This window comes from Saccostrea cucullata, unplaced genomic scaffold, assembly GCF_032062105.1.
Source record: "Saccostrea cucullata isolate Sc308-1 unplaced genomic scaffold, CSIRO_AGI_Scuc_v1 ctg636, whole genome shotgun sequence".
NCBI classification, from domain to species: Eukaryota; Metazoa; Mollusca; class Bivalvia; order Ostreida; family Ostreidae; genus Saccostrea; species Saccostrea cuccullata.
The window spans coordinates 74,939-147,027 of NW_026931726.1; the positions used below are offsets into that span (position 1 = coordinate 74,939).

At 34.1% G+C, this 72,089-nt stretch overlaps 3 protein-coding genes and 1 long non-coding RNA gene across 4 annotated transcripts in view; 2 read left to right on the forward strand and 2 right to left on the reverse strand.

Moving 5' to 3' along the window:
* The first annotated feature begins 6,705 nt into the window (after positions 1-6,705).
* LOC134233345 (pyrokinin-1 receptor-like) lies at positions 6,706-8,122 on the forward strand. Its single transcript, XM_062715307.1, has 2 exons — positions 6,706-7,009; positions 7,248-8,122. The coding sequence occupies exons 1-2, from the start codon at positions 6,706-6,708 to the stop codon at positions 8,120-8,122; spliced, it is 1,179 nt and encodes a 392-aa protein (XP_062571291.1).
* Positions 8,123-13,376: 5,254 nt separating this feature from the next.
* LOC134233368 (putative ankyrin repeat protein PA3287) lies at positions 13,377-19,550 on the forward strand. The gene is made up of 4 exons (XM_062715332.1): positions 13,377-13,677; positions 13,809-13,910; positions 16,165-16,371; positions 19,312-19,550. The coding sequence occupies exons 1-4, from the start codon at positions 13,377-13,379 to the stop codon at positions 19,521-19,523; spliced, it is 822 nt and encodes a 273-aa protein (XP_062571316.1). The 3' UTR covers positions 19,524-19,550.
* A 6,608-nt stretch (positions 19,551-26,158) lies between these two features.
* On the reverse strand, positions 26,159-27,069 carry LOC134233369 (uncharacterized). Its single transcript, XR_009984984.1, has 2 exons — positions 26,980-27,069; positions 26,159-26,356 (listed from the first exon to the last, which is right to left on the reverse strand). It is a non-coding gene; the product is annotated as an uncharacterized LOC134233369 (long non-coding RNA).
* A 43,667-nt stretch (positions 27,070-70,736) lies between these two features.
* LOC134233370 (putative ankyrin repeat protein RF_0381) overlaps positions 70,737-72,089 on the reverse strand; it is a 2,801-nt gene continuing 1,448 nt past the window's right edge. Inside the window, exons 2-4 of the mRNA XM_062715333.1 lie at positions 71,826-71,927; positions 71,490-71,696; positions 70,737-71,337 (exon numbers count right to left, since the gene is read on the reverse strand). Of these exons, the coding sequence (XP_062571317.1) occupies positions 71,135-71,337; positions 71,490-71,696; positions 71,826-71,927 (512 nt within the window). The 3' untranslated portion in view covers positions 70,737-71,134. The remainder of the gene's footprint in view (positions 71,338-71,489; positions 71,697-71,825; positions 71,928-72,089) is intronic.

Below are 72,089 nucleotides of genomic sequence, written 5' to 3' on the forward strand. Positions count from 1 at the left end.
AATCAGACAGGACATTGTACGTTGAGATTTTTATTTCAAACTGGTATAACTGATTCGTCAACTGACGAATCATATACTTGTATATTTTTGCCATTTTAAAACACATTACCGCGGAGAGTCATGCCATCAACTTCTGTTATACCGAGTTGACATAACAGCTTTCGACAGCCATGCTTGGATTTGTGATACGCATATTCAACATCACATAGATGCTTTCACATGAAAACTGTTCGATCAATCAAGCGTTTACATGATTCTTTCCTATTTTGTATACTACTCAAACGTACCGACACCTAAATCCGGATAAATATAACGGGAAAAAATTACGATCCATATCAGTTGCAAAAAATTCTTCGGACCGCACCGATTTACGTGAGTCGGACGGCAACGCCAAATAAAGCTAATTTTATTTTTGGCCTTACTGAAACTTATACATGTAGCATACGTGGTATGTTTCTGTTAGGAATAAGGGAAACTGCCAAAATACGTATGCATGATTTGGATCCCCATTCCCACTTTTAAATGTTTTAAATTTTGATTTTTGTAAATAATAGACCCCCTGGAAGATTTTGTTAAAAAATTAATTAGTGCTGCAAAACATTTCATTATCTTCATCTGATTTTAAACTTAACTACCAAAAAATAGGAATCCATGTTACTCCCATCCCCAACCAAGACGCTATGCACTTTGATTTTTGTGAAAAATGACCCCCCCCCCTCTCGATGATTGTGTCAAAAGGGAGCTGATCCTTACGTTGCGGGTTCGAATCCAACTGTGGGGTGTGGAGACTGGTCCTTCGGATTAGACCGTGTAAACCGAGGGCTTATATCTCAATAGGTGCTGGCAGAAAAAGATCCCTCCCTGCTCAATGGCCGTCATCGCCTACTATAGGAAAAAATGTGCAGCTCTCCACCGGCAAGTCTGCATATGAGTAAAAAAAAAACTTAGAGGGACGTTAAACAATATACATCGTACTATCAATCTTTAACGCCCCTCTAGACAATTTATCCCCCATGAGATATTGCCATTACCGATGAAGTTCTTGTCGCGAGGGGGATGCTCCGCTTAGCGGTGTCCTTGTTTTGTATACATCACAAAGGGTATAACATTTAAATTCACATGTAGGAGTTCTTCCTTTATACCTTTAGATCCAGAATGACGGTCAATTTAAATTGTGATTCGAATGTCTGATACGCATGCTTATCAAAAGGGGTAGCAAATATATGATATTTAAGGTAATGAAATAGAATTATAAATACTAGTAGTTCAACTTTTATGCAAACCATGCCCAGATGTGTTGTCTCCGACCTCCAGAAATAATATAGTTTGCAGACGCTTTATTACTGACATCTTAAACGCTTCTACCTCGTTTGCTCACTGCATCTGAATCATCTTCGGACCCCCACCCCTCAATCCCACCCCGCTTCTCCCTCACTTTGTATACTCATCACCCACACATACTTCCTTTTGTGTGATTCTTTTTACCTCTTCTTTGATCTTTCCACCTCCTGCTCCTTCCTGTTCTTCATACTTTCTCAATTCAAAATCGTTACACACGTACACAGGCTGCATAAAACATTTAAAAGTGTTTCCTCTCTGTGAACGACTTTTTCTAAGAAGCTAGTTCGCCATGAACTGGCACTGAAAACTTCCTTCACGTTACGATCGAGGACGGTCTTAAATGACGGGGTTTCTCCCAAAAACCGTCGAAAAGCTCCTCCTAAACAACTGAATAAAATAAAATGAGACTTTCAGAGAATTTATATTACATAGTGCCATTGTGCAACTCCTTTATTCTGATCTGTCACGTATCTGGGGTCTCCCATAACATGGTCTTTGCCATCATAATCACATGGAAGGCGAAGGATCATTTCTTTCAGCTCTGTGCTCACAGTACCTCTACTTAAATGTGTGTTTTGTGATTCAATAATTAAACTCGTTTTTACAACTCTGAAGACAAGTTATCTACATGTATTTTCATTCGTTGATGCTGTTTTTTTCTCGAAATACTTATTCTTTGTCTTTGTCATTTACTGTTGTTAATTGACCCATTATTTGACACTAAGTCTTGTACATGTATATACACGTGATTGCTAACTAATGAAAAACATGCTGAAGCAGCATGTTCCCCAAAGGAACGTAACGTATCTCACGGCATTTTATTCACTCTCCAAAAATAACCATAGGCCCGCGGGCCTTATAGGTCACCTGAGTATCATGCAATTGAATTTGGTTTGTGTTATAAACAACAGGCCATAAAATTCACAATTTTGAAAGAAACACCATTGCTTATCATTACTATACACTTAGCTACGGCTGAAACGATGCGCCCCTCCACGATACGATACGTATTGCAATACTTGTGTCACAATTCAATTTTTTCAATACGATACAATTTAGGAAAGAAACTATTCAGAGGGTTAAAGACAAGAGGTCCATGGGCCTTATACTTCACCTGAGTATCATGCGACAAGTTTCCAACAATTGAATTTGATTCATATTTAAACCAGAGGCCATGAAATTCACAATTTTGAAAGAGGCACCATTGCATGACATATCTATACACTGCATGCTTACTCTGGTTACTTAATACCCAGAGGTAAATCAAAGAGAAAATGCATTTCCACTTTTTGTGTATGTCAGGGCCCCTGGGTCAGAGCTTCTTGTGTTAGGGCGGGTCCAGAGTTGAGCACCCCATCCCACAGGAACCACTGACCCTTGGGCCACATCTTTCAAAATTTTGGAAATTTTATAAATTTTATTTCATCATGTTGTTGATTAATACCAAAGTGCAGATTTGAAAGCATTAAATTATTTTTAGACTATGTTACCCCCCCCCCCCCAAAGTACCTCTGTCCCAAGGACCAGGAAGTAAACCATCTTTGTCATAAATATATACTAAGATCACTGCCATAATACCCAGGAATAAAGGAAAAGATTTTTAAAGAATTCATGCATCTTCACTATATAAACAATAGAGCCCTGCCCTAACACAAGAAGCCCTGACCCAGGGGCCCTGAAATTCAAAAATCTCAAAGATGCATCTCTCCTCCTCATAACTATGTACATAGTTTATTGGTTAAATACCCAGATGCTGAAAAGAACATTTTTAAAGAATTTATGCATTTTCACTGTATAATCAATAAGGCCCCACCCTAACACCAGAACCCCCAACCCAGGGGCCATGAAATTCACAATTTTGGAAGAGGCAGCCTTATTCAACATAACTGTGTACTTGGTTAGTTTATTTAATACTCAAGAGCAAAGAAGATTTTCAAAGAAATAATTCATTTTTTTTACAATATTACCTATATAGCCCCACCCTAGCACTAGAACCTCTGACCCTTGGGCCATGAAATTCACAATTTTGGAAGAGGCAGTCTTATTCAACATACATGTAGCTATGCACTTGGTTAGTTTATTTAATGCCCACGAACAGAGAAGAAGAATTTCAAAGAATTTTTGCACTTTCACTATATAATCTATAAAGTCCCGCCCTAGCACTAGAACCCCTGACCCTGGGGCCATGAAATTCACAATTTTGGAAAAAGCAGTCATTTTCAACTTAACTATGCACTTAGTTTATTTAATGCCCAGGAGCAGAAAAGAAGAATTTCAAAGAAATAATGCATTTTCAATATATAACCTATTTAGCCCCGCCCTAGCAATAGAACCCCTGACCCTTGGGCCATGAAATTCACAATTTTGGAAGAGGCAGTCTTATTCAACATACATGTAGCTATGCACTTGGTTAGTTTATTTAATGCCCACGAACAGAGAAGAAGAATTTCAAAGAATTTTTGCATTTTCACTTTATAATATAGATAATCCCACCTTACTACTAGAACCCCTGACCCTGAGCCATTAGATTCACAATTTGAGAAGAGGCAGTCTTATTCAACATAACTATGCATTTGAATTGTTTATTTAATGCCCAGGAACAGAGAAGAAGAATTTCAAAGAATTTTTGCATTTTCACTATATAATCTATAAAGTCCCGCCCTAACACTAGAACCCCTGACCCTGGGGCCATGAAATTCAAAATTTTGGAAAAAGCAGTCATTTTCAACTTAACTATGAACTTAGTTAGTTTATTTAATGCCCAGGAGCAGAAAAGAAGAATTTCAAAGAAATAATGCATTTTCACTATATAACCTATTTAGCCCCGCCCTAGCAATAGAACCCCTAACCCTGGGGTCATGCATTTCATAATTTTGGTTGAGGACTCAATGCTGATTACAATTATACCAACAGTTTGACTGCTTGATGTCCAGGAGTAAAGAAGAAGATTTTTAAAGATTGCATTAATTTTAGAGGTTTTTGCCCCACCCCCAGGCGGGCAGGGATCATGAAATTCACAATTTTTGTTTTCCTTTACCCATAGATGGTATATGCCAAAATTGGTTGAAATTGGTTCAGTGATTTCAGAGAAGAAGCTGAAAATGTTCAAATGTTAATGCACGACGAACGACGCACTAGTATTAACTGTTCAAATGTTATGACAAAGGTTAATGGGTTTTTTTTTAAAGTGGGTCAGATTCTTAAGTCTTGTCAAAAATATTTATACCAGCTTAAAGGTCTTGTCACAATAAATATACGTGAAGTATGAAAACCCTAGCTCCAACTGTTCAAAAGTTATGACCAAGGTTAAATTGTGGGTGTTTTTTGTAAAAAAAAAAAAAAAAAAAAAAAAAACTCCAAGGTCAAGGTCAAATTTGGTGGTACCAAAAGAAAGGTCTTGTCACAAGGCATACACCCGAAATATGAAAGACATAGTCCAACCCACTCAATAGTTATGGGCTAGGTTAAAGTTGACAACAGACAGACAGGACAAAAACAATATACCCCCGGGATAATTCGATCCTAGCTGAGGGCTATAAAATCTGTTAAGACTTTCGAGTCCGTGCGATATTTCTAGAAGCCTTTTGCAGTGAGATTTTATGCAACCCTCTATGTTTTGAGGTCAAAAGTCGTTAATTCATATATTATGTATGTAAAACTTTCATTTCTGTGCGATATATTAGGACACTTTTTTCGTAATTAAATGTTTTATCATAACCCCTTTGGCCCCGCCCACCGTACTTTAAAGTACCCCCTTCGACACCCCACCCCCTCTATCAGCGCATGCTCTTTTTTCCTGAAGTGGTCCACAATAGGTAATAAGGATCAACTTCTTATTCCGCTATCGAGCAGATACTTAAGATAAAACATACTACAGAGTCTGACACATCTGTTTCATACTTTCATATTTTACCTTAAAAAGCCGTTGATGGTAATCTAACAACCAAGCTATATGATAAAACGTGATGGCATTAATTTTTCTATCGTCAATGTCCCTACTTATGCAGCAATATACCTTCATCACCTGCATACGGAGTATATATATCTCAGTTGATTCGATACCCAAGAGCATGCTCTACCTATGTACAATTTCTAAAATGGAGTAAATGAATTATGAATTATGAAACAAGAATATCAGCAGTCTCGTTTAGTTTAAAATATATTTTATTCATAGAAATGGATTGAACAGCAGGCATAACTGCCTATGATCGTTCTCTCCATAAACGTTCTCTCGTTTAAAGTCATCATTTCAACAATCTATTAGAATTCCCATGGGTACTAATTGCACTCCGTTATTAGCAGACCTATTTTTAAATTCATATTAAGCAGAATTTGTGCAAAATCATCTCTACGTCGATACGATATATTCTGGTGAGTTTGAGATAAAAAAAATACCACAGAGTCTGACACATCTGTTTCATACTTGGATATTTTACTTGAAAAAGACGTTAATGGTAATCTAACAACCAAGCTATATGACAAACGTGATGACTTTAACTTTATCGTGAACTTCCCTTACTTATGCAGCAATATACCTTCATCACCTGGATACGGAGTATATATATCTCAGATGATTCGATACGCAGGAGCATGCTCTATGTATGAACAATTTCTATAAAGAGGTAAATTATTGACAAGCAAGTTGATGAAACAAGAATATCAACAGTCTCGTTTAAAGTAATCATTTCATAAGTTCCATGGTCGATACAATGACCTTGTCAGCAAATACAATTTATTATTGAGTCAAATGCTGACTGACGTTTTTCATACCACTTGTAAGTCCATTATTTATACACTGAATTGACGACGGATTTTTTCGCTATTTCCTGATCATGATAAGGAGCACACGGCTGGTGTGACCGGTCAGCAGGGGATGCTCACTCCTCCATGGCACCTGATCCCACCTCTGATGTTTCGGAGGTCCATGTTTGCTCTGCTCCTATTTTGTATTGTTTTATGGACTTTGAGATTGAATACTGTTCGTTATCTCCATATCCTTCTTCTAACCACGGCGCAACGCGGGAGACTCGTAACTATGGAACGTTTATTAAAGTCTTGTTGATCTTTCTCCAGTACTAATATTCAGTGCAGAATTTGTTGTTGGGAAGATCTATTATTGATTGACTACCTGTAAGTTTAAACTTCTTAACATTGAAATCAATTTTTGTTCATTAATATGTCTTATATATTTATATTAACGTATTGATTTTCACTCCAACCCACATCTTTGATGACAGAACCGATGCTGAAACTTGATTGTCCAATTAACATTCAACAGGAATTTTACACAAAAAAATTAACAGGTCTGATGATATATAAACGGAGACACTTTCAATATTTCGTAATAAACAATCATTGTTCATGATGGGTAATAAGAGTGACTGGGGAGAGAATTGCACTCATATCAATAACTCTGTTAGCATCCCTGAACCCCCTCAATATATTTTGATCATTGCGAGTGTTCTCTACTCGGTAATCTTCACTGCTGGATTCGCATCAAACACGTCTGTCGTGGTGGTTGTCGTGATTGCTAGAAGGATCCAGTCACGAATGAGTGCCCTCTTTGCTAACCTTAGTGTTGCTGATCTGATGGTACTCATCGTCTGTATACCCTCGGCTGCAGTTGATCTTTTTGCAAAAGAAGTATGGTACCTTGGTGAATTTATGTGCAAGCTAACCTGATTATATCATTTATTATTGTAATAACTCGGACTTAAAAAGTGGGGGGAAATCTTTATTATTCGAAGCTGAAATATCTGAAACTTACCTCGCTAAAACAATGACAGCAAATGTTGTTGATTATTTTATTATGGATTTGACAAAGTGAGTCATGGGAGAGTGTAAAGAGATCTCTTGTTCGTAAAATGTACAATTACTTTTTCTTACCTCCATTGTTTCTATTTCAGGTCGGTTTGTTCCATTTGTAGAACACCTCGTTTCCCTGGCATCTGTGCTTACGATAGTTGCCATCACATATGATCGATATCGCGGCATATGTTTTCCACTGAATTCCACCTGTTTCTGGACCAAGTTAAAGGTTAAATCTGTCATCACTTTGATATGGACAATTGCCATAACAGCAAGTATCCCGATAGCGTTCATTGCCGTTTATCGCGACTCAAGGTTCGTCGATGGGACCCTCATTAAAGTATGCAGAATGCCAATAAATGCACTGTGGAAGAAAATTTACATAGTTGGACTATTTTCGGTATTTTTCATCCTCATGCTTTCTTTACTATTCTTCTTTGTTGCCCGTATGTGCAGGAAACTTATTTGGCATGTTCAGTTTTTGGAAACGCGAACTGGACGAGATGCCGACAAAATGGCTAACGGAAGACGTCGTGTGATTTTCATGCTAATTCTCGTTATAACTACTTTTTTCTTATGTCTGTTGCCACAGAGGATACTGGGGATTTGGCTCATTTTTGTCCAACCATCAGAACTTTTTAAACTAGGATTGGAAGGCTATTTGAATTTGATCACTTTTACACGTGTGATGTTATACATTAGTAGCGCATTAAACCCGATAATATACAATATTTTGTCGAAAAAGTTTCGGTGTGCTGTAAGAGAGATGTTACCATGTGGATACAAGTGTCATAAAAACGATTCAAACTCTCTTGCTCTGGTGAAGGTTATGTCAATAGTAAATGTGCAGTTGCTTCCTTCTGCTTTAAAAAGACGACACTCAACGTTAGACAGATATAAATTTTCTTGTAAAAGAGATACCATACTTCATAGTGAGGTTAAAATATTTCGCGAAAAAGAGACATTTCTTTGAAATATTTTAATAATTTTATCTGATAGATGTAATTCACAATACTTTCATATATCTCAATTTTATGGAATTAAATGTTTTTAGCTTTATTTATTACGATACCCCCCCCCCCAAATAAACGAAGAATTGGAATCACTTCCTCCGTTTGTCTCCAAAAATGTTCATTTGAAGGTAGTATCTTTTAAAGATTTCAATGTATATACCTTCTTTCGAGATTGTAGGTGAATTAAGTGATTTCTTGTTTGGGTATCTCAAGGAGACTCAACTTACACAGAGGTAGCAATCTCGAAGTCATTTTGGGCATTATCGTAGGGTAAATGAAAAGGGTGACGCTTATAAGATGACTGATAATGATATATCTAAAAACATCTATAAACAAACCAGAACTAAGAAGGGACATAATCACGGTTTGATGAAGTAGATCTCCACAACACCTTTGAACGAGCTAATTCCTGAGTCTGAGGTTGCGCGTGACCCAAATGTGCTGTTTTACTTAATCAGGATAATATTGAAAAAGGTTCAAAATGTAGAGGATTCGTAAAAGGCACTGGTTCGCCATATTCGATGGGGACTCTCGCTATATACGAGGGCCGCAATATAAAGCCGCTTATTTAGTCAATTTTCAGTATAATTAATCGTCATCGATATGTACAGACTTATGCTATACAGCACTGTGTACTTCTAATGCAACAGGGAAAGATACCATAACACAGGCCAGTGCAGTAAACTAACAAACAAAATACATAACTGCAAAAAAATGTAAACAAAGGTAATGCAAGATAATCAGCACGAACACGGGTCCTTATTCCAGGCTAAAAACTGTGACAATAAAGCAGTCAGGTGCAAAAAAAAAATCGAATCCGAAGATGACACCCTAGTGCTGATATCGTAGAAAAGATCAAAAATGGCGTATGTGATTAAAATGAAATACATGTATCCATGCAAAAATGGGATCAAAACAAAAAAAAATACTATCCTCAATAAGCATTGCGTGTAAATAAATTTTGTTCATAATATATGGCATGGCTAAGTATTGAGAATAAAATTAAAATTTGTGAAAGTGCAAGGATATATCAACCAAACTCGTCCAAAAATTTGAAGTTTCAATCACTTTAATATGAAATAATAATTTAATATACACCGAGAAAATACTACCTTCAAATCTGTGCCTATGCACCTTTAAGTAGTGTTTTTATTCATTCAGTTAATAAAGTGTTTTAAAAAAAATCCTATCATGATAATCTGCAGTTTATTTTATAACACAATGGCAGTAGCTGAGGGTTTCCCCCCCCCCCCTTTTTCCCTTACAGGAGTTTCGTCCGATAACTACAGGACAGGTGTAATTCAAATCCGAGAATTCTCATTGATACATAAAGCAGTTACTGCTCTTCGCGCAGACAAAACTATTGGAATATAATACGTATTTACAAACTTCTTAATTTAAGGACAGATGATTCAAACAAAAAATGGATACCTGGATCGGTATATATTTTTTGGCTTAATTTCATTGGAAATGATGCAAATAACAAATTTCTAGGATATAAAAAAAATTGTAAGTTTTCTGTGATGTTCAAAAGTCTACCCTTCTGAAACCATCCTTATTAATATATACAAATATTTTTCACTTCAAATCCGATTTTTGTGAAATTTTGAATAAAAAATTAAAACTACGCGTTTAAACTTATTCATTTTACTCATTTAAACATGACCCAAGTTGCTATACTCAATTTTTTGACATAAGTTTGTTTGTATCATCTGTCCTTAATGTTGGTATATTTATTTTTGAATCCCGGAATTTACCACGAATTTGCCACTGCTAGATCAAACAGCAATACATGTGTGTTTGGGGTGTGTGTGTGTAAGAATCTAAATAAAAATCAGCTGTAGCAAAGTACAAAGTAAATTGAGAAATCAATGCGTCCAATCCCCTCCACTCAGTAGAATCTCATCATCAAAGAATACACAAATCACCTAAAATACAATGCAATTCAATTAAGACCTTGAACAAAAACATAATTATTCATCATTTGATTAAAAAATTTATAAATATCTTTATCCGACAACCCTCAAAAGAGATAAGTCTGTCTATTGCAAATGTCGCTCTCAAGGACAGATGAAACAAATGATTTTTATCTTTGGAGGACGTCTTTCGACGTATTGCAGAGGGATTCGAACCCGCGACGTTAGGATGCAATTGACTCTACGACACTAGAGCAAAGTGTACCTCTGCGCCACGTACACGTTTTGTATGAATTATAACTAATGCAATTTACTATAAAATTGTTATCCCTTTTGGGTGACCCTTTATGGACCAATCAAATGAAGTTAAGCGTATCACCTGGTTAAATTCACTTTAGCCATTTTTAATCGAAGAAGAAGCCCCAGTACTTTACAACAACCTCCTCTTCCCCTCTACCACCTTTTTTGGTGATTCTTACAATTTCATCCAGTCGCCCGCGTGGCGCAGTGGTTAGAGCGTCTGCTCTAGAGTCGCGAAGTAAGGAGTATCCTTACGTCGCGTGTTTGAATCCCACTTTGGGACGTGGAGACCGGTCCTTCGCATGAGACCGTATAAACTGAGGTCCCGTGTTGCAGTAGGTGCTGGCATGAAAAATATCCCTCCCTGCTCAATCGCCCTCAGTGCCAAGTAAAGGACAAAATTTTCAGCTCTCCACTGGCAAGTGGTGGCGTCTCCATATGAGTGAAAAATTAATTCTCGAGGGACGTTAAACAATATACAATCAATCAATCAATTTCATCTATTAACTTGTATACTTTTCCTTGTGAAGAATGTATAATATATTATTTTTTTGTTAATTTGGTACACTAGCTTTTTTGTGTACCACGTTTTTGCTTTTTTTAGTGTTTTTTACTATTATACTATTGGCTGGGCTGTTTTTCTAATGTGGTTAGGAAGAAATGCATGTATGTCATGTGACTATATATTTGCGAAATCCAAAGCCCCATGTCGTGGCAGGCGTTGTCGCCATAAGAGATCGGTCTTTAGTGGTGACATCATCCAAGTGAAAAATCAATTATTTCAGGATAGGATCACAATGGCATTTTCTGTAGGTTTTGCCGCTATTTATATTTTTTTTAATTTAAAATTTTCAAATCTAATGCCCGTGAAGACTTGTTCTATCTTTTAGAAGCTAGAACTAGTCGATGAATAAAGTTTTTAATTCAAGTTGTTAAATTAATATCTATATTCTGCAAGACTTAGTTCTTCCTACTTTTTAAAATGCCTGTGCCATAGAATCAATGTTTAGTTTGTATATAAAAGTATATGTGTAATAGAAAAATCGGATGCGCCAATGAATATATAAATACGATATGCAGATTTAAAAGCGAGATTTGCCGATGAATGATATATTCTAGTTCGAATGAAAGAAAAAGTGAGCAAGCTCACATACCTCACGCTCCCCAAAAATTCAAAGTGCTGAAAATCCCGGAAAAAATATAAGAATTGATATTTTCCCGTAATATGCACATCTTCACATTGTGTCCTAAATATCTGCAAAGTCTGATGAAATTCTGTGCAGCAGTTTATGAGGAGTTGCGCTGACAAACTGTTCACCACTATATTCAAGATATCGATCCCCAAATATCTAAGTTGTAAAGTGCCGAAATTCCCAGAAAAATAAAGGAATCGGAATTTCCTGGTAATATGCACATCTATACACTGTGTCCTAAATATCTTCAAAGTCTGAAGAAATTATGTCCAGCGGTTTATGAGGGGTCGCGCTGACAACATGTTCATCTGTATATTCAAGGTATGGCCAAAAATCTAAAGTTAAAAAGTGCGGAAATTCCCGGGAAAAATAATGGAATCGGAATTTCCTGGTAATATGCACATCTACACATTGTGTTCTAAATACCTGCAAAGTTTGACGAAATTCTGTACAGCGGTTTATGAGGAGTTGCGCTGACAAACTATTCATCTCTATATAAAAGGTATGGCCAAATGCCTTAAGTTAAAAAGTGCGGAAATTCCCGGAAAAATAATGGAATCGGAATTTCCTGGTAATATGCACATCTACACATTGTGTCCTAAATGCCTGCAAAGTTTGACGAAATTCTGTGCAGCGGTTTATGAGGAGTTGCTCTGACAAACTGTTCATCTCTATATTCAAGGTATGACCAAATGCCTAAGTTAAAAAGTGCGGAAATTCTCGGCAAAAATAATGGAATCGGAATTTCCTGGTAATATGCACATCTACACATTGTGTCCTAAATACCTGCAAAGTTTGACGAAATTCTGTGCAGCGGTTTATGAGGAGTTGCGCTGACAAAAAAAAAAGGACTGACTGACACTCTGACGGACTGGTCAAAAACATTATACCTCACGCAACTAGTTGCGTGGGGTATAATAAGACGAATTATTCTACGAGCAACTTGTCCTAGGGTCGAACTCTCAGACTACCCTTGCATTCTTCCGCATGCGTAGCCTGACGAATGTCCATGGCATCCGGTTTAACCTCGCTTATATGTTTTCTGCGTGGATCGGCATTGAAACATAATTAGTGACTTATTCAATCAAAACTTGCTTTATTGCAAATTCTTTCCGTTCATGTGCTAGCTCACTCTTTATTGAAAATTCTAGAACGTCGAATTACATCAAACCCGATATTAAAAAAAATCGAAGCGCGGTATTTCATCTAGATACATAAATGTCTTTACCTAATATATAGTGCATGCATACCTCAAACATGATTTTTACTTGTTTTTCTATGCCAAGTCTTGATTTTACTCATGTTCATTACTTACTGCATGTAATACCAATTATTCTCTTGACGTCATAAAATTACATTGCATAGATGGAACATGAATTCCTGCATACAGTCACTGCCCACTATGTGTACAGGTGAACCGTAAAACTCAACACCATACATTAAGCAATATACTTGTGTGTCTTTAATCATTTTGTCTTATAGGCAACAGATTGAAAAAAAAAATAATATGATTCTCCCATTTTCTGTGAAGTTGAAATACACGCGACAAGATGTCAAGATATAGGCTATAAGGTTATCAGAAATCCACTGAAGGGTGGTCAAGGGTTTACATTGTTGATGAATGGGAACATTCAATGACCTTTCTTGCCATAAAAATGCACAGAACAGCTGATGAAGGAAATGCATAAAACAGGTCAGTGTACCGACGGGAAGGTTTACTGAGTGAACCTTTGTTTCATTTCGTATCGTGTTATGTCGAATTTGTGAAAGGAAAACTGCTATTTTTTTTCAATAAAGAGATAAAAATGGATTTAATTCTTACGAAATCTCAATCCAAAAGGAAAATTGCTAAAAATGCACCAATCTTGCTTAGACGAAAACGACTCGCATCAAATGGAGAAGTGCTGGAAACTCATGACAATCCGGGTTATGTTGTTATAGGAAATGACATTTTTCAGTGTGTTTTGAAGGGCGAGGTAAAAGCTGTTAATAACTATTTGTTGTCTGGAAAGAACCCAAACATTCGAAACAAAGATAAAAACTCACTTCTTCATTTGGCAGTGGAAGCAGGGAATGTCGATATCGTGGAAATGTTTTTATCCGATGGTAAAAAAATTAATATACATATAAAACATACTAACATGCAATACCATACTATTTAACATCTAAACATGCATACAAGTCTGTATATGGAACCCTTGCGTTTTCTCTTATGTCTATCGTTTCGTTCTTTACAGATCGTTGCCAGATTGATACCAGCAATGATTTGGGACAGACTCCTCTAATGTGCGCGATAACATTAAATGATTTGGAGTTGGTTAAATGTTTAATGAAAGCAGGTAAGGTGGGAATGTTTGTTTGCATCAAACGTTATACTTTTGATTACTAACTTTTCGTAGTATACTAATTTTCCTCCATTCAAGTGAAGGTTGATACTTTTGTAAAAACATCGTGTTCTTCTGATATCCATTTGTATATGTATATCAAGTAGGACACTTAATTTTCGCAATTCACTGGCTTGTATAATTCTACAAGATTTGAAAAAAAATCAAGAAATTGTTATCTTGATTTTCTAAGCAGACAATAAACAACTTTTCGGGTACAAGCACTATTTTGTAGTTTGAGAACCATTCACGCAATGCCAGGGTCCCGAATCAACACGTTGATATTTTGAGACTTGCTTCTCTCATTGAGATACACTAATCAAATTTATTCCTAATAAAAAGTTTGATAATGTAACTAAAAAGATTCAGTTGATACCTCAAATGCACCTACAAGATGTTTATTAAAAGCTTAATGTATTCTGAGGAAAAAATTCAATTTTTGCTTCTCTCAGAGAAAGAAGATACACTAATCAAATTTATGCTTTCATAAACAGTTAGATAATGTAATAAATAAGGCACACAAGTTGACACCTACAAATGCACGTTTTTGTTACACGGTGTTTATCATAAAATGGAAATTTGTGTGAAAGATCAAAATGCTATCAATTTTTAGTCTGATTTCAATATAACTTGGCACACAAGTAGAACATAAGTACATTCTGATATAGTTTTTGATTCAGAACGGTGTTGCCGTGGTTACTAAAAATAGAAATTTCTGTGAAAGTTTCCAATAGCAACGTGATTTCAATATAACTTGGACCCCTGGCATTCTGTTTATCGGTTTTTGTTTGATGAACATGTGTTGTCATTGTAAAGATAAATATTTTAAACATAATATATTTATTTTTAGTATCTAATAATACTTGTTTATATAAAATATCGATTAAAGTTACGTGTTACTAAAAATAGAAATTTCTGTGAAATTCTTTCAAAATGCTACTCCAAATACAATTTTAGTCTGATTATAATATAAATGTGGCATGCTTCTGATTATAAAGACATGACATGTATAATGCTACTTTTTTAAATCTTGCAATTGCTGTTGAAAAGTTTCAATTTCCAACTGATAAAACTTTTCTCTTCCTTTGCTATAAGTACAAACCAGTAGAAGTCTCGACAAATTTTTTCCAAAATACACACGCGTGAGAAGTAAAATGCAGGAAAATGAGATAAATGATAAATATTTTTCACATATTATATATTTGTACTAATAAAACTTTTTTATGTAAAATATCGATTAAAGCAAAGCTTATTTTCATTTGATATTGACATGTACATGTATAATGCTACTTTTTTAAATCTTGCAATTTGGAAGCTCGATAACAAATAATTTTTTTCGAATTTTTTGAAATGTTATACACATGTATTGACAAGCAAACCATTTGATATAAAATTGTCCAGGGCATTCATTTTTCGGAAATCGTATACTTATGTCCACATCGAAATGTTATTAAATTAAAAGACAGAATACTAGTAACTCTTTACCCTTTACCATATAGTCAGAACCACGTAAACTAAACTTTATACCAAGCCACAAACTCATGAAAGGGGTAAAAGATTGTACATATAGAAAGGCCCTGTCACAGGTAATACACACGTTGATATACGAAAGTCCTAACTTTTCGCTTTGAAAAATTATAGTTAAATCAAAGTGATGTTTAATATTTTGAAAAATAGGTCAAATTTAAAGGTCAGGGCCACGGTGTTAATTATTGTATAGTTAGAAAGATCTTGTCACAAGTAATACACTTGTGAAATATGAAAATTATATCTCTTCTTATTCAAAAGTTATGAGTAAGGCCACACCAATAAAATTTTTGTTCGTCGGACCCGCGCGCTCGTATTTAAACAAAACTATACAAATAATATTAATTTTTGTGTTCCATTACCGCTCTATTTATCGTACTTTTAATCTACTCACTCTGCAAATCAGAAAAAATAAAATTCTCCGCTCAAATGTTTTCACGCCCCGCCTAAAAAATTTTGCCTACAATAAAGTAATAATATTATTATTTAACCGCTAGCCCGCTCGTACTTTTTTCATCAAATGTCCGACGAACAAGAAATTAAATTGGTGTGGCCTAAGGTTAAAATGTTTGTGCCAGACGGACAGACGAATGAGATTTAATGTTCCTTTAATTTGCTTTTGCGAAAGCTGGGGACAATAAATATATGAAAGCTAAAAAATGTATTAATTTTGCTTAAACAGGAGCTGATATAGAAATGCGAGATAATACAGGGAAAACTTCCCTACTGATAGCTCTTCAAGACTCCAACTACGAGATTGCTGACTACCTGATCAGACACGGAAGTGACGTCAATGTAACCGATACACTTGGACGAACTGCACTTTTTATTGCTATCAATACACTTGACAAGGGTTGTGTCAAGATAGCATCAAAGCTCTTAAAAGCTGGTGAGTAAACTATAATTCCCTGTCTGTATTTACTTTTTAAACAGATTTTTTTTTCTACTGAAAACAAGATGTTTGTGAAACATTGATGCCCCCGTATGGCAGCATAAATGTTCCATCGTCTCAAATGTATGTCATACTCCAAAGGACAAAAACGTTGGTACCCAGGAAGAAGTTGTTACCAGGAATATACTTGTGAAATATGAAAGCCCTAGATCTAACTGTTGAAAAATTATGGCCAAGGTTCAAGATTTAAAAAAAATGGGCCAAACTCTAAGATTAAGGTCAAAAATATTTATACCCACTGAAAGGTCTTGTCACAATGAATACACACGTGAGGAATGAAAGTCCTTGTTCCAACTGTTCAAAATGGTTGAAGTGTGGTATTTTTTTGTAAAAGTACTTCAAACTCCAGGGTCAAGAGGTCAAATTTGGTGGTACCCAAAGAAATTCCTTGTCACATGGAATGCGCCTGTGAAATATGAAAGCCATACATGTAGCCCCAACCATTCAAAAGATATTGGCAAGGTTAACGTTTTTGCGGACAAACAGACAGACAGAACAAAATCAATATCCTCCCAATCTTTGATTACGGGGGCATGATTACAGAGGGAAATTCACGAGTTAATGATGGAATCAAAACTCAGTTTTAAAAAGGTATTTGTGCGCATTTTTAGGGTAGGAGTTGAAAACGACATCCTTGGGAATACTCAACCGACGCGTTGCAGAAGTTGTCAATAGCTTTCCTTGGGTTATCCCTAAAATATGCCCCTCTGCTACTTACTTTGCTATACTGAACGTCTTGGAAATGTTTTTGAAAACGTGAAAAACGTTCTTTAAGGTAGGATTCTTCACATATTTCTAATATTTAAAAATTAATGAAATTTTCACAGAATCAAGAAGACAATATCAGTAAGTGATAGTATCAGTAAAATTAAATTTGACCGTTTTATATTAGAGGCAAGGTCAGGTCAAGGTCATTATCTTTTTCCTTGACATTAAGAATAAAAAAAATACTGTTGCCAATCATGTGATACCTACATCTATTTCAAAAGTTTAAAGATTGTTCCTTTTCCATAAAAACATATTACTATATTGGGTCTATAGCATGATGTTACCAAATTTACATAAATAATTTAACTTAACTGGATATTGGCTAATCCGAATTTTCTCTGTTTTTCTTAATATTTCAGGATATATGTTATTTTCATATGCTTCCTATATTTAACTTTTTCTTATTTTCACATATAATGAAGTAGTCTCATAAATGTACAAAATGATACAAAAACAAAAAGTTTTGATCGTTTACATATAGAGAAAAAATACTTTTTATGGATTTTTAGCTCAAATCTGCACTTTGATAGGAAGCGTTTAAAAGCTAACAAAGTTCTAGTTTGTTTGAAAGATCATATTTATTTGATATATTTTGAAAGTTTAGTCCCTCATTATTAATTTAACTTACATTTGAAAATTTCTTCAAGTCTTCGATTGTGTAAAAATTATAACTAAACTCATTGTTCTATTATATTTTGAGAGGCAGAAAAGAAGATATTTTCATACCATTTGCCAAAAATATAGTCCCTGCTAGTTTTCAAACGCAGTTTACCATTTCTAGTTAAAGTTGTACAATTGTGATGAGGAAAGAAAAATATGGTCTTTTAAATTCCTTACACCACAGTATATGAGATATATAAGCAAATATACTTTGAATGTTTCATCTAGTCAGAAACCAGAGAAGAATCCTACCTTAAATATACTTGAAAGAGTAGTCTGAATTCTTTCACCACCTTAATTTATATCGTTGTAGCGTCTAGAGAGCTCACTGCTCCTCTTTTAAATTTTGTGACTTAGCATACTTATAAATAACCTTTTGTTAGCAACGTGTTGACTTAGCATACTTTTAAATACTTTCGGATTTTAACTTTTACTAGCTAATATGATGTTATAATAATATTAAAATTCTTCAGTCTCATGAAAAAGAGTGTTGACCAAGAAATTGATCAGATGTACAACAAGGAAGTATTCTATCAGGGACCTTATTGAATGAAAAATAAATATAGCTGAAGTACTTAAAAAAGTTAATAGTTTGATAATTCTATCCTTGGTTACAAATTCAAATGAGCTACACCTCAGTTGTCCCTTTAAAAATAGGCTGATATGAACGGGTCTAAAACTTCATAAGAGTATTTCTGTTCAATGCAAAAGTCCACGTAAATTCTCAAGTTAGTTATAAAGCACACTTTTTTTCAATCGCATTAGCTAGGGTCATGGTGAAAACATGTACGTAGTGTTTTGTGACCTTTTGGTGTCAGTTAACACATGATCAGATACACCTGAAAGTGTAGAAAATGATCAACACATATCTTTAAGATATCACTGATAATTAATAAGTTGCGTTGGGTATAATATGTTGGTATAATGTTTTTGACCCGTCCGTCAGTCCGTCGGACAATGTTGAATTGCATGAAAGCCCTACATTCAGATTTTAAAGTCGAAATTAGTATCAAGTTATCGTCATTTTGTTTAAAAAGAGTTAAAACATTATGTCTATTCAACATTTTAAAAATGAAATATTTTTTCTTTATAATAATTTGGTAGCGTTAATCAAATTATATATATTCCATCCAGCAGAAATCGGCTATATGTAAATAATATATAGGAAGCAATTCAACACCTTTCCTTGTTTTAATAGGGGGAGAAACATTTGTTCGTGGGAATTCGAATTCGCCTTTGTGGAGAAAAAACTTTTATCATGAATTATTTCTTGGGTCTCTGAATGCCGATATAAAAGACAAAATTCAACCCCACTTAAATGATTTCACAGTAAATCGGTTTTCCTCCATTCACCTGAAGGTTAATACTTTAACAGGTACGTTCCTGTGATATCCAGCACATGTATATGGAGCGATTTAATCGTTTCATTTTTTTTACTTTTCATTTCAGATTACTCTCTGGACAAAGATAAGGAATGGCTTAAGAGAGAGGGGCTAGAAATTCAAGTAAATAAGCCACAAAACGGCATCAGGCGAGTTCTACGTATTGTTTCATGTGGTATTAAATCAACCGAGAACAAGGAGACTCTTTTGTCCTTTTTCAACATCCGCCAAGCATCTGAAGGGGATTCTAAACTCCATGTTTTGATGATTGACAGATGAATGTGTTGCTTTACTTTCGTTTCACTGTGTGCGTAATGTAATTTTGATAAATAAAAGATCGTCTTTAGTTTGTGGTTTATGTTATCTTTTTACAAGCTTATACACTGAGAGAAAGAAATCACAACGAAAGTAAATCATAAAGTTGTAGAGATGCAATTCATTTTCACTTTTACATCTGATAGTGAAGGTGGACGTCCGATGATAAATGTAAAAGGGGAGGTTGTTTACAATGAAAATGGCATTAATTGTTGTTATAAATATTATCATTCATTCAAAACTGCACTTGAAGCTGACCTCAAGTGACAAGACACTCACGTTGGGAAATCCACGTGTATGAAGCGTGGGTGTAATAATTTGTAATAATTTTTTAAGATTTGGAACACTTTTGACAGGGCCCTTTTTGAAGATTCGGGGCATTTAAATTGGACTGTCCATTCCAAGGCCAATAAAATACTGGGTTTTCTAAAAAGAAATTTGCAGATAAAAAATGAAGAAACAAAATCTTTGGCATATAAAGCAATGGTCAGGTCTAACCTCAAATACTGTTCTTCAGTTTGGGCACCTCATACAAAAAAACTTAAAGATAAATTAGAAAATGTTCAAAGACGAGCTGCAAGATATGTCACACATAGATACCACAATACTAGCAGTGTCTCAGATATGTTAAATCATCTAAATTGGCCAACATTAGACAATAGAAGAAATATATGTAGACTTATAATGTTATTTAAAATTACACACAAATTAGTGGCTATAGATCAAAACCTTTATTTAGTACCCCAGACAACGACCATTACACGTAATACTAGTCCTCTTCATTTTCAGACCTTCAGTACACGAACAGATTATTATAAATTTAGCTTCTTTCCCCATACAGTAACCTCGTGGAATTCTCTCCCACACTCAGTTGTGGCAGCGGCCTCTCTGGACCAGTTCAGAACTCTGGTCCCAAGCTATGTCCCATAACTCTTATATTTATAAAAACAAGTAGAACACAATGTAAATACACATTTTTCATGCACAAATTTGTAAATTGTTTTTCATTGCACTAGGTTTATTTATACCTTCTATGGCACTTAGTTGTTTTTTTTCTTTTTTTCACATACATTTTATAATTAAAATTTAGAGGTCCGTCTGCGCAGGGCCAGCGTATAATCATCAGGTTTGATGGAACGCTGTAATATGTAGATGTAGATAGATTCGCCTATCTACTTTTCATTAATCACGTTGCCAAGATCTTCAAAAATTTTAAACTTTGCGTGTACTTTTGATTACATGAATTTGTCCATCTCTTATAAGACCTTTCTTTAATTAAGATCAATATTTTTGATCTCATGACCTTGACGCCCGCTTTACCTACTTTTCACAAAAATATTAACCTTGACAACTTCTGAAAAACGAGCTGGAGCGTGCATATTTAACATTTGTAAAAAGTTCACATATCAAACCATTCTTTGGATACCTACATTTTTTTTACTTTCACCCTAACCTTCACCTTTTGTAATTCATATATACTAGTATACCGTCACTACTCTTTGGATACCAACATTTTTTTTTACTTTCTTCTTGACCTTTTTAAGAACTTTTACCTTTGTCATACATTTTGCACAATGGATAATAAGACATTCATATATCATATGTATATTTCTCGTGGGTAAAAAAACTTACATTGGATACCAAAATTTATTTAATGGCTTTGGCCTCCGACTTTCATTTGAAGAAAACCATAAATCTTACTCAATTTTTTAATTGTGTTTTGCTAGGGCTATCCATATCTGGATCGTCCTTATGACAGGTTATACTCACTTTTATTTTGGTGTTAATTTAAAAATTGACAATCACTCAGCAAGCATCAAAAAAAACTTTTGCGCTTTTTCCCTACTGGTTGCGCGTCAATTTCATCAACAAATTGCATCTATTCGTAAGCTTTAGTTGGAAAAAAATAACCACACCCGAAGTGTTTGGGATCATCATCGGAGAGCCCAAAAGCAACAAGGGTTTAAGATCGTTCCGTGTTTCTTAACCAATGCAGAGAGAAATTTAAGTCAGCAACAGTAACGATCGATAAGACAAACAGACGATAACCATGGCCGTCCAATATCATTTCAGACAGTTCGAAATCGCCTAAAAGAGATACACGTACATTGTACTTAAAAGACGTCCAATGAAATTTTTAGTGTTGACCCAAAGACATCGAGCTGCAAGTCTTGTATAGGCCAGAAGACATCGCAGATCTTTGGAAGAAGACTGAGAAAGTGTACCGCCGGCAAGGAGAACGTCATAATGAGGCCTGTGTTGAAGACTTGATAAAAGTGGTGGCGGAACTGACATGGTCAGTTGGTAGGGATGTCGATGCACACGAAAACTCCATTATTAAAGTTATTGAACGGCAGAGGTATCACAATGACATTCTTAGACCGGTTCTTGCCCCCCCCCCCCCGTCGTTAGAACAATCTAACAATTTCAGGGGGGAAAAACATCCTTGTGATGCTCTGGCCTGCGGAATCCCCGGATATGAATCTTGTAGAATGTACGATGCCATGGTATATAAATTTAAAGTGAAATGAGAGCTACGCCCTAATATAAAAGTTTTTTTTCAATTTCTTCAAATTGTTTTTGAGGGAAGAATTTGATTGTGCAAATGCAATACCACTGAGATAAACAAAATTCTAATTTTCTGAAAACATATCCTTGATCTTAAAAAACGAAATAAAAAAATCAATGGCTTTTGTTTTCCTTCTTTAATTTGACTTGCATATAAGTTTGTGTAAAAAATGTAATTTTGTCAATCATGCAAGTATTTTCTTTAAATATTCTTTTTTGCGCAGTTAAGATTAAGCAAGTTTTTTCTACGTTGAAAATTAACAGTTTTTGTATGAATCCAGACTTGGATATTTTATATTGTTCACTTGCATCGGAAATGTAGTTATCTCTGGAGGTGTTTCAACTCCTACTGGGAGTTAAAACACCGAGAAAAAAAATGAATAACTAAATTTTTTTGGAAACATTGGAGTGTTATTTAGAGAGGTTTAGCAAGCTCTCTTGTAGGTGTACTTGTATACTACAAATTGTAATAAACTTATTATAACTTATAATAAGTTACAAGTTAAAATTAGTTTACACATCTACAATATTTTCTTGCTAAGCAATGTATAACATGTACATGCAAGTGTTTTAAATATTAAAGTGTTTTACTTAACAAAATAAGATAAAGAGAGATTTACATTTACACAATGGAACAATATGTAGGACAGTGAAAAATTCAGTTAAGTTCAGTGTAAATTATAGGTGTGTTAAGCACACAGACTTGCACGTAGGTATATCATGACGCGCCACGTAACTCGCACAACAACCAGGAGCAGAGAAGACGATTTTCAAAGAACTAATGTATTTTTTTAACTACATATATGTTTTAATCAATGGAGCCCCGCCCTAACGCCAGAACCCCTGACCCTGGTGCCATAAAATTCATAATTTTGGAAGAGGCACTTTTGCTCATCATAACTATGCACTTAGTTTTTTTAATACCCAGGAGCACAGAAGAAGATTTTCAAAGAATTAATGTATTTCACTATATAATTATTAGAGCCCCGCCCTTACATCAAAACCCCTGACCCTGGGGCCATAAAATTCACAATTCCGGCTGAGGCATTATCGCTCATCATAACTATGTTCTTAGTTCGTTTATTTAATATTCAGGAGCAGAGAAGAAAATTTTCAAAGAAATAATGCATTTTTACTATAAAATCTATATAGCTCCACCCTAGCACTAGAACCCCTGACCCAGGGGCTATGAATTTCACAATTCTGGTAGAGGACTCAATGGTTATTACAATCATACCAACAGTTTGTCTGCTTGATGTCCTGGAGTAAAGAAGAAATTTTTTTAAGATTGCATTAATTTTAGTGGTTTTCGGCCCCACCCCTCAGGGGACTGGGACCATGAATTTCACAATTTTTGTTCCCCTTTACCCATAAATGCTTTATGCCAAAATTGGTTGAAATTGGTTCAGCAGTTGCAGAGAAAAAGCTGAAAATGTTCAGATGCTAACGCACGACGCACACCGCACGACGACAGACGAAAACTGATAGCAATAGGTCACCTGAGTTTACTCAGGTGACCTTATAATTTGGATTTTTTTTAATATAACATCCTGCATCATACACAACCAGTAACTTGTAAATATAAAATTTACATGTGCCACATTTTAATCTAAAAGCGTCTAATGCTGGTGTTGAAAAAATCTCAATCCTGCAATCAATTTTACAGCTATAGCCTCTAAATAATTTTTCCCCCTTATTTCTTTACAAAAAACAATTCTAAATATTGCCTTTTTCCCCATTATGCATTAGTTATTTTGAATTAAATCCCTATAAATACCTCATTGTTACATGTGATATAATGCTAATCATTGATGTGTAATTCACCGTACAAATATTTTCGAATTTTTAATTTAGATTTTAAAGGTTAAAAAAAATTAAGGGAAAAAAAGGCTTCAATTTTATTTATTATTGTTTTGAAAACATTCATAAGTAGTTTCTGTCTAATAAATCGAGCTAAGGTCACGGCTTTGGTAATAATTTACTAAAAACTGTCTTTCTGCTTTTTTTAATCAAAGAAAAATTAAAATGCACGTTAAGTCTGTCCCATTTGTCTTTCAAAACTGTTTAAATTAATGTGTAATATTAAGACTTTAAAAAAATCCATTGATGAATTACAGGTTGGTCATTCGCGTGAGAATATTTCCAGTAATTAGTTCCTTCATTGTCTGAACTCAAAATAAATCAAAAATAAATGTTACATGTCAAGTAAAGGTTAACTAAATCAGTAAACATGGTTAACAGTTAAATTATCAGATAATCTTGCCAGGTATTGAAAAGTAGCCCATTTTCAAATGAAAAATACTGCCTCTTTTTCCAGATAAATCCTTAGAAATCAAACTGACATAAATGGAAGAAGCGTGCCTTACAGTATTGTACTACTATAATTGATATACAACAGAATATTACAAAACTTAACAATAAAATCAAAAGTTTCTTTTTTTTTTATTAAATATTGGCTTTGCTATAAAGAGAAATGAAAAAAAAATTATTCCTTTATTTTAATTTTTTTCGTCAGATTCATTTTTAAATTAATATATAAAGGAAAATTTATTCAAACTCCAATTCTCAGTTGGGACCTCCATTTTAAACCGATTCAATAAATATGAATAACAATTTGGCTATCAAAATTTATTTAATTCAAGAAGAGTTCATTAAAAAATCTTAAAAATCAAGATGTGTTTGTGAAACACTGATGCCCACGTATGGCAACATAGCGAAGAATAAACTTCCTCAAATGTAGATCAAATATGTTGGTACTTAAAGTAACGCCTTTTCAAAAGAAATAAACATGTGAAATATAAATCCCTAGCACCACCTGTTCAAAAGATATGACCAAGGTTAACATTTTTAAAGGAAGGTCGTACTCGGGGGGGTCGTTGGTTTCCAAAGAAAGGCCTTGTCACAAAGATTACATATGGAAATTATGAAAGCCCTAGGCCTAATCGTTCAAAAGTAATTGCCAAGGTTAAAGTTTTTAAAACGTAGGTCAATCGTCAAGGTCTAAGTTGTTGGCATCCAATGAACTATCTTGAAACAAGGATTACATAATGTGAAGAAGAAAAGCTCTTGTAATTACCGTTCAAAAGTTATGGTCAAGGTTAAAGTTTTTAAAGTAGGTCAATCTCCATGGTCAAGGTAAAAAGGTCAATTGTTGGTATCTAATGGAAGGTCTTGTCACAAAAAATATATATACGGGTGAAAAAAGTGGTTTCCCATCATGGGAAACTTTATGGAAACCACATGGAAACCTCAAGTTTACATCATGTTTCCCAGTGGTTTCCGTAGCGGATGCTAGGTTATTCCGCCAAGTTTCCGTGACACGGAAACCCCCTACGCTCCGATTCCATAAGGTATCCCGAACCACGGAAACCTCTGTAAACCTGAAGTTTCCCGCACATCCATGTAGTTTCCCGTAATGGGAAACCTGAAGATTCCACTGGTTTCCAGCATCAGGAAACTTGATGGAATCGGAGCGTAGGGGGTTTCCATGGAATGGAAACTTGGTGGAATCTTCAGGTTTCCTTTTACGGGAAACTACATGGAAGCTCGGGAAACCTCACGATTCCTAAAGTTTCCTTGACTCAGGAAACCATATGGAATCGGAGCGTAGGGGGTTTCCGTGGAAAGGAAACTTGATGGAATCTTTAGGTTTCCTTATACGGGAAACTACATGGAAGCTCGGGAAACCTCACGATTCCTAAAAGTTTCCTTGACTCAGGAAACCATATGGAATATGAGCGTAGTGGTTTCCGTGGAATGGAATCTTAAGGTTTTCTTTTATGGGAAACTACATGGCAGCTCGTGAAACCTTATGATTCCTGAAGTTTCCTTGACTCAGGAAACTATATGGAACTTGTGTAGCACTTTCTGTGTGGCGGAAACTTGGTGGAATTATCTGGAGTCCCATTCCTGGTGGAAATTACTGGGAAACTTCAAGATTCCCTAACTTTTCTAAAGGAAGCAATGTGAAATAATGCGTATTCTTTTAAAAATCTATCAAAAAAATTTATTACATGTAAAAGAAAAAAGCATTACCATTTTATATGTTTAATAATTCATTTGATGTACAAAAACTGTAACTGAATTTTTCAATGATATCAAAATATTAAATAAATTCATATATCTTAGATAAACAATGGAACAGTCTTTCACATTTAAGTCCATTCATAAGGGTCATTAAGTACTTCTTTCAACATCAGTTTCCTGGTTTTCTTCACATCACCTATGATCTGCAATATTCATACAAAATTATTATATGATGTCAGAATTATAATGCTTGAATATAACTTAGAAATCTGAAAGATCAGTCAATGTCCTTTAATATACCAATATCAATAATTACTTTCCATGACCATGATACATATGATTTCAGCATTTAATGTATCTCTTTAATATTTAATGCTTTATGATAAGTGAAAAAAATAACATAATATAAATAATGTTTTCAGCCTTATTATGTCATTGAGAATATATTACTACATGTATCTCATACTAAGAACCCTGCTTTAAGTTTGATTAGTTTGAGAGAAAACATACTGTATACAGGGTTATTTTTGCCCCGTCTTATTTTCGCCCTTTCACACTTGCAAACAATTTTGCCCCGTTTTAAATTCGCCCAGTCATAGTTATTGTTAACGAAATATTACTGTATTCTTTGAACTCGTCCCGTTTTAAATTCGCCCAAATGAGGGTAGGACAAAAGGGGCGAAAATAAAACGTGGGCGAAAATTTCCCTGTATACAGTACCCTTTATAATAACAAAAAATTGCACAAAAGCTAGATTACACCAGGGGAGAGATACACTTTGGACTACGATTTTAAAAAAAGATATACAGTAGATTTTGATACTGACCTTTGACCTAGAAAATTAGTCCAAGGTCACTCTTCATCCTCTATCCACAGGCTCTCTGTAGTTTAAGTTTGAGAGAGAAATATGCACAGATGACAGAACAAGTGATTTCAGATGGAGTGATGGGTAGACACTGTCTAAGGGCATCCACAGAACAGGACCTAAAAATAATGCAATATATATGTTTTACAGTATATATACACATGTACTTGTATGTTAATGATTTATCATATGCTGCATTGGACACATATGATTTTATCATGGTTAAAGTATACATGTATCTTATGAGTAATTTTATACCGGTATTGCATGTACGCTCAGTTTATTTAAGAAATAAATAACAAGTTTATAAACTTCAATGGGAGAGATACACAAATGTATATATAAACAAGTAATTTAATTTTTTTTTTTACATATATTGACCAACATTATTTACATCCATTCATCATGTTCATGAATTGGCTGATCAAAATTCAGTCAGTTTTAGATCTATATGATATACCACAAAGGACTTTCACATTTACAAAAGTTATTCCCCTTCGCAGGGTCGATCTGGGGTCAACCTGCTTAAGACGCTGTTTTCCCTCTTTAACCGTATCAACTTTGAGGGACAATATCTTAGAAATAAAATCTGTATGAACATTATCATTATGACTTTCATGTTGCCCCCATACTCTGGCAATATACAGATACAGGCAAGTGAGTTAAGGCTAAATATGGATATATCTATGCAAATGAGCTTATAAAAATTCATAAATTGTATATTTTGTGTACAGAGAAAGTTCAAATTGATTTTCTTATACATACTTAGTACCCACAATTTATTAATGCAAGTGCACATTATGACGTCATATTATGACGTCATTGTTCTCTCCCATTCAAGGTAATGAATCACATCAACAAAATCACGTCGGCGCAAGGGCATATCCTATCTAATTTAAAATAAACAATGTATAATATTAAAGAGAATGTTCTTAAAATTAATAAAATTGCTGCACAAATCCTATGCACTTTCTCAATCGATAAAAATTTTAGGAAACTTACACTGGACTGTGAATTTTTACCCTGTTTAAACTTAAAACTGCACGAATAGTAACTAAACAATTGCAGTGCCGACATTTGTGCAGCAATATCTTAAATCCTTTGAATATCCTGCGTCTTTTTATACCTTGTTTCTGTTAAACAAAGTAAGGTATGCCCTTGCGCCGAAGCGATTTTGTTGATGTTTCTTATAAACTTGTGTAGTAGAGGTCGATGACGTCATAATATGACGTCATAATGTGTACTGGCCATCGCATGTCGTGGGTACCAAGAATGTATTAGAAAACAAGTCTTAACATTTTCTCTGTGGTAGGTAAAGCAGTTATGGAATTTAATTAGATATTTTGTATATAAACCTCCATATGTAGCCTCAACTCACTGCATGCAGATCGTAATTGTCCAATATTTTTGAAGATTGAAAATATTAACAAGTAACTTACAAAGGACAAAGTGGGGAAAATGAGCGATACGCCGACAATTGGAGGAAACTCTTAGGAATGTGAAATTCGTCTATTGGTGATGACAATTCCTGTTTTAATGGCACTGAAAAATTAAGAGACATTAAAAATTTAAGCCCTATTGTCATACTCGCATGCTGTGTTTTCATCCATATAACCTTTTAGTATCAGAAAATTTACCAAAATTTAATACTTCAAATAATTTCATTAAATATCTATAAAATAGAGGAAACTCTAAAAACTTAGTGACTTGCAGAAATTATTCCTTGAAGAGAAAAAAATCTATCATATTTCACATAAATATGTGCATAATGAGCCTTTTTTATTCATTTAGAACATATAGTATGTGCCTCATTTCCCCAAGAAATTTTCAAAGACAATGGACTATGACTGTAAGCAGAAATCATTGCTGTTTACTTACATTGGAAAATTTATGAAAATAATTAATTTCCTATTTTTTTTTTTTAAATAATGCTAAAAATAATTTAATCTATTAAAAATAATCTAACTGACTGTAAAATAACATTTTTCATAATCTTAATCTATGGGCAGATCACTTTAACTTCATAAAACTACCTGATATTAAAGTAGAACTCTTTAGTGTGCAGTTTTTAGAGCTTCCTTTAAGTAATCAAAATACTGACCAGCAAGAAATCAGTTAATAAGCATTTCCTTTTTTTCATTCAAATTTTTGTAGAGATCTCAGAGTTTTTTCCTGTTCAATTCAGGTTCAAGACGACAAAGTTTTATTGAAGTGTGTGTATTAGAGAACTGATGGTATGTCAATCATAGCAATACACACATAACATGGAGGGGGCAAATTGTTTCAGCCCTAGCTTTTACATAAAACTTCTTGTAGCTCACAGCTGATATACCACAGTATTTAAATAAAATTTAGAATCTTTTTTTTTCAGGCAATTGTCATATACATACTAATCATGAATGAATTACCACTTACCAAATGACCACATCCTGAATCATCATACATTTTCTATAATTTTATCTCACTGGTTTTCTTTTAAAGTCGCACAGTTTTCTTCTCTCTGAAATGATAAATTATGTCCAGGTACTATTGCATTCTAATTTAAACTAATTATGTAATAGCATTAGCAACAACTGGGATGGAAGAAAAAATAACCAGAAGTCTCTGTCAAGACTGTAGCTCTACTGGTTTGTACTTATCAAAAACTGATGCACAGAATTATGTCAGAGTTCTTGAAATCTTTCGGTCCTGTCGGCAAGACCGATAAAACAAACCAAGGACCGATCACTTTACGTTCTGTGTCAGTCCAAATGACCGGTAGATGTTGAGAAAGCAACTTGCGAAAATCCGACTAAATTTCGTACAAATTCCCTATAACCGAGTGATCATAATCTGTTAAACGCTTTTCAGCATCTTGTTACGGCTTCTTCGATGAACGCAAGTACCAAACTATGATTGATTAATTGTTTTAACAAGTTTTTGACGGCGATAAGGTATTAGCCAGGTGAGAAAAATCGAACTAGATTAAAAACTTATGAAGAAAATTGACCTCCCACGAGAATTCAACGAAATTTGTTATACGATGATCAAATTCGCATAAAGTATGCAGTGTGTATATGACGGAGGGTGCGAAATGTAATGATAATAAAATTCAAATACAGTTTTAATCTTCTTAAAATTATGTTTAATTATTTTGTTGGACTGATAAAAATCTGTCTGGACTCTGGACCGACAAACTTCCTGTGGCAGTCAGTCCAAATGACTGACAGTGGAAAAAAGATTTCAAGAACTCTGTATGTATCTTAGTATAGTCTACTTGTGTGCCAAGTTATATTGAAATCAGACTAAAATTTAAGGAGGAGTAGTGTTTGCAGACAGACGGACGGACAGCTAGACAGATGGACGGACGCATTACTATCGCATAAGCTCTTCTGGTTTCTGACAAGTAGAGCTAAAAACAAGATGCGCTTGTGAAACACAGCAACAAAGTTCGAAAATGCAATTTTTTTTAGCATATTGTTACAGGTCACTGTCAAGATCACATAATCATTGTCCTTGTTGCCATTTGAAAGCACTTCATTAGTAATAATTATTTCATTCGGAATTTAAAAAATTAAAAAAAATAAGCTACTAAGTCTCCTTACATGTATTTGTAGCTCAGTAGAAAAAAATGTTGCCTTAGATCTCTGCATATTTTGTGAGTATTTGGGTAAAGATTTTGTTTATAAACTCATTAAATAAGTTATTCTATTTTCTGTTAATTATTTCTTCTTATCTATTTGTTTGTTATTTGTTTGTTTATTTATTGTTGTGTATGTTTATTTATTGGTGTAAACAAGTTTGCATGTACTGGCAGGGGTTAGATGAACTTTTTACTGGGTTAGTTGGCGCATGCCCAAAGGGGTTAGTCGCCGCCGGGTGTCGACTAACCCCTTTGGGCATGCGCCAGTTGCGTTAGTTAAAAATCCTGTAGTAAATCCATATTCAATGTGTATTCGGTCTGTGTTGTTAATCAGTCCACGCGATGTACGTAATAAACGGTAATTAACACTGTAGAAGTGTTATTTACTGCCACGATGCGCTTAAATCCTAAGTATTTCATTCCAAGTATCCATGAATGAAGACTAGACCCGGGTCCCTACACCATGTGCACATGCCGATCTCCCGAAGAAAATAAATCACGGAGCAAGAGAACGAAAATACATACCAATGCATATTCATCACGATAACTGAAAACATATAGTCGTAAGAACGATTAAATCCAACAAATAGCCAGTGAAACGCGGCGATGTCAACACTGCCAATGCACTGCAAACAACTCCTGTTCGACGTCATTTTTCGAAGTACGACGTCACAGGTACACTGTTTTCCCGAACTTTCTCTCTGTATCAAAATGGCGTATAGGCATTGTACGTAATATAAGGTATTCTGTCACTAAGGTACATCATTTAAACATTATTTTTTTAGCTGAACGTTTTCCTTTACTTGGACAACCAAATATCACAAGAGGAAATGAAAGTGAAAAGTGTTTAGTACAAAAAACAGGCTTTAAAAATTGCAAGATCCAGGATCCGCGCACTTGTTTCACCTCAGCTAAGAGGTGCAGTTTTAGTGTGCACATCTCAAGTTTTCGATCTATTGTGACGTATCACTCGGGGAAAACTGTACAGATTGACATAAAAATGACATTAGCTATGCCAGAACATACATAGGCAAGGTATTCTACAGCTTTTTGTAAATAAAAAGATTAAATTAACATTTTAAATACTGAGTATTTTATGTTTTAAACGATGGTGTAAATTAATATTCTATGCCCAACATCTCTCGTTTTATTCACAAAACGTCCACCCCCTTTCCCAGAAAATTGTTCCGGCCTTACATCGTAATATATGTAGATCTATATTATAAAAATATAATTTTAAAAAATGTGAAAAATAATCTATATATTTTGAAATTCTTAAATTAAAAAAACACATTTTTTTCTGAGGAAGGGGGGTCGAATAATCAATAAATAATTTTTCAACGAAAGTCTTAATGTTGAATATAAGTAAATCTGTCCTCGACGGACAAGATAATAAATAATCTGTCCCTGACCAGTGTTACCCCCCACCCCCACCCCAAGCGAATTAGCGTTTAAATTTCGATGTTCTATTTTCATGCCTTGATATTTTTTTCTCCTTAGAATAGTAGAATGGTCGTCCCCTAGCTTGCACAAAAATAAAAATCACAAACAGCATTAAAGTTTCAGTAATACAATTTCTTCATTAATCTTTAAACATCAGACAAGACCTTTTAAAAGTGAAGGAGGGGGGGGGTTGTGATACAAAAAAAGTAACTTGAACGAAACAGCTTCGATTCTTCGACAAGATTTCATTCTCACTGAATTAATCCACTTCCGGCAGAACATTGGCAGGTTCGATCACAAAGTAATAATGAAAAGCATGATAGGAGTGAAAATTTTCAAAAAGGACAATACTCGGGGAAAAACAAAAAACAAAATCAGGAGTTTTTTCCACGCGGTGTTCGCGTAGATGGTCACAGGATACACATTTACTCCAGCCAGATAACTGCAGTACTGTAGGTCTCCGAATCACAAATTCCCCAAAAGATTCAGTCTCTGTGGTCAACAAAATGCTTTCTATGGTTGTTAGAACGGGGATGAATGTCGCAGCTGTTGCAGAAAAAATAGCGGGTTAGTCTTTGTACGTTTCATTGATGGAACAGCCACTGATCAAGAAATCTGTACAGGTGACATGCCTAGTGTAGTTCATGCACTGATTAACGCAATGGGTTTTCTTAACAAATATAGGAGGAAATATTCAGTGGATGTAAATATATTCGGATGATACTTTTTATTCCAAAAAATAAATACAGAAAAAAGAAGTTCACCTTTTATTATTGGACAGTCCTCCTTCCTGAAAAGAAAGTGTGACGTGTAATGCTTTGAATTATTAATCAGATAATTTAGGTCCTTTTTACTTTTTTCTTCGAAAAAGAATATCAATTTATACCGGAACGCAAAAGAAACGGAACAAGCAGTAAACTACAAATATTTGAACCTTTAACTATGATAATGAATTTCTTAAACTGATGAATACAATAAGCTTAAACTGGTGACTGCAATATGATCATCAATCTCGAGATCTGAGCGAAAGAAATATTCCTTCGCCTTTTTTTTAAGGTTTTCCAGCTAGAGCAATGGAATTTCGTATATGTGTCGTTTTCAGGAAGCCTTGGTACGACTTCCGGAAACGAAATAGGAGAATTTACCATTATGTTGCAGAATATTGTTGCATTTCTTTTTATAAACATATATACAAATCCTTAAAACCCAATATTTTTGTCATATTTTAATTTTTTAACATGTAAATTTGTGTATATGTATAACTTATATTCCATTATTGTAAAATCAAGGGATAACGTCTCTTATTTGTAAAAATTTGTCAGCTTGCGGGGGCTTCGCTCCCGTACCACCACCAGGACCGTTACAGGTTTCAGTGCTTACTAGTTGAATATATATCCGTAAACAGAATATGCATTTTAAAAAGTAAAGATCGTCCCCGAAAAAAATATATTGATAGAACGGAAACAAATGAAAAAAATATTTATTGTGCATTTTAATTTTTAAAGAACATGTGTAGTTTGGATCCCTTATAACTTATTTTTGTCCATGATATTGAAATTATCGAAAATGAGTCTATTTAATTTGTAGCAAGATAAAAGTGCGTGCAGATGTCAAGATTACTTGAAGGAGTAAGGCTTGAAATTAAAGTCTTTCGCAATTGAGGTAAGAAACGGAATTAACAAGCGCGCAATAAATATACAGTTTTTACTGTAACTCTCTCTATCAATATATCTCTCACATGATGATGCTTAGGATGAGAATTTGTACCTGAAGTGAGCGACAAGAAAATCGGCGGCGTTAATCGACGATTTTTACAACGCATGGATCTGTAACTTTCTGCTTTATCTCTCCGAAATCTTCTCAAGCAGAGAGCTACATGTACAGTTCTGCAACTACACCACATAATGTGAAAAATGTTGTTAACGGTTATCGTGGTTGCATTTGCAATTATAGCATATTTAACACAATATATTTTTAGTAGTTAAACAACTTTTCAATTTACATTCATGTAATATGATTAATTAATTTTATTGATATGATAATACCAATTAATACAACCCGGGAAATCATGACGATTTGTGTTCATATCTTATATACTCCCAGGATGGGTTGCCGATATGTTAAGACAGCGAATTCTAGTCATATTTGACCAGAAAATTACACATAGATGGATCACCCGGAGATCACACTCAGAAAGATAACGGGAAACGACTACTCATATGGACGCAAAAAGTCAAGTCGAACCGAATTGTCACAAGTTTTATTATATGCATGCTGACTACAGATCCATTGACTTCCTAAAGGGAAATGGCTTGGAAGTGATTTTGTAAGGTCTCTTCACCTGTGGTCAGCCAAACCAGTCATTCTTGATAAGACAATATTTTGTACACATGATTCCTGAAGATTCATCTGGAGCGGTACTGGGTTTTAATTATTCCTAAATTCAGGAAATATGTCCATCTTTAAAATAAACTCGCCACAAAAATTACATATTACCAAAGGTGTTTTTTTTCTTTCTTCAAAACCAAAATCTTACATCTTGGCCAGTTGTTCGTTTAAAAGAGATACATAAAAATATCTATCACCTAGATATCTAGCTGCAGAACTGTAGCTCACTGATAAAAAAAAAATACAAAATTAATACATGTAGTCTACCATAGCTGCAGATCTATAGCGTTATGGTTTTCTAGATTTGTATTTGACCATGGCATAACGCTATACAGATCCTGCAATGCAAAAAATGTGCAATTTACGGCGCAAGATTTTTTTCCGCACTGTATGGGAGAATTTCTCCTCTTTCCAACTTTGGTAAATCACCAATCTTTCACCCCATTCCAGACACATTCTTAAACCAATTTGTATATTTTTATTTTATCCTCCTCTCAACACTTTATAGTCGCCTCTACTGGCTTGATTTGAATTCTCTGGGGGATTGCAAAAATTCTAATTCAAGCGAGTTTATCGCTTGTAGTGACGACTATAAAAGGGTTGGGATGTGTATAAAATATACAGATTTATTTAAAAATGTGTCCAGCATTATGTAGGGAAGGTTAGATGATTTACAATGTTAGAAATTGGAGAAATTCATCCAAACAGTGCGCAAAAAAATCTTGCGCCATAAATTGCACATTTTTTGTAGTAGCGGATCTGTAGCGTTATGGTCAAAGACAAATACATAAAGCCATAACGCTACAGACCTGCAGCTAAGTCGACCTTACGGTTACAGTACCACCCATAGAAAAAAAAAACACTATGCATATTTATTGCGCACAAAAAGTTGCGCTCGGTTCTGGACACCCTCTCCCCCTAATTCCTTTAAGTTCGATTTTAAAATCTTTCTTAGACATCAATTAACTATAAACTAGCTTGAAGTAGATATCTGCACGAGGATCATTGGAAAGAACTATTTTTGCCACCCAAAAAGACAGTACAATCAACACTACAGGCGAAATTTTTGGTCTCAATTTCAGGCGGACAAGTAGGAGGGCTACAACTCGGTTATAAGGAATCTACCAAGGGCTCCTTTCTTTCTTTCTTTTTTTTTTTTTTTTTTTTTGTTCGCTGCAGCAAGGCTGATATAAAAGTTCTATATAAAAATTAATAGCTAAAAAGTATAGCACATGCATTTAGTTTTAACTCAGAAATCAATCATAATGATCACTGCTCAAATAAAATTACACTGATTTAAGCATGTCAAAACTCAATGTACAAAACCAAGTGACAACCATGTATTTACCTTGATTATTAAAAGTATTCTATCTGGAAAATATTTTTACCAAAAAATTACTTTGTTTTGTCGGTACTGTTTTTAAATATAATACATTTTTTCTGCGATTGTTTACGATTTTTTCCGAGCTGTCTCAACATTATTTAAAAATCGTGTTCCAAAACGATCCGTAAATATTACAAGACCATGATTCACGTGATCCGGAAATGGAGAAAATGAATCGTATATATAACTGGGGAAGCTATTGGCCTTGATGAAATACGCCTGTAAATATAATATTAATGTTCCTGTTTGGTTACTTTGAAAACAAAAAGACTTTTGGATGGTTCCTTATTTTTTTCTTTCAATACATATATTGCATAAAATATAAATCTAACAACTATGCAAAATATCAACGAAAAACCCCGACGTGACCCGGAATTGGCGACATCAATGTTTCAAACAAGTTGCTGTCCTTTAAAATAGGACTGCAATACGTGGACCATAAGCATGTGTTTCTGCTTACTTGTGACTGATTGTAGTCTCAAAGCAAAATATTGTTAAATTTTATCTCCGCCTTTAGTTTTGTCAGTTTCAAAAATCGGCTATTTTGATACATGTAACCCACAGAGGTTCTACTTGACACCTGTTATGGATTTATAAGGAATATAAAATCTATCATGGGAAAAATAGACAATAGATCTGATGGTACGCGTGTAGCGCAGCTCTGTAGTACGCAGATTTTTTTTTCGGAGCACCCCCCCCTCCCCAGCTCAAAACCGTTGCTACAGACCTCTATCAAACGGTATTTGGATTGTTGAAATACTAAAATTTTGCGAGCCTTGATGCACAAAACTAATGCCGGTGAAAGCTAGAACTAGTCGTTGAATGACGTTTTGTATTCAAGTTGTTAATTCGCATGCATCTATCTATATACTGCAAGTTCTTCCTACTTTTTTAAATACTTGTGCCACAGAATCAATGTTTAGTTTGTATATAAAAGTATATGTATAAGAGAGAAATTCGGATCCGCAATGAATAATTAAATACGATATGCGGATTTAAAACGCGATTTGCCAATGAATGGCATATTCTATTTCGAATAGGGCGCAATACCGGGTATTCTACGGGCAAGTTGCCCAAGGGGCGAACTCGCGCATGCGTAGCCTGTCGTTTGCCCATGGCATCCTGTTTAACCTCGCTTATATATTTATAGCTGCAGATCTGTAGCTCTCAGAAAAAAATATTGATAGACCGGAGAGCTACAGAGCTACCCATTGAAAAAAACTGTATATTTATTGCGCACAAAAAAGTGCGCTCGGTTCTCGATTTATTTCTCCATGTTTTTTAATGTTTTTCAAAATATTACTAACCGTGTGTTCCTAACATATTCTTTGACTCTTTCCACAACAAAACATTCCTCATAATTGTTGTTAATAGTCCTCCTGGCCCTGATATTGCACTCATCGGACATTTCGCTTATTAATACTGCCATTTTGGTTTCAATATATATATTCGGTCCAATATGCTTCGTTTAGATGTCAACTACGAGAGAACTTGATAGAGGAGAGATTAATTTTTTGAAATCTTCCATTTTTGCAATTGAGGTAAGAATTTGGAAAAATTAATCAAGAATCGAGCGCACTTTTTGTGCGCAATAAATATATAGTTTTTTCAATGGTTACCTGTCCTTAAACACTCGGAAAAGTCAATTATAAATGATTAAACTTTTTAATGATGTCTATCAGTTATAATTTTTTTTGATAATTCCATATACCTTTAAATCTATCTATACTAATATATTTATCTGTGCAGCTGCGTGAAAAATCAGGAAATCCTACAAATATCAAGTAAAATATATATATTATGAACATCATATCTAGTGTACCAAGTCAACAGCTAATATAATTAAAGTTTATTGATAGATAATTCATTAGTTCTCAATTCATTTCTTCTCAATTCATTTCTCTCCGTCCTAATTGGCCTCGATTATTGGTCAACTGTTTTAAGCTGATTGGTTGATGGACAGAGTAAATCAAACAAGACGAAATACTCGTTATAGATTTTCATTTGTGTACTACACTAGTATCTGTTCCGAAACGAAACTTTAAAGCTGGCATCTTTGACTTACAGTATTCAGGTCGCTGCTGAAATAACACGTTGTCATTGAAATAGTTTAAAGTAAATCCTACAAATTATTATTAGATTATTTTCCTGGGTTTTCCCCAAACATGATGGAAAATCTCTCAGCTTCTCTCTCTCATCGAGGGAAATACGTACGTGTGTCTGCTATAATTTTCAATTTAATTATGCTCATAATAATTTAACGAGAGTTTTTATTTCAAGAAAGTCATACTTACTCTGACACATACTGTAGACTTCTTTGATTTTAAATTTTGATTCTATTTCACCCGTCAGGGACGAAGCATCGGTTTTTACGGGGGGGGGGGGTATTCAACTTACCTGATAAAAAAAAACTTAAAAGTAAATAATTGAAACTTGGAGGGGCGTTGAACTTCTCAGGCACGTAGTATCCAGGGGGGGGGGGGGGGGGGGGGGGGGGGCCCCCCAATTTTTTCTCCCGACATTACCTTTACTATAGAAAATGTCTATTGAAAAGGTGGTTGGCCCCCTCACTTTTTACCACAGTATATACATAGCAAAAATATAGGAAAAAAAGTGAAATAATTGAAAAAACTTGGCCACTACCCCCCCCCCCCCCCCCCCCCCCACGAAATAGGATTTTCATTGGGTAAATTTCCTTTTTTTTTTTTTTTTTTTTTTTTTGCTTGTCAACTTTTTTTTTAGGTAATAAAAAAAATAGGTTGGCCCCCCCATATTACCTTTATTTGGCTGTGTATAAATACTATATTACCTTTATTTGGCTGTGGTACACCAAAACCGGGGGGGAGGGACAATCGGTCTATAAATGATAATTTTCAATAGAAAAAAGTTTTGATGAAAAACCCCTGATGCTACGTGTCTGTCCGTAGCATCTAACTACAGCAAAGCATGCACAGCTTTATAAGTTATATAACTTCTCGTTTTCGACTTCGTTTGCAAAAGATTCGGCAGTAAGAAAGACAGTATGTTGAAATAATAATGTACCGTTTTGTATACTGTTTCAGGATTTTATTTAGTTCAGAAATTGAAAAAGAACATGTAAATTTCTCATATGGCGCTGCATAACTTCAAATCATTAGGTATTTATGTACATATATATCGAAACTGATTTGTTGATTGTTCGATTGATGAAATCATTCGCTGTCGTTACATGTACGCACAGCGTTTTTAAACAAATGAATGTACCCATATTTGTTAACAGTACTTGATACAGGCCTGCATGAAGCAATTCCATTGGGAGGGGGCACATTTTTTCAGTAGTTGTGGGGACTTTCTACTACTAAAAATTTCTTTACAAAACACCAGCGTCTAGTTTCTTTGTTTTTCTATAATACTAATATAAGTATATACCCGGTACTATATATCCAAACTGAGAGTACATTCAACAAAAGGAAGAAGATATCACCAAAATTGATGGGGACACGTCCCCTCGCTGCATTTCATTTCCAAAATCTGCATAGCATTCCGACATATTTTTATTTCATTTCCGACATTTTTTTTATACTATTTCCGGAATTTACCTGTACATGTGCGGCAATTCAATGTTTTCCAAGAAATTGAAAATGGAATTTTAAAAGCATATTCATTGCAAAATATTGATAAGAAATATAAAAATCCATCTGCACATATACGTAAACATGTAGTACAAAGTCTAGGTAAAAGAGTTCAATGAGCATACTCTTTCGCCATATTTTATTAATGTGCATGCACTAAATTAAAAGTCGGGGAAATTTTATTATACAGTTGCTTCATTAGTAGATTTTAAAAACTCAGAAATTGGATTTCAGTGATTTATTATGATTTAATTCCTTTAATTTTTTCATATGTTAAGTCTTCAATTCTGCTACTAAAAGTTCTATCTAAGATTGGGCGAAAGTTCACAACACTAACAATATTGTATGTGCCTCAGAAAGAGAGAGATCCATTTATTGGATGTCGGTGATTTATTCGCAGTTCGTGATTTCTTCCTTAAAAGTTTTCATAGATTGGGCCTTCAATCCTGTTTCATTGCCGAAAAGTGCAGTGTTCTACCTGAAAATGTCCGAGATTTTAAACGCTGTCTTGATCCATTAAATTTTTCTTTCCGTAAGCGTCAATATGCCCCCCCCCCCACACACACACCACATGATTTGTTTCAAATTGATTAAAAAAATATTTCTGTCAATACGGAGGTAGGGGTTATATGCTACGCAGTATTTGTGAGAAAAAAAAAGAATTGTCTCATCCCCTCCTTTTATCAAAATATTATATGAATGATGAATAAATTTGATCTAAATCAAAAGAAAGATACAAGAAATATTTTCAACACCTTATTAGCCTTTATTATGTTCTTGCAGATCTATAGACATACTGCCTTTCACTTTATTCCGTCCCCGAGTGATAGGCCTACGTCACAATAGATCGAAAACTTGAGATGTGCACACTAAAACTGCACCTCTTAGCTGAGGTGAAACAAGTGCGCGGATCCTGGATCTTGAAATTTTTAAAGCCTGGTTTTTGTACTAAACACTTTTCACTTTCATTTCCTCTTGTGATATTTGGTTGTCCAAGTAAAGGAAAACGTTCAGCTAAAAAAATAATGTTTAAATGATGTACCTTAGTGACAGAATACCTTATATTACGTACAATGCCTATACGCCATTTTGATACAGAGAGAAAGTTCGGGAAAACAGTGTACCTGTGACGTCGTACTTCGAAAAATGACGTCGAAGCATTGGCAGTGTTGACATCGCCGCGTTTCACTGGCTATTTGTTGGATTTAATCGTTCTTACGACTATATGTTTTCAGTTATCGTGATGAATATGCATTGGTATGTATTTTCGTTCTCTTGCTCCGTGATTTATTTTCTTCGGGAGATCGGCATGTGCACATGGTGTAGGGACCCGGGTCTAGTCTTCATTCATGGATACTTGGAATGAAATACTTAGGATTTAAGCGCATCGTGACAGTAAATAACACTTCTACCGAGTTAATTACCGTTTATTACGTACATCGCGTGGACTGATTAACAATACAGACCGAATACACATTGAATATGGATTTACTACAGGATTTTTAACTAACGCAACTGGCGCATGCCCAAAGGGGTTAGTCGACACCCGGCGGCGACTAACCCCTTTGGGCATGCGCCAACTAGCCCAGTAAATAATTCATCTAACCCCTGCCAGTACATGCAACCTTGTTTACACCAAAAAATAAACAAACACAACAATAAATAAACAAACAAATAACAAACAAATAAACAGATAAGAAGAAATAATTAACAGAAAATAGAATAACTTATTTAATGAGTTTATAAACAAAATCTTTACCCAAATACTCACAAAATATGCAGAGATCTAAGGCAACATTTTTTTCTACTGAGCTACAAATACATGTAAGGAGACTTAGTAGCTTATTTTTTTTTAATTTTTTAAATTCCGAATGAAATAATTATTCCGAGTTGAAATAATACCCTGTTACACACAGATATACAGTTATGGCAAAAGTTTGAACATTATAACTTGGTATACACACAGCCACTTCGAGGTATCAAGGGTAAAATTCACAACTCAGCGGGACTGCATTTTGACTTCGAGGGATCAAGGGTTTCGAGAGATCAGGAGTTCGAGAAATCAAGAGCAAATCTGCTTAGTTATATAGTGGAAAAAATCGGGACCGGAGACTCACTTCAAGGCGATCAAGAACTTCCGAGAAATCGAAGTTCAAGCTATCAAGAGTTACCTGAATATACAGATATAAGAAGCATCTTATTATTTGCAATTTTGACCTAATGACAGCTAAATCTGTTCAGTAAGACAATACTGTGTACATGTATGTAAGTAGTTTTATTGTGCATGATTATTTACTTATTTTCTTGATCTTCTCAACTTGAAGTGTTCTGTATTTTATTACCAATTTTGTAATAAACATAATGAAACATACCCTTTTCCACATCACATCCTGTATCAGACCTTTGACCAATATCAGCCTTAGGGCCTCTGTCCCTCTGGCTGATATTGGTGTCTCGGGCTAGGATGTGATATGGAAAAGAGTATGTATTATTCGCTATACATTGTCCTACTCAGGTCAATAATTGTGAAAAAAACTGATAATTCAAGCTGATGATTCATTTGCATTTCCTGACATACTATCAATATTAATTCACTATTAGGCTTTTCTTTTTTTACATCTTCATCTCAACAGGTTAGAGTACATTACAAAAAAAAATCTTTTGAGCAGTAAACTATTTCAATAAACAATAAAACAAACCTAATCTCTTCAGAAAAGTGGACAGGCTTTCACCTACATTCACTTTTTTATATATATTTTTCCTCCATATCATCGTCATGCATATGATTAAGGTTATGCTATTCCCTTCCAATCTTTTCCAACTGTTCTGATGAGGATATCCTTCATGAATAATCGGATAAGCTGAGATTGAAGACTTTTTGTAAAAATATCGATGCTTTTATCAAAGTTTTGAACCAAAAATATTTCATTTATACCTTGCCATAAGTCGTAAGTTCCAAAAAACAAGAATTGGCTATCCGAAAATTCAGAAAACACATGTATTCAAACCGGATGTTCTACGGTCTGAATTTAACTACGAAACCATGCTCGGTGAAACTATTATCATCCGGATAATTTGAGCGGGGTTAAAAATATTTTTTTTAATTCCGAAAAGTATTCATTTATATATAGAGAGAGAACATACATATGTAGCATACATTTTAATAAACATGATAAAAGGCGAAACGTTGCCATTTCACAACATACAGCATGCACATGCACGGTGCCTTTGGGGCCTCCATAATCTAAGTTATGCTATATCATTGTCTCAAATTTTTTTTTTCTCTCTCTCTCTCTTTCTCTCTGCAATATATACACTTAACAATTGAAAACTTAGGTATCCAACTTTTCAAAATGGCGTCAGAGCAAAAGTTGCCTCCGATAGTGAAGATTTGTTGTTGCCAAATATTACAACTATTTAATACCGTAAAAAGTTAACAAAAATATACGTACACTAATCCTTCATAGTTGGCCATTGCATTTATCACAGTCTTAAAGACACTGGGTGGTAAAACCATCTTTACTTTTCACATTTACCAGCTGCTTACACCTTCTTCTTCGTCCTTCTCGATCCTCCAAAAATGGCGCCTCGGGAAATTGACCAATGAAATAAAGCGCCTACAGAGCGATGCAGGATGGGAAATATAAACTGTTGAGATCTTATATTAGAATTTAATTAAGTTTTCCCCTTTTCATGGAATAAAAAGAGGGGCTCCTAAATATTTTTGCCGATATGATGTGTAGGCCTGGTATATTTAGAAAAAAAAGCGGTTAAATACATGAGGCAAGAGCAGAAAAAAAAATTCTTGCTCGACACCTCAACTTATTTGCCTTCGGGATATGGGTTTCGGGGCTTGGTTGTTTTTAGTTGCCGTCCTTGCTGAAAGTACCCCCCCCCCTCTCCCCGCTTCTTTTAACTGTTACATGTATGATTATGAATTTATAATGTCACACTAAAAGATGTTAAATTTTTAAAAGCACATTTTTTTTATTGTGAACTTTCCACAGGAATCCTAAAAGGCATGAAAATGAGCTACAATTATAATATGATTATCAAGAACATTTTTTTTTATTTCAATAGTGATGATTGAAAAGTTCGGTGATTAATAATTCATTGCTAATAAATTGTTGTGTTTTTGTTTTTAGGGGGGGGGGGGGGTTAAATTACTAATTGAACTCCCTCCTTTTCGGGGTTTAATTAGATTTTGAGCCTGCTATCAATATTACTGGTGGACCTGCTAGACTTTTCTCTAATTGCTACATGTACATTGTACTTTAAACTCCTTGGCTTTTAGCTAAAAAAATTTCACACATCATTCTAACACGTAAAATTGTTTTAAAAATGAATCAAAATATGTTGAAAACCTTTTTCTTAGGAGAGTTATATCTCTAGGTGGAACAAAACTAACATCTTATCAAAGGCAGGAAAATATAACAGTATTTTAATTCAGTATTTTAGTCGTGATTGGTATAAGTGAAGTCATGGGAAAGATTATGTCGAAAGTCATCTATACTCGTTGATGTGCAGGGCTGTACTTATGCATACAGCTTTAGCTGCTGGTCCCGCCCTGTATTCTTTAATGTTTTTTTTTTGTTAAGAAATCTGGTAAGGTATGCTAGTAAAAATAAAATCCCGGTTAGTTTATTACTCTAACGGAAATTACTTTCCTACAGGCCTGAAGATCAAGTCTATTAGTCACGCAAGTTTTTTTTTTTAAAAGAGTAGCATGTCGGCGAATAAAAATAAAGTAGTGTACAACATAGATAAAGAAATGTTTGTTGAAGTATTGACAAACTTCATACCTTTATAGAATGAAATCAACAAAAAGTGCACAAAAATACAATCGTGACAATTATACAATGAATTAATTATACAATTAATTATTTTAATAGATTGCCTTAGCATGCACTACTTTAAAATCCATTGTTCTTAAGGAAAACAAAATCATGCAAAATATTATAGACTTTCCTTTATCTAGAGCAATGGCCTTTGGAGAAAAAAAAGTCTGAAAATTTTAAAGTTTGTTAAATATAATGTATGTGCATTTAGGACCCTACATTGTAATTTCATGCGAAAAGTGCAGGCGTTTACTACACGGGGATCTGCGTACATATTTAAACAAAAGAAGGAAAGACAAAAAAAAAAACGTTTTATGTGATGAATTATATTATAAACATTTATCTAATAAATGTCTTTGTAGTACGTTAGATTACAAATTTCACACAAAAAACCCATCAATAATATTTATTTAAATAGTTTTGATTTCACATTGATCTATTAACGTCATTCTGATTTAATATAATTATACACGACGAGAATTAAGATCTTTTCAATACCTATAGAAAATTATTTAATTTCTAAAGAGGATAGTTTTATTTTAAATCAGTAATGAAAATTGAAATAAAAATTCTAAATAGTTTGTTCTTTCATTGAACTTCTTAAATGTAGGTTATTTTATAAATATGTTCTCTTGTATAACTTTATTTATGGAATATACAATTTTTTAAATGATAAAAGAAACACGAATCATCATCTTAATTTAAAAGAATTTTCGGTCGGAGACTGTGTGTGTACATGCTCGACGACAGCCCATTGTTCCCTTTAGGTACAAAACCGTCTCAATTCACATAGAATATACAAAAAATACACAGTGACAGGTGTCTTCGCGGCACGTGTCTCCACCTGAAATGGCACGTGAGGACAGGTGTCCCTAATTACACAGACCGACCATAGTGACTTTTTCAAAAGCGTTTTTTTTTGGGGGGGGGGGGGGGGGCTTCTCAAGGAAAAAATGAAAAGCAACCCACCCACCTCCAATAATAAAAATAATAATTTAATAAATTAAAAAAAAAACAATATTCACTATTAATAGTAAAATACTAGTCTGATAATACTCAACCCCCAGCCAATTCGATGAATGATTCTTATCTGACCAGTTTATATTAATATATCAATTCATATTAAAACAAAATATTTATCACTTTCTAAACTTGTATTTAAAAACTTGAAACACTAAAAATGTAATTTTGACAAACCAACTGAAGTATTTCTTTCCTGACGGATTACCCCGGTATATAAGAAATGCCAACCTCTGGTATCTAACACAAATGCCTAGTAAGGTACCTTGATGTCTTGTGAATACATGTAATTATGTAAAAATAATTCTTCAGTGTCAGTTGCAAAATACTGGAAAAAAAATTTAATTATTTTACTGAAGAACGTCTCACCTGTCCTTAATCAGTAATCGTAATTTGACATATTTCTTTATTTACTTTTTAATCGATCTTTTTAGTAAACCTTTTCTGTAAATAATTTCATTAAATGTACCCTTCCTTAGCTCTTCCATTTTTTCAAAGGAACATTCATCATAGACAGCTTCACGAAAGTGGGATCGGAAATGATTGATTTCTACATAACTGCATGCACTTACTTTTTTCTATTCCACTTCACGCATTCTATACGAGTTTACCAAAACTTATGTGATAAATCAAATTCAAAATTGAATTAAATTAAATAAAATTCAGTAAAATAAAATTAAATTAATATTGAATTGCGTTCACGGTGCTGAAATATTAAATTAATCACACAGAAATACACATCTAGTTATTTTAACTGTTTGAAGTTAATTATTTTGATACAGCATGTAAACATTTTTGAAATATTTCTATCATTGGTAAAAATATATGGTAACATAATTAAATATTTAACTTTTTGTAAAATAAAGGGTAGGTGGGTTAGTATTGAGATTTACTTTCAAAGTGTCCCTGCCTGGGAAACATGGGGGAAACTACACATTGGTGGCTTCCATGTCGGGGATCTGTATGGAAACCACTGAGGCATGTTTACATGGTTTCCTATCTTGGGAAACTTACGGGAAACCACAGGTTGATTGTTTCCATGTCGGGAATCTACATGGAAACCACCGGGGCATGTTTCCATGGTTTCCTATCTTGGGAAACTTACAGGAAACCACAGGTTGATTGTTTCCATGTCGGAAATCTATGTGGAAACCACCGGGGTATGTTTACATGGTTTCCTATCTTGGGAAACTTACGGGAAACCACAGGTTGATTGTTTCCATGTCGGGAATCTATGTGGAAACCACCGGGGTATGTTTCCATGGTTTCCTATCTTGGGAAACCACAGGTTGATTGTTTCCATGTCGGGAATCTATGTGGAAACCACTATGTGGTTTCCATAAAATGGAAACTATATGGAAACTACTGATGTCACGATTCCCATATGTTTCCATCGGGTTTCCAAATTTGGGAAACCTGGCTTTTCATCCTGTGAAAGCCCTCGCACCAACCTTTAAAAAGTACTGACCAAAGTAAAACTTTGGCATTTTGGTGTAAAAGTGTGTCAAACTCCAAGGTCAAGAGGTCAAATTTGGTGGTACCCAAAGAAATGTCTTGTCACAAGGAATACACCTGTCTAATATAAAAGCCATGGCTCCATATAAATCAAAAGTTAAGGGCAAGATTAAAGACTGACACGACAAAAACTATATACCCCCGAAACTTCGTTTACGGGGGCATAACAATTGTTTGTTTGCCCACTTACAACCGACTGACTAAAATTACCCGACTTAAAACTTTTTTTTACATTCAAAGACACGAAATATTTTATTCCTCTTACATGTTAGCTGTCAACAAATATGTTGAAATTATCTACCATTGGATAAAGGATTTCCCACTTACCTACCGACCCAATTATTTTACCCTGAGTCGGGAGAGGGCAAGCAAACATGATAATACAAAGATGGCCTTTGAAATTGATTAATCCCTACTAAAAGTGTCAAATTGTTCATTGCTTTTAATTACATGTCTTTTCATGAGGGGATAGAGAATGTTAACCATTGAAATTTGAAAAAAAAAAATTTCGATCATGGAGAACAGCTCAAGATATATGTCAAGTATGTTAAAAAATAATAGGTATACTAACGAAACATTAAAAGACTGCGTTTGGGGGCGACACGCGTTTCTACGACCGCCAGTTTGATTCTTGGGTCCCTAAGAACGCATGATTCCCTCAAACCCAGTCAAAAAAATGTATATCAATAATGCATTCACGTCTATTATTTGAAGTTTAATGAGTTAATAAGCGACTTGGAGAACGTGATAGTTCGCATAAATTGCAAAATTGCTTTCGTGCAGGAATCCTCAAAAAGATGTCAAGTTTAGCATAAATTATACACTAAACTTATTCCTTATATGTACATTCCTGGTCCTGTTCGCATTTTTTAAAATCATGAATGATTGATTGTTTATTGTTTAACGTCCCTCTCGAGAATTTTTCACTCGTATGGAGAAGCCACCACTTTCCGGTGGAGAGCTATACTCTGCTCTCAGGGCCATCGAGCAGGGAGGGATCTTTGTCGTGCCAGCATCTACTGCGACACGCGGTTAATCGGACTCATCCGACGGACCGGTCTCCAATTCCCAGTGTTTGTTCGTTTGTTCACACTCGAGAATTTTTCAATTACATGTCTTCTAATATATTAAGAAACGCCAAAAGCCAATGGAGGACTGCATTGATACCTTTACTAGGCACACGAGTGAGGTATCCTTTTCGTGAAAACACCTACTGCGACACGAGACTTAAGTTTATAGCCGCGGCGTAAGGATCAGGGGGTCGTAACATAAAGGCTACTTAAGTCTAAGACCGTGCTTAAGTAGGACTTAAGTACAGTTTAAAACTTAAGACCGTAACTAGAAGCGTGCTAAGATTTGGTAATCTTAGCAAAACTTAGGCGGCCGGTAGAGGTGACTTAAGTATATCTTAACTTTCTTGTACATATATTTAGAATTCTTTAATGTTGACTTTCGATGTTAAAATATTCCTCTATTCATATAATGCATTAAAGAATATAATTATCTCTATTTGACGCTGATTTAAGAATTTTATTTATTATTATATTGGGGGGGGGGGGTTGCTGATCACTGATTCCAATATCACTCCAAACACAGCATACATGTAAATACAAAATTTTATTTTAGGAACCTCGGGACCTCGGCTATAGAAATAAATTGAACACAGTAATAAACCATGGATCTGTATTTTCACTTTGAAAAAATGAGTTGAAATGATTTGTTAACAACAGAAAAGAAAGAGGATGATGACAGTAAAAATAATATTATAAAAAGTATCTGTAGAACGTGACAAGTGAGGATTTAGACAGGGCTCACTACAGTTCGAGAGAGAGAGAATTGCTGATAAGTGGAGACATACGTAAAAAATCTCCCGATTTTTTTTTGTATGCTTGATTAATTTGCAAATGAGTATATCATAAAACTTCTGCAAGTTTTTGCTTCTGACATGCATGGCCTGATACATAGCGGGGATTCAACATGTATTGAACTCTTTAGAGTTTCAATTCTAAGTAGATTTACGGTCGATTATCTTTTCTTGTCTGCGATAATAACAGGGTAAGTGAACATTTGTCAAAACAAAAGAGTTACAAAAGGTAAACTGAAAACATCTCAGGTGATAAAACAATTGTCATACATTTACAATGAACCACAAATCGCCACATTCTGACCGTGCGGTATTTGTTTCCAAACATTCCGATTAATTTATAACATACACGTAATTATAATTTTGATACGAAATCTAATTTATCATAACTTAAACCAATAGGTAAGGACGTCAACTTCAATATGTAATAAATTAAAACCTTAATTGAATCACTTTTAGCAATATATCTATATATAAAATCAAAAACCATAGGTTGACTCATATGAAATATTTTTAACATAAGTTTGACTTAGCTAAGACCTAGCTTAGTTCGCTTTATGTTACGGTTTAAGACATACTTAAGTATAGTACTTAGACAGGTCCTGAGATTGTGCCTAAAACATACTTACGACCCTACTTAAGTCAAAAACTTAGCAAGCTTTATGTTACGAGCCCCAGCTCCTTATCTGCGACATACTAGAGCATACCCTCTAACCACTGCGTGCTTTACAATCAGTATGAAAATCGAAAGTCAACACTTGACTTCATAAATATCAATTGCTGACAAGGTCATTGTTATGATCAGAGAATTTTCAGAATGATTACATTAGACAAGACTATTGATATTCTTGTTCCATCAACTCGTTTATGGTTAGAGCGTCTGCTCTAGAGTCGCGAAGTAAGGAGTTGATCTTTACGTCGCGGGTTCGAATCCTACTGTGAGACGTGGAGACCGTATATAACCCGAGGCCCCGTGTCGCAGAAGGTGCTGGCACGAAAAGATCCCTCATGCACTGCTCTATGGCCTTTGGTGCCGAGCTTTGGGACAAAATTTGTTGCTCTCCATCGGACACCGACAAGTGGTGGCGTCTCCATATGAATGAAAAAATGTCGAAAGGGACGTTTAATCACTTACTATCAATCAACTCGTTTTTGGAAATTGTTGGCACGTAGAGCAGTTAAGCTTTTGCGTATCGAATTACCGGTTCAAACTAAATGTGTAGTTAACAATAGTTTACCATGTTAACCACAATTTCCAATGTTTTACCATTGTAAATAAGTTTTCACTATAATTTATAAGATCAAATCGTTTTTACTATGGATTTCGTTTTTGTATATTTTATGTTAAATTTCGACATTTATTACTTTAAAAATATATTTTATGGACATTACTTGAAAACTCATTGGTATGGAATTTTAGATGTTTCAAACATTAAAACCCCAGGAAAAAACTTTCAAAAGTAAAGTTTCATAGTAAAACAAAATAAAAATCATTTACATATCAAGTATTAACACAGGAGTTCGCAATATTATCAATAAAGTCAATAGAAATCACTCGATTGGCCAAGCCATGAGCTATGCGTATTAAAGCATAGCAAACAGGAATGTAACGTGTTTTTGGAGAAATCGATTATTTCGCTTTCACCCATCGCTTATTCAGCACCGCTCGTAAGCATTCATATTAAACATTTCTCTACTAAAATTTGCTTTCTATCCCTCGTTGAAATGATGTCAGTACACACTTTCTTCGATTTCATGTAAACATTCGTTTTACCGAGAAGCCAGGGCCTGACAACATCATGAACATATCAACTGCGGACCTGACAGGTTATTATAAAAGAAGTGTCGTTGCGGATTGAAAATTCCGGAAAAGAAGAAAATGAAAGACGCCAAAGAAGAAGCTTTTTTCAGAGCAGTTCAGGGCCACAGCTTTTTATTGCCTGGCCAATGTGGCACAGGAAAAACCCATTTGCTGAGGTATATACTATTCAAAGGTGTTTGGGTGAAAATTGAGTTCAAAGCAGTATTATATACTGTAATAGTGAAAATATGAATTTTTTACATTTCCCGCGTAAATGCATCTATAATTTGACAACTGAAATGGTGCATAAAATTCAAAGTCATGTATCATTATCCTTTTTAGCTTTTAAAAAATATAACTATAACATAGTTAATGAAAAATCCACACAGACAGATAAATGAATATCAGAAATTAAAAAAAAGAGAGAAAACATTTTGCTTTCTCAGCTGACACACATTCAGTTATATGATTTTTATGGTCCTCAATTAAATTGAAGTCACTGAAAATTATTCTGATAAAATTGAATATTTAGGTTGGAATATCAATATAAAGAAGATAGTTAAGGGCTGAATATAAAAAAATACATTATAAAGTCTACCAAAAAATGGATCAGAACCTATGCTCCATGACTTTTGCTTGATAATAAACTGATAAATCAATTGAAAGATTTTGTCAAAAGTGTATTTTTTTTAAGCTAATGTAGGGCTTAGATTTTAAATTTTTATGTAAATGTAGAAGTTTATTGTCATGGAGTAAGGTCTAAATGAAATATATTTAATAAACACACTCTGAATTACATGGCTGCTAACAATCGAATCCCCCTCCTCAGTGCCCGCTCGGATTTATTATACCCCCCGCTTGAAAAGCGGGAGGGTATATAGTAATCGGTATTTCCGTCCGTCCGTCCGTCCGTCTGTTACGCTTTGGGGTACCCATCTCTTATCCGCAACTCCTCTCATACCACTGAATGAAATTTGATGAAACTTTCACAGAATCTTTATTACATATTGCCATTGTGCACCTCCTATTTTACTTTTTGATCCGATACATATTTTGGGTTTCCCGGCCACAGGAAAACATGGACTTTTTCACCAGTTAAAACCATATGGGAGGCGGGGGGTATCATTTAGTGAGCTCATCGCTCACAGTACCTCTAGTTTCTAGTTGTTTTCAGCGGACAAGGTGTAGTTGCAGTGAAAAATTATGCTTTGTTGGTGGAATTCGATTTATTTTTTACAGTGATTCAGTCCATTCCTTACTCCACGCTGCTGCCCAAATAAATTTTCAACTATGTCCGAATTCAGATATCCAGGGTTTGTGCTATTTTTCCCATTGAGCATATTCTTGCAGAGGGATATAAAATTCCATGAGTGGGGAGGTGAGGTTCGTTCGAGTCTCCAAAGTCATTACGTTTTTGGAGGGAACAAGCATAACTGACTTCTCCACAGCATCCTTCCATGAATTGAAATAAGCTAGAACTTTTTGCAGTTTTTCAAATCTCATATCTTCCTGTGATGAAATATGTCTATTTCTGCAACAGAAAATGTCCACCAGCTCTAAGATCTGTTCCAAAATTTCAATACTCTAGCAAGATTCTCTGGGTTTTTAAGGGTTGCTTGATATGACCTCATCAAATATAGCATGTCCTTATTTAGCACCTCCATTGCTAGGTTGTTCCTCATTTTCGTAGCTGGAGTAAGATTTATATGCTCCTCTATCAGTTTCCTATGAATTGAGAAGCCGCTTTGGAAATTGAAACGGTAGCAAGCTTCCCAGTGGTCCCATGTGATGCATTTTCCATTGTGAACCAAATAACGACCAGTACTAGTCTTGTTTTAGATCTTGCTGGATTCGAGATTATTGCGGATTTTTTTAGGACGTACATGACATGTTGCATGAAGCATATCCCATGTTCCCTTAAGTAAATATCTCTGAATATCCAATCAGATTTTCGTGGATTCTGTGGGAAAAGCATGGTGGCAAATAAGCGATTTGTCGATGCACCGTCGGTCATGACATAGTCAACCGTTACATTCATGTCGTCCAGTACATCTACGCATTTCCACAATGTTGTGTATAATTGATGGGCTGTGGCTGGATTTGCACCGAAGTACACAACTGGCCACCTAGAATAAAGAATAAATATTGTACATGAATATTGTATATTAAAACACATTTTCATCTAAAATAAAGGAAGACTTACAGAAGGTGGAAGAAATTGAATTCTTTTAATCTGCTGCATTTCTCTACATTAGTTTTCATACTCTATAAATTCTTTTCCGTTCCTAATTTATATTTAAATCATACCAGTATTATTAGTGTTTAATTTCAGAACTACAAACTTTTATTTGAAATAATCATGATAAGTTAATTATTTCTTTCAAGGCATAGGAATTGTTTCTTGACTAAATAGCAAATTTATAATATCTTTCAAGTTCAAAGTACCTGAATCCAGTAAATCCATGAAAAATGAACTGGAGAGCATGGCTTACTAGATGGTCTTTCTTCTGTCTGTTGGAAATGATGTTGATGTTATTGTTGGTGGTGTCCATATCAACGTATCCAAATAACTTCCTTGTGTCACCAGATTTTGTTATTATCAAGTCACTGTATCGTCATTTCATCAATCACTATTCCACCATGACAACCGTATTCCGGAATTTTTTGTTTTTCCATTTCTTTCTTCATCCATGTTAAGTTTGCTTCATTAAAACCTGGAATATGCCTAACCGAGTTTTTATGATATGGCAATAATCTTTTGGAAAGAAGTTGAAGAAAGTTGGCCTTTTTTAGATCCTCATATGCTTGGGGAGAGCGTATGTAAAGGGTGAGGCACAGACTGATAATTTTAGGGTCCCAACGTCTTTGATGAATATCTAAATCCTTGTTACAGTTTTGTAATTGTGACTTTTACAAGGCTACAAATTCTTCTTGAAGGTCAAATTTAGAAGTTTCTCCATGTCATCATGATCCTGTTTGTCTAAGGTAATACATGTAACTGTGTCCTGTTCACCTTGTTCCACTGTTGTTGAATTTTTCTTTGTGTCCCTCACCGGCTCTGAGTTTAAACAGGGTTGTTCACTCTCTTTATTTTCTTCCTCACTGCTCTCTTCAAGTTTCCTCTTATTTTTCTCTTTTCTTCCTTGTATGATGCAAATCATGACAAGATGTGCAAGCTGTGTTCCATACTAGCCAGTCGAGTATTTGCTTGCAAAACTTGGACCTCATCACTACTTTAAAATTACTGTCATATATAGTGGACATTTTTTCCTCATGAAAAGGCTTAGGAAAATATTTATCATCTGCACGACCCCCCCCCCCCCCACACAATTTGATATTTGAAACAAGATATATGATCCCTTCAACATTGGACTGCACTATGGGAATGGTAAAACCTGACGCCAACTTCACATTATTAATTTCAATTGTAACATCTTTTTCAAATGCAACTTCACAATTATACTGTATTCGAGACTACGTTTGATGTTTATGACAGGAGAGAAAAAAGAAATCTAACTATCGTAAACAGATTCCTCTGATTCTTGCATTTGCATTGTCCGTTCATCGTGCACAAGGACAGACATTACACAATGTTGAAGTGGACTCCTATTCATTCTTCGCTCCCGGACAAATGGGCGTTGCTATTGGACGAGCTGTGTCAACAAGTTGTTTACGTGTCGTGAATTTCAATCCAAAGGCGACAAGTGCCAAACATCCAGATTTTGTTTATGAGTTTTATGAGAGATTCTTTTCTTCTTTCAGAGACGACTTACTTTGCTGCAAACAAAGTTCATTAGAAACTAATCGATCTAACATGCAGTCTGATACACGTAAAGACCGAAATATTGAAGAGGATTTACCAGGTCCTTCAAAGCAGAGTAATACAGTTGAATTTCCCCACTTGAAGCCCCTTGGAGCATTGATGACTTTGTAAGTGAAATGGGCCATGCTCCTTACATTGTTAACTTACCCAAGGAGTTGCTTACTTCTAGTTTATTGTCAGATCATAACCTCTTGTACTGGAAGATCAAGGGAATCATAAATGATCATCCGAAATCTCCATAGCAATGGACTCAATCATTCACCAAGTTAAATAGTTTTGTGATCAGTGATCAGCATGTGATGTCTGTTGAGAAACTTTTCCAACATGGAAATGTCAGTAAAATGGTAAATAAACTGTCTACAAAACTAGCTTTTTGGCTAATTGAGAAAGAGATTGACAAAAAAGCAAGTGTTACAGTACAGAAACAAGCAGAAAAATTAGAAATAAGTTCTACATTATCCTCAGTTGCCCAAGGGAAGATAAGATATCTTGCTGGTGCCTGCATTCAAAGAGTCAACAAGCGGATTAAAAAATCGGTATTAAGAAAAGTGGGCAAGTGTAGCAAAAAGAGTAGAACACTTCGTAAACTGTAATACAGGAAACAGGCCCTGTTAAAGAATTTTCGTATAAAAGAGGAAGACATTTATACAAGCGAAGACACTAGAACTATGACTGAAATTGAGTTTAAACAGGGCCCTACGCATGGACGCTCCATTGTGAGTGAGCCAGTGTACAATTTTTTGTAATGTTAAACCAGGTCACCCAAAAAAGTCTGAGTGCAAAACATTTCCATTTATATTATGAAGATTTGCACACAAAATATAGAAATGTTGTAGATTCAAACAATACTTTAATTGATAATTGGATTTCACTGTTTCAAAATGTTAGTCTTAGTGATGATTCTGAAATAGAGGATGAACTCTTTTTTACACTTATCATGGAACTTTTTAGAGATGTCACAGAACATTTTATACGAATTGCCTTTGTTGATGCACTGCATCATTTTAAAACATCTGTGCCTCGGGAAAGAAGCAATCTTTACGGACAAAGGCTCAAGGATCAAGCTTTGGGTGATAGAAATGAATTAGCTTCAAAAGCAAAGAAAGCAAAAGTTGATGAAACCGGGCAAGAAGAAGTCTACATATACAAGATGTGTAAGTTTGAATGTGAATGGGAACCAGCCGAGACTTAAGAACGAAAGCATTTCGTGTGACAAATGTAACGGCTGGTTCCATTACAAGTGTGTAAATCTTAAAAGATCTGAGGCATTTCTCAAAAAATCTGCATCATCATGGTTTTCCACTGACTGCAGTAAAAAAGGGAAAGGGAGAGGAAAAGGCAAATATAAATTATCAAAGTAAAACAGGTAGGGATTGATAATAATAAATGTTTGAACATCTTCATAGGCACAGTCCATGTGAAAGGTGTTTACTGACGGAACACATTTGAATGCATACAAGTCTGACAACATGCTCAGCAGTCATAAAAACAAAAGCAGTATGGGTTATTTAACGTATTAAATAGGAAACACTTGTCAGAATGGTTGACATTAGTTTGTAATTTAGTAGAAGGTGTGTTGGTATGGTTATTCTGAACTAGGGATTTGAACTTGTGACACAAGGGTCAGATACCAATTGTTTATAAAAGAACTAAAAACAATTTGAGTACTGTAAGAATTAAGGTACTGTAAAACAGTTATTTTCATGGGTTAATTTTCATGGATTGATGAAAAATTATGAGTTCATCGAGACTCCATTGGTTTATTGGAAAATGAAAATTAAACCCTAAGATAATTTTTGATTTCACAGCTCTTTACCTATGAAGATATATGGAGCCAGAATCATGTGAATTTTTTTTTCATTGTATTTGTTTTCATTCAGATACGTGAAATATGAATTTCTCCCTGTCTATCCCTATGGTTATACCCTTTTCCATTTTTGACCTTTGCATTTCATACAGCTCCAAATTGCCTAAATTAAATTTCCTCACCTGTTATAAATTCACATTAATACATATTTTCATCTATGTAATTGCAGTTGCGCTATCGTTTACATTTATGCATATATAAAAGAAATGTAATATATTTTATATGATTATTTATAAATGGCATGGTGCACAATTAATGTATTCATAATGATTGTCTGATTTATATAAATCTAGACACACTTTAAATTATTTTCTTGTTGCTTTACACTATCACCAACTTACCAAAGCGCAACAGCGAAGTTGCTTGACATCTTGAATTTCTTTTGCTTTCTCAACTTTCAAATTTCGCGCACATGAAACTGGAATTATCGTCCTTTATTTAAAAAAAAAACTCGACACGGTTTCTCGCCGTAAAAAAATATTAGGGGATTTTAAGTAGTATGATTTATTCCATTTAAATATAAAATATATGTATATAGAACAATTAACAACCACTCAATTTTTTTTTATTCAAAACAATGGAATTAATAATCTGTCAGGTCCGCAGTTGATGTGACGTCACGCAATGGTTTCTCGGTAAAACGAATGTTTACATGAAATCGAAGAACGTGTGTATTGACAGCATTCAAGAAGGGATGGAAAGCAAATTTTAGTAGAGAAATGTTTTTTAAATATGAATGCTGAGGAGCGGTGCTGAATAAGCGCTGGGTAAAAGCGAAATAATCGATTTCTCCAAAAACACGTTGCATTCCTGTTCGCTATGCTTACGCATAGCTCATGGCTTGGTCAATCGAGTGATTCCAATTGACTTTATTGAAAAAATTGCGAACTCCTGTGATATTAACTATATCTAAGTATTTTTACCATTGTTGCAACTTTACTAAACTGCAGTTAAGCGTAGTAAAGTTTTGTTAGGGAACTGAGAGATTTAATCCACATGAATTATGCAGGTGATAAGGGTTTACATGTATGGCTATCCACGTTAGGCAGTTTACAATTGAAATGTCATCACGTTTATCACGTTTGTTTGTTGTGTTAAAATGGAGAAATGGAACTCTACTTCATCGATCATTTTGTTATAAACATTCTGATTTTACACACAAGTTGCCATTTTTAAGTATTTTTTAAAAATGCCCTAAAATCACAGAAGGATGTCAGAACTGATGCTATCCAGTCCATTGCATTCGGGTATTGGCATCCCAAATGGCATTATAGTTGCATAAAACATATGGAGATAACGAACAGTATTCCAGACCATGCATTGCAATGCGTTAAAATAATTCTTCATTTGTATCAAACTGTCTGCAAATGATATCATCTTAATAATAATTTTAATTAAAATTTGAATGAAATAATATCATTACCAAGTACAATATTTGACTAGGGGTTGGCAAAATAAGTACACATCTATTACAGCTAAGGATGTTTAGGGTCCCCTTTTTATAATGACAGATTCAGGAAATGTTCTCTTTTAAAAAAATATTCACAACATATACATGAAAATTATATTTTTATCGAATTTATCTTTTAGTTAGACGATCATTGACAACAAAAGAAAAATATTTTTGATAGGAATAAGGAGATATCCTTGAAAGGAATGTAGTTATTGTCTAAGAGTATTTATTGGTCGGTACATTAATGTGCCAGTTAATTTCTATTATAATGAAGTAATAATGTAAGTGTACTTTAACATTTACTTATATGTTAATACATGCAAAAAGATAATTGTTTTAATCGATTTAAACTATTTCTGTCAGTCACATACATCTAATTAAAAAAAACCCATCTTTTATTTCCATTAATACATATATGAATTAGCAGCTTACACTTCGTTATCTCAATATTTTCTTGTCAGGAATTTTCATAAATATTTACTTCGTAACACAATATATAAACGAAGGTCAGAACTCTTCAGGATTTTAATACCTTATTCTTTATATGATCACTCTATTTGTCACTCAATCTGCATAAATTATTTGTTTAAAGGATAGAATGATAAAATTAATATATTATGTGTGATTAAATATATCGAAGATGACAAAAATCAATTCTTATTAATTCATGCCGCTTTACTTTTCTAGGAAAAATTGTCAGAAATCATGAAAGAAATGCCACAATAATTATACTAACGAATCATGAGTTTTCGTGACAGTAGCAGATATGTGCAATAAACATCAATGAAGTAATACGGCTGCTTTAAACCTCAAAGAGAACTGCAGAACCTTCTATAGCCCTTTCGTAGCCCGCGTGGCGCAGTGGTTAGAGCGTCTGCTCTAGAATCGCGAAGTAAGGAGACAATCGGGTTCGAATCCCACTGTGGGACGTGGAGACCGGTCCTTCGGATGAGACCGTGTAAACCGCGGTCCCGTGTCGCAGTAAGTGCTGGCACGAAAAAGATCCCTCGCTGCTCAATAGCCGTAAGTGCCGAGTATAGGACAAAATTTGCAGCTCTTCACCGGCAAGTGGTGGCGTCTCCATATGAGTGAAAAATTCTCGAGAAGGACGTTAAACAATAAATAATCAATCTATAGGCCTTTCAACTAATTTTTCAAGTTGCAGATATGTTAAAAACCATTTGATAGATAGCTCTGTCGGTACGTGAAATTCTCAACAACAAATGCAACAAAAAGTATTATCCATACATACACTGAATGAAATCATAAAATACTTATTGTTAATATTTGATTTGCACGATGTTGAATCAAACTTTTTATGTATTATTTTTTCAATTTGATGAAGTTGGGAAATCTGTTTTTCATCCGAAGGCTTTGACAGCATTCTTACTTGAGTCAGATGATACAGTATGAGAATATGAAATACACACAGAAACGAAATTAAAAAAAAAAAAACTTTTTTAAGTTAACTTCATTTCTGTCTGTAGGTCAGCATTTATTTTTTTTAATTCTGCAGTAATTACTAGGGAACGTATCTCATAAAAGCCTTAAGCGTAAAACCTAAATATCTTGCGATCATTTACCATACATTTTATTAGAAAATAAATCATCAAAGGTATGGAAGTGAAAATTAAGTTGTCTTTTTTATGGAGTAAATACAATGGTAGATTCAGTTCCCAAACATGGTTTAGACAAAAGACATTCCTCACTATGTAACATTAATGTTAATGTCTTTATTAATCTTTCTGACACAATTAAATCAAGAGAGTACAATTTTCAAAATGTGTTTTTCAAAGTCTAATGAACGTCGTTTTCATTATGATTAATTGGAGTTATAGAACTTTAATATACGTATTGCCAGGGAAGTCCTAATTCCATAAGAGTGCAAGGTCAAAGTATTTAAGTGGGAACAATAGGAGTAATTACAATGTCTGTCAGAAGAAAAGGACAAATTAACACGTATTGTAGGAATATGTTAATTTTGTCGTTTTATCCATTTCACCTTTGATTATTTGTTTTCCTTGTGACAGTATCCATGGCATTAATAATTATTATATATAGTATGGCAATAAGACTTCTGTAGACCTTGCTGTTAATTTTATCAATCATTTTTGTTTATTTAGTCCTATGAGTTTGTGATTTGCATTAAATCTGAAAGATCCATGACATTTACTAACTTAAATAATTGTGGAATTTCAAAAATTAGACCTCCGGTAATATAGGGATATGTGTCCTTTTACACTATCCAATAAAACACATACATTCTTCTCGAATTATTATTATTTAAAAAAAGAATAATTTACATTCAAAAAGCTTTTTAAAATCACACCCTTTTACCTGCATGGGCTGAGGTTAATGAATGTACTGATTTTTTTTTTTTTCGAAAGATAAGCAGATTATAAGTCATGATCTTAAGAGTAATCAATAAAATTACAAAATTCAAATTAGAAATATTAATAATTATATAAGGTAATCAAAGCCAAGATAGGATAACGGCCGACTCTGGCCCGCTATTTGATGTTTGTTTGTTTGTATGTATGTTCTTTAACGTCCCTCTCGAGAAAATTTCACTCATATGGAGACGCCACCACCTGCCGTTGGAGAGCTGAAAATTTTGTCTTACTCAGCACTCGGGGTCATTGAGCAGGGAGGAATCTCTTTCGTGCCAGCACATTCTCGACACGGGACTTCGACTTATACGGTCTCATACGAAGGACCGGTCTTTACTCCCATAGTGGGATTCGGCCCCTTATATGATGTAAAAATCAGAACACTGGTAAAATGGTGATAGTTCTCATCCACTAATTTGGACAAAGCTTAAATGGAAGCATTATTTTAAGAAACGTGTATTTCCTTGATCAATAATTTTCAGAAAGGCTTTTTGTTGAATTTGATATATGTAGATCCCGTGATTTGTAGTTTTATAAATCATATTATGATTTTGTTTTGTTTTGATTCAGGACCCTTATATAGTAAAAATGTCTGTCTGTAAAAATTTTTCAAAAACACTACTCCTCCTACAATTTTAGTCTGTGATACATAGAATAGTGCATCGGTTTTTAATTTCGTAGTAAGATTTTCTGTGAAACCTAAAATGATACTTGCTTTAAAACAAGCACTAATTTGGCTTCAAAGCTTAAATGGAAGCATTATTTTAAGAAACGTGTATTTCCTTGATCAATAATTTTCAGAAAGACTTTTTGTTGAATTTGATATATGGAGATCCCCCATGATTTGTAGTTGGATATAATTTTGTTTTGTTTTGTTTTTTATTCCTTGGTCATATCCGCGGGATATAGGTGTAAATATGTGAAAAAGTAATACATGTATATGCTACGTATTGATATTCTTCGTTATGTTAACTTGTAAGTCACTTATTTTTAAATAGTTTTTCAATTTAAATTAAAAAAAAAAACATTGTGTACTTTTCTCTTTTATAGACTAAATTAAATGAGGGGAATTTTCTCTTAAAGCATAATATTCTCGTTAATAATGAAGTTCATATTTTGACCACAACATTTTTTGTATGACAAACTAGTTAATCATCGGATAGTTGTAAAAATCAACTTGACCTTCACAGGTTAAAAGCCTGAAAAACCAACTCCTACATGAAGGACTCTGATGTCGGTCAATGTCATGAACCCTCTGTACGTTCAAATATGCCTTATGAAAATAAGCAACATCAGACCTATACCTGACCAAAGTATTAATCTTTTCACTAGAGTAAATCAAGGTGTTTTTTTAACTATGGATTTTAGATATTTTATCTTCTACTAATATTCTTCCATGTAAATCTTTGATACTAGTTGGAAATGTTCCTTGCATATTCACATAAAAATTTCTTAATTTAACATCATCGACATCATCAAATTGAAGAGATTTTAAGGTTTCAAATCTCAAAAAAAGAAAGTCCAGAGAAAAAAATTCATTGTTCGTCATAGGCACTACGATAGTAACCTAGCTACAATTTACAAGATTTTTTTTGGTTAGGATTAAAGCATGTCTTGGATAAGAATTAAAAGAGTGGAGATAACGTGGTCCATCGATTTAAGTCCAAACAATAATAATAACCGCCAGTAAAGTACATGATTGGAATTTGATATTGACCTTGACTAACTATAGATATTTTAAAGATTACATAATCTTAACCTGAATAAGTCTACTTGCGAGGAACTTAAACAAAATATTCGGATACACAGAATTTTCTTATTAGTGTTTCAATAGAAACTCTAGTACAAAGAATCCAGTTTTTAATTAATAGGAACCTGAGATGCATGACGTTCTCTAAATTATTACTCCACGCTTACAAATCTTTTTTTTTTTTAATTTACAGCTAAATTTTAACTGTTGTATTAACGCTGTAATGTACATTACGTGCTTCAAGCTAATGATTATGAATTTACGAGGGAGATATAAATGGCATCCTGCATGTACTCTTTCGCACCTTCTCCGTTTGTTTTAATAACGATATTTTAAGTCACTATGGTACATTATAGGTCTTGTCTTAATGGGGAAAAGCGACTACAAAAACTTTGTCAAGGAATGGAAAGAGTAAGTTTTTTTAATAAAAGACAACTGAATGTTAATCTGTGATCATTTAATAAATAAAATGGAAAAGAAAGGGTAGCTCGCATTTAACTTTTGAACAGTTAAAAGGGTAAAATTTGAAACATCATGTTCTTTAGATTTAAAAAAGAAATGAAAAGAAATAGTACTTCTAAATACTATGTTAATCACGTAGAGATGTAATTACAAGGTTAGCTTTTTTAATAAAGCTGAGGGTCAGCCACTGGAATACAGAAAGTTTCTCTCTTGTTTTGTAATGGTCTATGATTTGATTTATACATCATGTTGTGTTCCTTAAATGTAATGCCATTGTAAGAAAGTTAATTATTTTTAACATAATGCTGTACATAATAAATAATAAAGCATAGAATAAATTTTAGTTATAGTCTGCATCGTGATCATTACAATGATCTCCAATAATTATATAAATTCTCTTCGGCTCAGACATCAGAGAAAGTTCATCTCATACCGGTAATTGAACAATTAAAAGTTACCATGGCAAATAAGATCACGTTAAATTCTATAAAAATGATATAGATTATGATGAATAAAAAGAAGGTAGACTTTGTGTTAGATTGTTTTTAAATATTATTAAATAACAGTTTTCAGTTGTGCATTTTGAGGCAATGCATGATGTGGAAGGGGGGAGGGGCATACTGCATGTTTATTTAACTCAATTTCTAAGTTTGAGCATCCATTTTAGTGTTATTAGGAAAGAAAAGAATTGCTTCCCAAAAAGTAATGAACGCCAGAGAAAACAATTCAAATTATGTTTATACATGCAGTACGTATACATAAAATGTCTTCGATGATGAACGTCTACCATCATAGCAAAACTATAGATTAAAATACTGGAATCCATCCCCCCCTCCTTTCATTGGGGTGTGTGTGTGTGTTGACCCTGTCTATAAATCAGCACAGTTCTCTCAGCTATCGCATTTCCACTGCGGTCAATTTCTCAAATGTGGGCGCGGTTCACGTGCACAAGCGGACTTGCACGTCCATCACCATACTGTCTTACAGTGGTCTTCTGATGTTTTCATAACTTCTATCATTAGAGTGAAAAGAAATTGATCGTTCTTTTTTTTCACTATTTTGGGACCTTTGTGGCAAGTGGATTGTTGTGTGAATTCCGACCCGTACATGTCTTATGCAAGGTATTGAATATTGATCGAGGGAGTCTTGCATCAGGCATCCAGAGGTATACACAATTTTAAATCTTCGGCTTGCAATGGCGATTGAGGGAATAAATGTACTTATCTTCTATTAGAAGCAATGAAATATTTTCATAGTATGATTTAAAAACTGACAAACATCCCATCTAGAAGCTGAACAGTCGTCATAAATTTTCTTCGAGAACAACGAAGAACAATGCAGTCTATAAATAGATCAAGATCGTGAGTGTGCGTAAAGAAGCACGCCCTCTGGTTGGAGAATTTGTGCAAATCTTTTTTCCCAGAATTCCGATTAACGCAAGCGCACTTGCAGTTTCATCCTAACGTAACTAGTCAGCCCGGGGGCTGACTAATAATTCTGTGATTTTAACAAAGCAATGTGGAAATTGCCTTGCTACGTCAGAAAAGAATAGAAAATGCCAATGTGGGATAAACTACAGTTCAGCTGATTAATTACATGTTTAACCTTGTATTTCTAATAATGCATTATTTTAAAATATAAGTTTGCAACATTGCCATATTGGTAACAGAGTTACCTATCCATAAGCTCCGCCCGGTAAAGAAGAGTTTGAAATACGCAGTCCTTGTCATTTCATTTTAACACATTTTGCCAGTGCTGTGAGGTAGGTTGAGATAGATGTATACATTGCTTATCCTCCCGTATAAACTACTTTTATATAATCATATCTGTAGTTGTGGAAATTCTGTTGAAGTAGTATTTATATTGTTTGTACCAAACTAACCTTTTAACCAAATTGATTTTTATACTTTTGATGTTAGTGTTATTAAAATATGGAAAAATTTGGCGTCATCAATGAATTCGAAAGTAATACTCGTACATGTGTAGCATCCGTTGAATACAGTTTCATAATTCATAATACGATAGCAGATACTAGTAGTTGAACAAGGATTGAAATTCTGCTGACAAGAACGCGATCCGTGATGCCCAAATCATTTATTTTTGCTCAATCTTTTGTTCGACCACCTGTCTACCAAACTGAACCACTCTGCATCATGGAGTTGCATGGATTTTTCATATTTAGGTAAAGGCAGAAGGGTATATGTTCGATAAACTTTAACCGGTAAGGCTTTTAAGTACATGTTCATATTACACATGAAAAGGATCTTTTGTTCGAGCATTGTCTGTATTATTGATGAGAAACACCATCAGATGGACTTTTGGTTGACCTGAGTGTTGTTTACTTTTAGTGACCTCAATTTATCAAGTCACGTGTGCCCTGCACATGCAGCATGTATGCATTCATTTGAAAGTCAGTTGTTCTTTACAAAATCAACCGTAAGGTTTATAATTCATGACGAACTATTCGGTCATAAAGTAAGCATTCTGAGAGTATTGCCATAGCGATACTATAGTCTCCTACCAGCAAGTGCAATTGTATCATGGTTCTCATTAAACATTGAAAATGCCATGATTCCGTCAAAAGTGGTTGTAGCGCAACAAAATTCAAACTTCATCTTTAAGGTCATACGCAACGTAGTTTGAACTTTATTGGGTTCTTCCCTGGAATTGAAGAGTTCCAATAAATGAAGGACCTGTGTGCAATACTTTTAATGTCTGTATATGGCTTTGTACACCTCTTCTAAAACAAATTTTGATGAAAAAAATCGGGAATTTATTTTTTGTAATTTTTGTACATTTTTCTTTGAATAATGCAAAATGTTTCATAATTTGATATCTTTTCAAAATCCCAGGTAACACATGCTGATTTTTTGTCTATGAACATGTAATGGTATTATAGGTTTGAATTTACAATATCTTGAAAAGTTATCAGTGGGTAAGGTACCTTGCGTATGTCCTTAATCCGGTAAGGTGACGTCACATACCGAAATTCAATATGTGCAAGCGTTTAGAAAAAAAATTGTGGAAAATTCTTAAAATTCAAAAGGTCGTAATTCCGTCGAACTCAATGATGCAAAACTTGATCTGTATCTTGTCAGAATACACTTAAAGATCAGGGGCCTATTTTACAAAACATCTTACGAATAAGACCAAAAACTTCAGTTGATTGTATACTTTTGCAAAATCAATCATTCTGTTTAAAATTGCTAGTAAAAAATATCTTACAATATTCCATTTAAAGAGATAAAAATTATTTTCAAGATATGTTAATTAGAAGTTATATAAAGAATCGAATTTTGGTCTTAAGTTCTTTTGTAAAACGGGCCCCAGCTCAATATCTGGGGCAGACTGACAGATGGATATATACAGACACGGAGGAAACCAATATGTTGCTTCTGTTTAATTCACAAACACAGGTACAATGTATCAGTCCACTTCTGATTCTTTAATTTTTTTTGGTAATTTTTTTTTTATGAATTAGTTTTAAAATTCACCTGTGCATTCCAAAATAATTGTATTGCTGGATTTACATGAAGTAAAAATTTCTAACACTTTACGGTGTGATCTAATCAGTCTTTGTTTATGATACCGAATCTGGAAACAAGCTAGAGTCTTTATGCTTTGTATCTGTAAGCACGTAATCTTTTATGGCGCAAAGATTTTTTAAATTGTGAAATCTGATGAATTGAATCATGTTTGTTCAAATCCAATACGAGAATTTTTTCAGGCGAAGTATCATATTTTGACCTATGCACGGTGTCTACGGCTACAACAGAGCATTAAGAATGATTTAACGTACCAACGCCTACTGCGACACGAGGCCTTGGTTTAAAAAGGTCTCATCCGGAGGAAACGTGATTTTCTCTTCTCTTAAAATCGGGTGTTTGTCCTGCTACCACAGCGTAAAGGATAATCGAACCTCTTAACCAGGAAACTATTGTCCTACCTATTACCTAGTGTGTTTAAAAATCAGTTATGAATATATTCAAAGATAATTCATTTTTTTAAAGAAACGCAAAATTAATCTCATGAATTCCATATTGAAGAATACAAAATGTTTAAGGAGAAGGGATAAGGTACATGGGAAGAAAAACCATCCATATGGACCATCGATTATTTAAATGGTGTTGATATCATTTATCTATTTTCTTAGCCTTGGACAGAAGAAAAACAAGATGTGTTTGTGAAACACTGATGCCCCCGTATGGCAACATTGTGAAGATTAAACTTTTCTTAGATGCAAATTTAATATATTGGTTCCCAAAGTAGGGTCTCCTAACTGGAAATACAATTGTAAAACATGAATGCCCTAGTATCACCATCTGTTCCCAAGTTATGGCAAGGCTAAAGTTTTTCATAAGTACAGAAATCTTCAAGATCAAGGTCAGAAGGTGAAGGTTATTGGTATCAATGAAAGGTCTTTCCACAAAGATCACATGTTTGAAGTACGGATGCCCTAGCTCTAACCATTCAAAAGTTATGGCCAAGGTTAAAAAAATTATATTAGTACGTTAAACTCCAAGATCAAGGTCAGAAGGTCAAGGTTTTTGGTATTGAATGAAAGCTCTTGTCACAAGAATTACATATGTGGAGTACGAAAGCCCTAGCCCTTACTCTTTAAAAGTTATTGCCAAGGTTAATGTTTTTTTCATAAGTCCGGAAATCTCCAAGGTCAAAAGGTCAAGGTTATTGGTATCCAATAAATGCTCTTGCTACAAAGAATATGTATGTGAAGTATGGAAGCTCTAGCCTTAACTGTTCAAAAGTTATGGCCAAGGTTAAGATATTTTAAAAGTAGGTCAAACTGTAAGGTCAAGGTCAAAGGTTTTGATATCAAATGAAAGGTCTTGTCACATGAGTTAAATATGTAAAGTATGAAAGCACTAGCTCTTATCCTTTAAAAGATATGATCAAGGTTTATTTTTTAAAAGTAGGTCAAACTCCAAGGTCAAAGGGTCAACGCTCTTAGTATCCATTGAAGCGTCTCCTTTCAAGGATTACATATGTGAAGTATGAAAGCTCTAGCCCTTACCTTTCAAAAATTATTGCCAAGGTTAAAGTTTTTCATTATTACGTAAATCTCCAAGGTCAAGGTCAAAAGGTCAAGATTGGTGATATCAAGTAAAAGGTCTTGCCACAAAGAATGTATATGTGAAGTATAAATGTCCTGGTATCTACTATTCAAAAGTTATGGCCAAAGTAAAAATTTGAATTTTTTGTGTAAAAGTGGGTCAAATTCCAAGGTCAAGGTCAAAAGGTCAAATTTGGTGGTACCCAAAGAAAGGCCTTGTCACAAGGAATACATATGTGAAATATGAAAGTCACAGCTCTACTAAAGCAAAAGTTATAGACAAGGTTAAAGTGTTTGCGGACAAACAGACAAACAGAGAGACAGACGGACACGACAAAAACTATATACCCCCGAAACTTCGTTTACCGGGGCATAACGAGTAAAGTAATTTAAAAATATTTTTGATTGTTCAATGTATGACCATTTATGCACGGAGTGACAAAAACATATAATCATATTTACCAAGGTAACTATTATTTCATCTGAACGAAATTAAAAAAAAAAACCGAACAAACATTTAGACATAACAATACAATTATTCATTATTTGCTTAAAGGTATTAATTTTTTACGAGTCACAAAATCATTGGTCCACAATTCAGACCACGATTTGAAACATATTCCCAATCGTAACAATAGGTGGAAATAGTGTAACTGTAAAGCGGAAAAGAATTTATTTATTAATAGAATGCATTTATGATTCTTTTGCTTTATAAATATGAACATTGAAATACAATTGTTACATATATATTTCGCAAAATATATATTAAAAAAAAAAAAAACAACACTATTATTCTAATTTGAAGTACCGGTATAAGGAGAAGCTGAACACTCTGACCAGATAAGGTTAAATAAATGGGACGAACACACTGACCAGACAAGGTTAAATAAATGGGACGGACAAGGTCCATTCATAGGCACTTTGACAAATGCATAAAGGTCAAGAACTCGTTAATCCGAATACCATATGTGTCCTCCTAATAATTTATGATAATTAGAAGTGGAAAGGTAAGTGCAGAAAAGTCGACAGGAAAATCTCCAGTACCATTAACATTAAATGTTTATAGTGTGAAAAATGAAGATAATGAACAGTAACCAAGATCAAAAGTCTTTTGAAACAATATGAAGTGGGAAAAAAGCAATCATGGACATTTTTAAACATTTATTGAAACAATCATTTGTTTTATTTACAATATTTTGCATTTATATTCATTATCCCTTGGATGTCTCCTTCTAAAAGTTATGTCATCGGTCCTTGGATCATGAAACATCTTAAGCTTAAGTCGCACTGTTTGTAGTATAATTAAATGTTGTTCAGGTAAAGCAGATCAAAATTAAAATATATTTTAATATTGATTCACCAAAGTGTTGTTATTTGCAAAATTTTGAGATTAATTTTATAGTTAATAAACATCTTACAGGCGATTGAAAATTTGACTTAAGTCTACATGTAATTCTCTTTCATGATCCTGGGGCCAGGTGATCCCAAACTTTTTAAATAGACCAATCAGAAATAATCTGTATTGTTTTCATTCTTTGCTAATCGGAGCTTCAATATTTGCGACCAGCGCCTTTAACCCTTCACCACACAATGTTTTAGTTCTAATTTGTAAAACACGTTGCTACCGTGTTTAATGCTCTTTTGTGTACCGTTTTGTTTTCCTATAATTTTTAACACATTGTGCTCTCTATTATTCACCATCTCCTTTGCTCTAATTTTTGTGACCACTTTTTTTTTTGCTCTGGTGATTTTTTTTTTAGATTTATTGTTTGTTAATGTTGTTACTTGTACATATGTAGCTATCGTAACGATATCTGTTAAATGACAAGTCTGACATCATGTTCTTTTATTGAATCTAGTCAGATTTAAACAGTGTTTGTATTTCTATTATATTTTGTCTGTTTTCGTCATTAATTTGATTAAATGATTAATTCACTCACATAATTCTTGTGTATAACCATCAAAGTCTGTCCAGAGAAAGTCTGTCTGTAAGAAACTGTCTGTAAACAATTTTTCAAAATGCTACTGAAGCCTCGTTTAGCTACAGTTTTGGTCCGATTTCAATACATGTATAACTTGGCACACAAGTAGACAACACTGAGATACATAATTTTGTGCATCGGTTTTTGATTTCGATGTTTTGTTTTCGATTGTTTCTACCGTAGAAGTTACAAAATGATGACTTTAAATGAAACTTCATGCTGAATGAAAGTCTTGTTTTATTAACTTGTTTGTCAATAATTTATTTCGTTTAAGAAATTGCTCATATGTAGAATGCTCTTGCCTATCGAATCAACTGAGAGATAAACTCCGTATGTAGGTGATTAAAGTATATTGCTGCACACGTGAGGGAAATTGACAATTGAAAAGTTAAAGTCATCACGTTCATCATAAAGCTTGATTGTTTGATAACCATTAACGGCTCTTTCTAGTAAAATATCCAAATATTCAACAATGTGCCGTATCTTTTATTTCAAGCTCGACGAGACATATCGTATCGACAAGAAGAAAGAAAAACGAATGAGGATTGTTTTGTTATTTTTTACTAGATATGCAGGGAATGCATCGTCAACGTTCAAGGACACTACTTGCCCTAAAGAAAAAAAGGAACAAATAAACATTTCCCCTATTCTACTTGACCCTTAACATTGGAGTAAATCAAAGTACAGTGTATACAGATGATTTCTGTTGCCCATTATATTTTCTTTCCTTCACGTTTTTATCTATCATTTGCAGTAAGTAGCTGGTAGATATTTTTTTAATTGACTGACTTAAGTTCACTTATTAAAATCAGAAAGAATTCTAACAAGATAATTTTGCAAACAAGGTAAGTCAATTTATGACGTAAGCTTTAATATATTTTTTTTTACATTTTGACGGCGTTCAACGTTTGTGCCGTAATATAAAATGAAAACATTGACCGATTGATTTCTCCGTCGGTGTTATTGTTTTGAATACTGTATCTTTCCATAAAGCTTATTAGCAAAACACTTGTGTAACTCTAGGGTGATGATTTTTATATAGATGATACAGATATTGAACTCCGTGCAAGTTGAACGTCATAAGCGGAAATAACAATTTACGTGCACATCGGTTTTAAAATAAAAATATCAGTGAATTGAATAATGCAAATATTATAAGCACTATAAATTGTGTTTAAAATATACAATGACGTATCTAACATTCGATTTTGAATCGATTGTTTTGCATACACTGTTCAGCAATGAGACTACATTTTGCAAATAATAAAAAAAATAATACATGTAATGATAATAATAATTCAATGTTCATATAATATAGGAGAGTCTGTTTGTAGGTGACCAAAAACACCGTTTTAAATCATTATAGACTAATCTAAAATTGTTTATCATGGCATCTGCAGAAACTGTGTTGAATTATAACTAAATCTCTATATATAAGGTTTATAATTATTTTTATTAAAATAAAACATTACAAAGTACAAAAATATAAAAACAGGATTTCACAACGTAAAAAATGATTTATAAAAACAAGCACTAAAATGCGATTTGTTAGAGGACGAAGGTATATGACGTGACAACTTGAGTGATAAACTGGACAATGGTGTTGACAATTTCAGATAGTACGACATAATTACATGTATCTTCATACAAACGAAGCAATGATAAAACTAAACTGTCTTCCTGAAAATCGAAATCTGAAAAAAGTGATGAAAAAAATTACTTTTTTCATGAAGCAGTACATTCAAATGCTTCCTTTTAACCTCATATTTTTGTCGCCAGTTTTTATTCAAAAATCACTTCTTGTGTTCTATTATGAGTTTTATATCGGTGATTTATTGGTAAATCGTTAAGACCCGGGGCTTTCTGGAAGTAAAGTCTGAGCGCGATGTAGCAGACGAAAGTTGATTCGATTTCATGGTATGAAGTCTGTTTGCGAGTTTTCTTGCAAGTTTAGACACCCAATTTCCGCTTTTTACAATGTCGACATCAAGACCCTCTTCTTTCATCCATATTGTATCTTTTTGAAGATCGTATCCTTTAAGAAAACAAAGGAAATGTTGAATAAATATAATTTGATTAAAGTTTATGACAATTTTATTTACAAATGAATTCATTAAAGTAAAATTACTTCGTTACAATGGTTCAATGTACAGTGTCTCTTTTTTTCTCACAGTCAATGAATCTTACCTGCTTTTAATAATTTTTTCACCATTTTCACACATTTGAGGTCCATGCTTTCAATAATGATAAATAATGCGCTTTGACCCAAACAGTCCACCACATTGACGTCACTTCCGTGTTTTATAAGATACTGGGTAATATCAGTCCTTGAATCCTGTAGAGAAATTAGAAGGGCCGTTTTTCCTGTTGAATCTTTTTTGTTCAAATCAGCTCCTAAAATTAAAAAATTAAATTAAACAACTTATTATAAATTACTCGTAGAAAGAAAACAATTCATTACTTTCTAATTTTATGAAAATGATAATAATACAATTACTAAACACCTATGAATATTAGCTTTACCTGCTTTAACTAGGGTTTTCACCATATGGAAGTCATCCATAATCACAGCGATGATCAATGGTGTCTGTTGAAATTTATTTTCACGATTTATATCGCAATGTTCTAAAAATAAATGCAAAGAAATATATTAATTATATTATCACCATTTAGCATGTTTTCTTAGTCTTGTAACACTTCTTGGCTATTATTGACGTATATCGAATAAACAGACATTTTTTGTGTTTACATTCTATTGTTGACCGATTAATAGATTTCCCTGACCAT

Coding starts and splice junctions, on each gene's coding strand:
- LOC134233345 (XM_062715307.1), top strand. CDS start 6,706: ATGGGTAATAAGAGTGACTGGGGAGAGAATTGCACTCATATCAATAAC. Junction 7,010..7,247: donor GTACCTTGGTGAATTTATGT/GCAAGCTAACCT, acceptor TTTCTATTTCAG/GTCGGTTTGTTCCATTTGTA.
- LOC134233368 (XM_062715332.1), top strand. CDS start 13,377: ATGGATTTAATTCTTACGAAATCTCAATCCAAAAGGAAAATTGCTAAA. Junction 13,678..13,808: donor GGAAATGTTTTTATCCGATG/GTAAAAAAATTA, acceptor CGTTCTTTACAG/ATCGTTGCCAGATTGATACC. Junction 16,372..19,311: donor ATCAAAGCTCTTAAAAGCTG/GTGAGTAAACTA, acceptor TTTTCATTTCAG/ATTACTCTCTGGACAAAGAT.